Raw genomic sequence first — 72,089 nt, 5'->3', positions numbered from 1 at the left:
GGGGCGGCCCTTGGTAACTGGAGGGCTGGTGACCATCGCTTTCTCGGCTGGGGCATCCGTGGGGATCTTCTGGGGGCTTTGGCGGGTGGGCCTGTCTTGGCCGCTGGACCTTTAACCCGAACCGCTGCTCCCCCAGACTTGACCCCTCCCGAACCTGGGCTGGAGGCAGGTAACTTTTCACAGCCTGCTGCTGCGAGCTGAGAGTCTCCGCCCCCAGGTCCCATGGCTGGGTCCGGGGCGGGGTTTTCGACCTCAGGTCCCTCCCTCTCTACACCTGGGTTAGTGGCGGGGTTTTCGCCCTCAGGTCCCTCCCCCTCGTCTGGATCCCAGAAGAGTGGGGGAGTGTCCCAACCGATGGGCGGGATGGCCCCTCCCTTCAAGCAAGCCACAGCGCCTGCTTGTGCAGTCTGTGGACTTGCTCCTGCTGCGGGCTGAGGACCTTTATCCTCAGGCCTTTTTCTAACTGACTGTTTTCCCCTTTCAGGCTGAAACAGCTTACACTGGTTGATGTAACCAGCGGCCTGTTTTAAAACCTGTGCTGAAGGCTCGCCCGCTGCCCCGAACGGACCTTCCAGGGGCTGTCTTTTCTCCTTTCTCACCGGGACGGTCTTACAGACGGGATCCTGGGCCCAGACCCGCTTTGGGTCCGGGGCCAAAACTACCCCCCGTGTGCCTCCCTTGTCCTGGACTGCGGCTTCCGGACCTGCCCGATAGGGGTCCCGGGACTCTCCTTCCCCAGCCTTATCTATGGCCCTTGCTCCAGCGCGCACGGTCAGACCGAGGAATTTCACCTCCTGCTGGCCGATCTGCACCTTCTTGGGATTTACCTTGAAACCCTTCTGTCCTAACAGCTCCAGCAGTTTGGCCAATAGTGGGCCATGCTCCTCTTTCGAATCGGTGAACAGGAGCAGGTCATCCACATATTGAACCAACTGTCTGGGCTGGCTAAAATCCTTCAAACTGTCGGCCATGCACTGATGGAAAATGCTGGGCTGTTGTGGAAGCCCTGAGGCAAGCAGTTCCACGTGTACTGTTGCCCTTTAAACGTAAAGGCAAACTTGTACTGATCCTCCCTTCTTACAGGGATGGACCAAAATCCATTTGAAATATCCAGCACCGTGAAAGTGGTCGCGGATGCTGGAATACTCCCGATGAGGTCGGCGACTGCTGCTACTGTGGGTGCGCAGGCTGGGATGTTGCTATTGAGCACCCGATAGTCCACCGTGGCCCTCCAGGAATTGTCCGGCTTTCTGACCGGCCATAACGGAGAATTCACGTGGGTAGCTATCGGTCTCAGAACTCCCTGCTGCACTAACGAGGACATGGCTGCTTCCATGTCCGGCTCTGCTTCCCTGGGGAAGTTATACTGTTTCTGTGGTCAGGCCATGGGGTCCCCATCTACGCTGACCTGAAACCCTGTGACCCTCCCGCAGTCGTGTTTGTGAGTGGCAAATGTGGCCAGGTGGGCCTGCACAAATGCCTGGAATTCTGGTGGGGTGTTGCTGACCATGAGCCCGAGGTTATAATCCTCTTTGGGCTTCATGGTGCAGAGGGTCCCCTTCCCTTCCTTACCCGGGATAACTACGATCTCACCGTCCTTTACTTTTCCTGCCCCCCAAAGGCAGTGATTCCTCAAATCCACCAGGATCCCATGACCTACGATAAAGTCGGCCCCCAGGACTCCTCTTCCACCCTCCACGTCCCAATTCATCAGGACATACGTCCACTTGGAGCGGAGCGGTCCTAACTGAATGGCGAGCGGGATGGAGACCGAGCCAGCCTGTTCCCTACCTATGAACCCCGATAGACTCTACGAGACCCCGCTGGAGAGAGGTGAGGCGATGGGATTAGCTGAGTAGATCACGGTGCGTGATGCCCCCGTGTCCAACAGATAGGTCCCCATCACCTTTTCCACCTCTATCTCCAAAAGGGGTCTCCTCCACTCATCATATCGGAGCAAACACAGATACACAGGCTGCGCCGGCTCTAGTCAGGGCTGTGGGTTGGATGGGGCTGACGGGGTGAGAGCACCGGTGGTGACTGCTACTCTCCCCTGGCCTGTCAGTAAGGATCTCATGGTGTCCAAAAGTGACTCGACCTCTGCGGAAGGGGTCCCTTCCCCCGCCTTTTGGACTGGGGCTGTGGGATGCTTTCCCTTGCTATCCTTCCAAGGGTTCTTACACTCCTTCCACCAGTGACCATCCTTCCCACACCCGTAACAATTGGTCTTTGTGTTGGGGGGGTTACTCCCTTCCTGGTGCCATTCCTTTCTACTCTGCACTCCTGGTTTTATCTCATGCACCTTCCCCTTGGGTGGGTGTGCATTGGTTCCTCTGCCGTTTTTGTAGGCTAGGGTTAGCTGCCTAATTACCATGAGCTCTGTGGTCTGGGGATCTTTGGGTTCGCCACCAGGCACCAGAGCCAATGCGTCAGGGAATCCCCGTTCAGGAACGTCCGGCCTGGCGTACCCAGGCAAGCCTTCCGGTTCACCGGCCACAGCCGGTCCGCAAAAGCCTGCGGGGCTTCCCCAGAAAGCTGGATCGTTTTCTCCACGCGGGAGAAGGGACTTCCCTCATCCATCCCCATGGCCTCTAGAACTGCATCTCTAAGCTCCTCATACCTGCTCTGCCCCCTTTTACACTCGTCAGAGAGGGATTGGAGGAGATTACTCTCCAGGGAGAATAGCAGCATTTTGGTCTTCTCAGCGTCATCACAGTCGTTGACACTGGCGGTCTGCTCTATTTCCCTGAAGTGGATTGAGGGGTCTCCCTTGGTGGAAAGCTTCGGGATATGGTTAACCATAACCCTGAGCTGTTGGGTGTTAAAGGGTAATACGAACTGGTTTTGGAGGGGTCCCTCATTGTCGCCATCGGCGGGCGGGCCGAACCTCCGATGCCGTGCTGGGCACATCGGTCCCGGCTCTGGCCTCTCTGGCGGGGGTTGCTCTACCTCTGCCTCCACCTCTGGCTCCACTTCGGGTTCCACCACTGGTTCCACACCCCCTTGCTGCCAAACCTCGCTGAAACTTGGCGCTACGGGTGGTGGCCGTGAGGTCTCCTCTCTCTCAACCAGGTCGTCCCTAGGCACCACTGGTGATATTGGAACTGTCCTCCCCTCGTTCCCCATAAAATCTGCCTGGCCTGCCTTTAGGCTTATGAGGCATACCATGCCTTTTGCCCTCCGGAGGGCCTGGCTCAGATTTTCTATCCTCTCTTTACAGGGGCTGTGGTCTGCCGCCTCAAACCCCTGTTCATTAGCTAGCTTATAAGCGGCTTTTACCTCCTGCACTCTCTCTTCCTGTTCCCTGATCTGTCTTGCCAAGCGGGCGTTTTTCTCCCGCAACCGTAGCTCATTTCCCTTGGCCTCGGTGACTTGACACCGTAGGTATTCCAACTGGGCCTTGTGTTCTCCTACTAAATAGAAACATAGAAACATAGAAGATAGGAGCAGGAGTAGGCCATTCAGCCCCTCGAGCCTGCTCCGCCATTCAATGCGACCATGGCTGATCATTCAAGTTCAGTACCCTTTCCCTGCGGATCCCTTGATCCCTTTAGCTTAAGAAATATATCCAACTCCTTCTTGAATATATTTAATGAATTGGCCTCTACTACCTTCTGTGGTAGCGAATTCCACAGGTTCACCACTCTCTGGGTGAAGAAATTCCTCCTCATTTCTGTCCTAAAAGGCCTACCCCTTATCCTTAGACTGTGACCCCTGGTTCTGGATTCCCCGACCATCGGGAACATCCTTCCTGCATCTAGTCTGTCCAGTCCTGCCGGAATTTTATAAGTTTCAAATGTACTCTTTCTTGGTTCAAAGCCTGCAAAGCTACTAATAACTTCTCCCCTGCGAGAGCCTTATCCCGGATCTCCAGGGCTGATTCCCTTAACTCGACTGCCTGTGCTGCAACGAGCCCGTCCAAGAGCAGGACCTGCTTTTTAAAGCACATCAGCCAAACTGCCTTCTCTAAGGACTTCTTGTGTTCCTTTCCCTGTCCACTTAGCTGCTGCATCTATCGGACGCCCAGCCCTTAACAGAGTGGTGATCCACTTCTTAGTGATATTCACCTTGCTAAACACATAATCAGAAATCCTTTCCTCCATCACGGTTCGCTCATCCGAACCATTGTCTACTGCATCGCAACCTTGTTGACGGTGCCCTGCCGCGGTCGTCATTTCTGTAGGGGGGTGGCAGGGGTACTGGTGGTGTTGCCCGGCGTGTGCGTGCACCCAGTCAGCTACACCTCTGACTGTGTTGTGAGCGGTTCAAATCGCTCCCACGCCCCTGGGTTCTAGACACCGGACTTAGGTACAAGGCAGCGATACAGAGCAGACTCGAGTAGACAGGTGGTTGGGGAACACACGGCACATCGAGAGAGCACAAACGATCTTAACAATTCCTTTATCCTTATCCCACCCCCTATGTACCTAACTAGATTAAGCTATGAGTGGTCAGAACTTCATGCTCACCAATCAAAAGGTTTGTTAGACTCAAAACAGCGATTGGGTTCGGGGTTCGCTCTTGGTGCTCTCTGGAGCCTGCTGTCATCACGTGGTTCTTGGGTGCTGCAAGGGCGTTGTCCAGGTTCGTGTAACGCAAAGTCAAAGTCTCTGTTTGGGTACTTTACCTTGCAGGGATGATTCTTCGTCGACAGCTGCCAGTTTGAGTTGGTGTGCAGATATTCAAAGGTCGGCCGAGGCTGAAGGCCCAATGATTCGAAGCCTCCCCTCGTTTGGTCTTCTCCAGCCGGTCTGCCCCTCGGTGGTTTTCCCTTCTCCCCTCGTCGCGTCCCGCCTCGCCTGGCCTGAATCTGTCCGTGTCTGCCTGACCCGGTGCCAGGGCAGTTCCAGATGGAGTGGGAAAAGGGCACGGGCAAAGGCCAGGGGGTAAGCGCAGGACGGGGAAAGAGCGGCAGCCACGAGGACGAGGGGCCCGAGGAGCAGCACCAGCACACCAACCAACGAACTCTACGAACCTCCTCCTCCGAACGAACTAACTGACCTAACTCAATGCTACCTAGGGCCTTCAATTATACCTTCGTCGAAAACCCTTATCTTCACGCCAAATCAGGTTAGTTCTTTGTTTTAATTTTGGCAGGCTAGTTTAAAATAATGGTAGCTGTTACGTCCGTGAATAATTGAGACACGGACAGCAGGAGTGAACAAAGTAAGTCTTTACTGGTGGAAGTCAATAGTGAAACTAAAAACACAGAGGCTCAATAGCGCCTTTTATACAGGGGTGGTCACTGCCGGTACTGCAGTCTGAGACCAGTTATTCTCTTAAAGGTACATACACAACAATTCCTCCCCTTTTAGATAAACAGTACATAACATTCATTTAACAACTAAATGATAACTAGTTACAATCACAATTACTGTTGCCAGATACATTGGTTAAGTTTAAGCAATTATAAGTTCAGTCTTTGAGGAGGCTTCCTGATTCTGTCTGGATAACGCCTCTTTGGGGTATCAGGTTCTTCTGGCAATGTTGAGTCGGGAGCAATGTCGTTGTGTGGTTCATCTGCTTCCAATATTACCGGTTCTGCGGTAGCTGCAATTGGAACGTCGATTTCATTACCAGGTGTATCAGATCGTGGTGTGGAGTTGACGTTTTCCCGTGACTCTAGAATCTGGTCAGCATGGTGTCTTACAATGCTCTCCCCAACGTCCACGGTATACAAGAGAGGTCCTTGTCATGTACAAATCGTTCCTGGCTGCCATTTCTCAGTGCGGTAGTCCCGGGCCAAAACTGGTTGACCTATCTTAAAACTCCTGGTCGGCCTTTCATTCATATTCTGAAACTGCCTGTTCTCCACATCTCTTTGGACATTTGGCTTAACCAAATCCAAGCGGCATCGTAGTCTTCGATTGAAGAACATCATGGCTGGAGTTTGGTTGGTAACCGCATGTGTCGCATTCCGGTAGGCAAACAAGAAGTTGTCCACCTTGTGTTGTAGGGGTATATCTTCATTACACATTGCCTTGATAGCCTTCTTGAATGTTTGGACAAACCTCTCGGCCAATCCATTAGTGGCTGGATGATATGGGGCAGATGTGTAATGCTTAACACCATTGTTCTTTAAGAACCTCCGGAACTCTTCAGACACAAACTGTGGTCCATTGTCAGAGCAAATCTGTTCAGGCAGCCCATTCCTGGCGAATATGGTTCGTAAAACTGTGATAGTTTTTTCCGTGGTGGTTGAGGACATTTTTATTACCTCTGGCCACTTTGAATGTGCATCCACCGCTATTAAAAACATCGAGTCCATGAAGGGACCAGCAAAATCAATGTGCACCCTTTGCCATGGAGATGAGGGCCACTCCCATGGATGCAGAGGCGCTTGTGGTGGGGCGTTTTGGGCCTTCTGGCATCCTGCACAGCTCTTGGTCATCTCTTCGATTTCTCTATCGATTCCCGGCCACCACACAAACGCTCTGGCTAAGTTCTTCATTTTTACCCCACCCAGATGACCCTCATGAAGCTCATTGAGCACTCTATCCGTCAACTTAGGTGGAATTACTACTCTGGATCCACACATCAAGATTCCTCTGCACACTGACAGCTGTTCTCTTCTCGGCGAGAATGCTGGCAGCAGTGGTTCGCCATGTGCTGGCCATCCCTTCACCGTTAAATCATAGACCCGTGATAGTGTCGGGTCATTCCGTGTTTCCTTTTCTATGTTTGCATTCGTCACAGGGAGACATTCGACTATGGTCGAGTGGAATAACTCCATTGGATCCACTGCAAGGTCTTCTTCTTCCACCGTCGGCAACGGTAGGCGTGACAATCCATCAGCATTTCCATGCTGTTTAGTTCCTTTGTACTCGATGTCATATTGGTGTGCCCCTAGGAAAAGGGACCATCTCTGCAGCCGTTGTGCTGTCATTATCGGTACGCCCTTCTGAGGGTTGAAAATGGAGACAAGAGGTTGATGATCGGTTAGTAGAGTAAATTTTTGACCGTGCAGGTAGTGATTGAACTTCTTCACCCCCCACACTAGGCTGAGGGCCTCTCTGTCAATCTGGGCGTAGTTACGCTCGGCAGAAGTTAACGAGTGTGACGCAAAAGCTATTGGCCTCTCTAAACCATCAAGGAATTTATCTGATAGTACCGCCCCAATGCCGTAGGGAGACGCATCACACGCCAGTCTGATCGGCAGTGCTGAGTTGTAGTGAGCCAATACTTCCCTTGAAGTGATTAAGTCCTTACTCTTCTGAAAAGCACGCTTACAATCATCGCTCCATTTCCATGCTACCCCCGTTCGTAGCAGGGTGTTCAGTGGGTGCAGAATTGTCGACAAATTCGGCAAAAATTTATGATAGTAATTCACCAATCCGAGGAATGACCTCAGTTGCGACACATTTTCAGGTGCTGGGGCCTTAACAACCGCTTCAATTTTGTCAGGGGACTTATGTAACCCCTCTTCATCAATCACGTGGCCACAATACGATATCTGTTTCTTAAAAAATTCGCACTTGGGGCGGTTGGCTCGTAGTCTAGTGAGCACCTGTTCTAGGTTGTTAAGGTGTTCACTGTCATCTTCACCTGTCACTAGGATGTCGTCCAAGTAACACTGAGTCCCCGGAATCCCTTGCAGGACTTGTTCCATCGCTCTTTGCCATATCGCCGGAGCCGATGCTACTCCGAATACCAATCGATGATACTGGTAAAGACCTTTGTGAGTGTTTATCGTGAGATACTTCCTAGAGGACTCCTCAACCTCCATCTGCAAATATGCTTGTGCTAGGTCAATTTTTGTAAAATGCTTCCCTCCAGACAGTGAGGCGAATATGTCTTCTATCCTTGGAAGAGGATATTGTACTGTGTGAAGGATCGGGTTCACCGTCACCTTGAAATCCCCACGGATGCGAATCTTCCTTGGCTCCCCGGACTTATTGCTTAACGTTTTCTTCATGACAGGAACGATGGGTGTCGCCCACTCGCTCCAATCGACCTTAGACAACACGCCCGCCTTCTCCAGATTCTCCAGCTCTGCCTCGACGGCTGGGCGAATTGCATATGGTACCGGTCTTGCTTTGAAAAACTTGGGAACTGCATTCTCTTCTATTTTTATCGAGGCGGTTACGCCTTTAAGCGTGCCCAGTTCTTGTTGATATACCTCTTTGGCGTTAGCTAAGATTGTTGACAATCGTCCAGGAGTGACGTCTTCATCTTTTTTACCGTCCACCGTCATTGCATGAATGGAGTGCCAATCTAAGTTTATCTTCCTGATCCATTCCCGTCCCAATAACGGTGGTCCACCATTTGGCAGTATGTAGAGATACAATTTCCGTATTTTCTTGCCGTTGTATTCGACAGGCACCCTTAGTTTTCCTCTGGGGTATACTTTTTGCCCCGTATACGTCGTCAAGACGATGGATGTCTCTCTCAAGGGTATGTGTGAAAATAGCCGCTCGTAGTCTCGTCGATTCATGACGGTTAGCGTTGATCCTGTATCCAATTCCATTTTAACTTGGGACCCTGCTATCGTGAGGGTGACCCAAATGGTTCGGTGATCCTCTTTTGCGATTACATTGGCCCAGAAATTCGAGTCGGGGGCTTGCCGCGCGTGTAAGCCCCCGATCTGCACTTATCCGACGCGCCGGCCGTTGAGCTTCAGGGACGCCTGGAATTGCTGTTTTAAAATGTTGACTCCTGGGCAGCATCTGACGTCACGCCGCCCAGGAGTGCAGCCAGCGCGAAGCCTGTAGCGCGCTGTGCAACTGAGACACGCCCCTTGTGGTCTCAGTTTAACAGGACACGCCCCCAATGTTTCTGCCAAGCTGCTAAGCATTTTTACATGCAAAGCAGCAGTTTAAATAGGTTTTTGGAAGTTTTTTGAAGCTTTTGGTAACTTTTATAAACTTTTAAAAACGTTTACATTATTTTGAAGAATCTGAAGTAGTTTTAAACAGAATTAAAGCAATTTAAAGACTTTTAAAAGCCCTAAAAGAATTTTTTTAATTCCATTTATTTATTTAGCAATGTCGTCGTCATACGTGTCTTCACACTGTTCCCTTTGGGGAACTGTATGAAGTGGTGGAAGGATTTATGGCCATGATTAACGCTCATTCCGTGACCGTAACCATCTTTGAACCAGCCATTAGGGCGGTTAGTCCTATGGCGGGAGGGTTTTACGGGCTCCCACAAGCTACACAAGGAGGGGGGGCTACCCACAACCACGGACGCAAATATCCCACTGGATGTCAACCCAGAATTTAGAGCTGGAGCTCCGACTCCACTTGCCGGGACTGTCTGGAGCGGGGTTCGAAACCCTACCCTGATCTGGCCCAGTGGCGGGGATCCTACCGCTATGCCAAAGGCCCAATCCGATTAGCAACGTGAAATGGCTGGAATGAGCACAATTCACGGCATTAAAAGAACTCACAATTGAACTGATGATGACCTCAGCAATCTCCTCAAGGAGGTGGAGGCGCAGCGCCTGCTCATCATTGGTAATGAGAAGTCAAAGGCGCCGCAAAAAGGGCAGATGATAGCTTGGTCTTTCAAGTGGCAGCATAGGGCTCCAGTCACGGGGAGGGAAAAGGCGCAGGAAATGTATGGGTGTCACCTTTTGTGCGGAGTGGGCCTTTTGTGTAGCAGTAAGCATCCCCGCCGCTGGGCCAGAAGGAGTAGGGTTTCGAACCCCACTCCAGACAGTCCCGGCAAGTGGAGTCGGAGCTCCAACTATAAATTCTAAGTGGACATCCAGTGGGATACTTGCGTCCGTGGGTGTGGGTGGCCCCCCCCCCCCCTCAGATGGGTTGTGGGAGCCCGTAAAACCCTCACGCCATAGGACTAACCACCCTAATGGCTGGTTCAAAGATGGTTACGGTCGCGGAATGAGCGTTAATCATGGCCATAAATCCTTCCACCACTTCATACAGTTCCTGAAAGGGAACAGTGTGAGGATACGTACGACGATGACCTCTTGCGCAATGCACCTCCTTGGACCCTCAGTCGCAGATGCGAGGGGGCAAATCGTGCAATTGTTAAATTTTTCATTTTATTGACATGTAAAATGTTGGCCCAGTAATTCCCTTCCAAATGTGCGAGTACGGTCGGGGTACTTACGCGTCTGGCCGGAGGAAATGCCGGTTTTCAGCATGCACAGCGCATGCGGGGAAAACCGGCATTTACTGTCCTCTGAACGAAGGGGTTCAGAGGCAGAACGCGTGCGCAGTAAAATTCGCCGCTTTCATTCATGCTTTCAGTGAGGTCAAGTCCTTACAACTTACACATGAAAAAAGCATGGGTACAGTTGCTCCAGAGGCTGCGGAGGAAGATATTTCTTATCGTGGAGCTTCTGAAAGTATGTATGTCTGTATATATTCCTTTGCGTGTTATGTATATATTCCTTTACTTATGTGTATGAATGTATTATTTAATTATGACTTTCAGAGAAAGTAACTTATTGGAAAATCATAATTAAAAACATACATTCATACACATAAGTAAAGGAATATAAAACATACATACATATACGTAAAGGAATATATGCGGACATACATACATAATTACTTATTACTGATGAAAAGTTTCTTTCTTAAAAGTGCTGGAAATGTTACATTACTCATTTTAGAACACTCATTTTCACATTCAATTCACACAGCCACAATTGCTCCTTCTACCTACCGTTCTGAAAACCCGTTTAAAAAAAAAAATTTAAACTTTAAAACTTACTTAAAATTTCTTAAAATAACTTCCCTCCCTTTCCCAAACAAAAATATTGCCTTTCAGAAGCTCCACGATAAAATATATCTTCCTCCGCAGCCTTGGAACAACTTTACACATGCTTTTTTCAAGTGTAACTTGTAAGGACTTACCCTCACTGAATCCATGAATGAAATCGACGAAGTTCACTGCGCAAGCGCTGCCTGTGCAGTCGCACGTGCTGTGCCTATGAACCCCTTCGTTCCGAGGACTGGAAATGCAGGCGTTCCCCGCATGCGCTGTGCATGCTGAACGCCGGCATTTCCAACGGCCAGATGCGTGAGTACCCAGACCGTACTCACGCATTTGGTCACGAATTTCTGGCCCATTGTGAAGATTGAGACAGCTTAGTCTCCTGTTCCTGGATTCACTATCTCTCACCTGGTCTTCGGAACTACTGTCCGTCATCTTTTGTACTTTCTTGTACGGTTCCTTAGTAGCCTTTTTGTTGTCGCTGGTCTTCTTCGCAGACCTGCAAACTCGTGCAATGTGTCCCATCTTCCTGCATTGCCTGCATATTTTGTCTTTGGACCAGCAGTCCTTCTGGTCATGGTTAGTTCTGCCGCAGCGATAACATTTTGCAAATCCCCGTGTCATTTCGTGGGTGCCGTATTCCTGTGGTTTTTGTTGAATTTCTGCAGCTCCCCTGGCTGCTGCTTCATACGATACTGCCACGCTGAAAGCCTTATCTAGCGTCAGCTCTTTCTCTGAGAGTAACTTCTTCTGTGTTCCTTCACTCAGGAGTCCACAGACAAATTTGTCCCGTAGGGTATCTGCCAGTCCTGCTCCGAACTGGCAGTGCTTTGATAGCTTGCGTAGTTCCGTAAGATACTCAGCATTGCTCTCATCTTTGTGCTGAGTTCTCCTGTGGAATTTAAATCTTTCTGCTATCAGCAGCAGTGTAGGATTTAGGTGTTCCTGTAGGACAGCAACAATTTTGTTAAAACTCTTCGCCTTCGGTTTGGCTGGAGTAATCAGGTCCCGCAATAGGCTGTACGTTCTAGCACCCATTAAGTTTAGCAATATCGATGCCTTTTTCCCCTCCGCTATTTCGTTTGCCTCGAAATATACCTCGACTCTTTCCACATACGTGGTCCAGTCCTCTATTGTATTATCAAAAGCAGTGATACAGCCAGTCTTCGACATCTTGCAAATCTAAAATGGCACCTCCCGCGCTTTGCCTTCTTCCCCGATTTAACAAAATGGCGCCTCCTGCGCTTTGCCTTCTTCCCCGCTGTTGTTAGCGCTGCTTTCCACGGTTTCTTGCGCGTTTAATATAGATTTTTTTTCTTTTATTATTTTCCCGTCGTGGAGCGGACCCTCTGGGACACTTCCCTCCCTTTTCTTGGGTCCGAACGCTGCCCGGCTCCGAAGCACCGGCCGCGCCCTGTGTGCTCCACCCTCTCTCTCTCTCTTTGCTTCCCGACTCGCTGCCCGGCCCCGTTGAAAAGCCACCCGATCGAGCTTCAGCCCGCCGCAGCCCAGGAAGGATCAGTGCACTACCTGCCACCAGCCCGATTAGCTGGGAAACCACAGACCGAGGAACCAAGCCTGGCTCTGGACAGTCTCTCCTGCAAGTTTCCAATCCGACGATTTGGAGGGCGGCTGCCCACGGTCGACGCCCGTTTCTCGAGTTTCTTTGGATTTTATTTTTTTTTTTTTTCTTTCTTCTGGCTTCGACCTTCAATAACGTCGTCTGAGGTGCTGCCGAGTTGCAGGTAAGTTCGTTTCTTGCTTGTCGCCAGTGTTACATCCGTGAATAATTGAGACACGGACAGCAGGAGTGAACAAAGTAAGTCTTTACTGGTGGAAATCAATAGTGAAACTCAAAACACAGAGGCTCAATAGCGCCTTTTATACAGGGGTGGTCACTGCCGGTACTGCAGTCTGAGACCAGTTATTCTCTTAAAGGTACATACACAACAGTAGCAATTCATACTAACTGGGTTTTAGATGGCTGGTAATCGCATCTACCGGCCCGATAATTGACTTGTATTGTCCTGAAAGTTCCTTGATGGGCTTGTCCAGCCTTGATGGCTGTGTTAATCTGTTTCCGATAATATATGCAGACTGTTTGATGGCCTTAACTATAGGCCTAGACTGCATTTAGATTCGTCTCCAATTCAGTCTAATGCATAATTCAGAGTCCTGTCTCATTCCAAAACACAAAGTTTCTCTTCACAGAAAACCTGCAGCCTTAGTTTCAATTTCTCCCAAGCTGTCTGCGTTGCAGAATCCATTTTAAAATTCCACAGGCTTTCTGCCACGAGGCACGGACGCCATTTTGGGTACCCTTTTCAATTTAAAATGTCCACTCCGGGTCCCGTTTATTAATAACAGCCTTTGGGGAAATGCAGAAATTTTGCAAATCTTACATTCTTTACTTGACCCATTATTACCCACTTTTGTCTTGCACCATGATCCCTTTTGTCATTTAATCACTCCTGCCTTTCACCCTATCACAGACCTTCCCTTTTGTTCTTCCCTCCCCTCTTTCTCCTTTCTTTCCCTGCTTCTGTACTTGCTTAAAAACTGTTAAATCTCCAACATCTTAAATTTTGATGAATGGTCATCGACCTCTGTTTCTCCCTCCACAGATGCTGCCTGACCTGCTGAGTATTTCCAGCATTTTCTGCTTTTATTTCAGATGTCCAGCATCTGCAGTATTTTGCTTTTGAGTTACTAAATCTGGCAGTGTGAGGCAATCAGAGAATCAAAGATTGATACAGCACAGAAGGAGGCCATTTGGCCCAACGTGGCAGCTCTTTGGTAGAGTTTTCCAATTAGTCCCACTTCCCTCTTCTTACCCTGTAGCCCTGTAAATTATACCTTTCCAGTATTTATCCAATTCCCTTTTGAAAGTAACTATTGAATCTGCTTCCACCACACTTTCAGGCCATGCATTCCAGATCATAACAACTCAATGCGTAAAAAAGATGTTCCCTCATGTTGCCTCTGGTTCTTTTGCCAATCACCTTAAATCTGTGTCCTCTGGTTACCGACCCTTCAGCCACTGGATACAGTTCCTCCTTATTTACTCTATCAAAACTGTTCATGATTTTGAGCAACTCTATCCAATCTCTTACTTAACCTACTCTTCTCTAAGAAGAACAACCTCTGCTTCTCCAGTCTCTCCACATAACTGAAATCCCCCATCCCTGGAACCATCTCTTCTGCACCCTCTTTAAGGCCTCATCATCCTTCCTAAAGTGTGGTGCCCTAACCATTGTTTTACAAAGGTTTAGCATAATTTCCTTGCTTTTGTAATCTATGGGCTCGATTTTGCCAGGCCCGAGGAGGCGGGATTGGAGGCGTGTGAGTCGTTAAAATTGCAAAAAAATGGCGGGCAGGCCTGATCCTGCCTCCGAGCAATTTTCCCAGAATCGGGATTTCAGACCCCATTTTCATCCCACCTCCAAGAGGCGGGATAGGCCCTTAAGGCCCTTAACAACCAGTTAATTGCCTCTATAATCCAACTTTGAGAGGCCTTTCTGATTTTTTTAGCACTTTTCCCCCGTCCTGCACGTCTCCTCTGGAACACGCCAGGTAATCCTGGCGGCCTCACAAGTGGATTGCTTACTAACAGCTGCAGCTCCACCATTAAAAAGGAGTTTTCACCGATGATCATTTGCAGGTGGCAGAACTTTGTTGTCTCAGGTCTGGGGGAACTTTTAGCGGCCTACTCATTGTTGTGGAAGTTTGGAGCCTGACACCCATCTCCAGTGTGACCTCCTGGAAAACCCCTCTCCCCACCTTGACTGAGCGCTTCCTCAACTGAGGCATATACCAGAAGCATGGGAACCATTTATTTCCTTTCCTCCTGGACATCAGATTCAGACGAAGACCAGCTGGCGCAGCAGCAGAACCCTGACCAACAGCAGCACCAACAGCAGGAACATCAACAGGAGCACCAAGCTGCTGCTCACCCACCTGAAGCTGCACAGGCCAGAAGGTGCCAGTGTGCGACCACATTGCTGCCCGGAATGCAAGGGACGCACTTATGTTGGCCAGATTTGCTTCGCCTGCACAATCAAACACTTTTGCTTCGCACCTTCTTACCAGAGCATCCACAATGGACAAGAACCTGCAGGTTCCTATCACTCTGACCACCATACTGACAATTGCAAGTCGCTCTAAACCCTCAATGTGGAAGTCCCATTTGCGAAATAACACAGGCCACAACTTCAACAGTTTTCCATCAGAATTTTTTATCACAACAAGCAACTGATGGCATTTCAAAAATAAACACAACATTTCACCCAAGTGACTTCCCTTGTGACTACTTGTGCATTATCTTCCTCTTACGCGTGCTCCTACGTGGTGCTTCCCCTGTGGCTTCAGCAGATGTGGAGGCCCCTTGCTCACTTTCTTGCTGCTCCTGTCTCAATGCTTTTGGCGGCTGTCCTCTGGGGTTGCAAACCTGTGAGGGCTCGGCAACAGTCTACTGCTCCTGTGGCTGTGTAGAGGATGAGACGCCCATCTCGGTTGGGTGAGGATTCTGGTGAGGCTCTGACCGAGGGCTTTGCAGTGGCATGGTCGTGTGAACGCTTGGAGAGGAGCCCCCACTTCCTTGTTGTCTGCCACCAACATCCCTCTCGTGGGTCAGCCCCACTTGAGAGCTAGCAAGTGGCTTGACAGCACCTTGCTGCACTTCAGGGGGGCCATGAGGACCCATTTCTGCACTGGAAGTCCTAGTCCAGTGGACTTCCATGAAGGTCTGGTTTCTCTGCTCAATAGCTGACCATCGCTCCTCAAGAGATGTCAGTCCATTCTGAACAATGACCATGTTTTCAACACTCTGGCGACTTAGCTCCTCCATGGCCGTAGCCATCCTCTCCTCTACCGTAGCCATCCTTTCCACTGAGGTTGCCATCCTTTCCGTGGTGATGCGTTCATGCGCCAATGCCTCCACAAAGGCTCTGCTCATGTTCGCGATGGACTCCTCCATTTGCTCCACACTCGCAGCGACCTTGGAGTCAAAACCTGCCAGAGACTCCTACACCTCTTCCTAGAGTTCCAGCACCACTCTCCTTCTGGATGGACCCGGAGGCACAGGGTCGACATGCAGCTGAGCCGAGCTGGCAGAGTCCTGCGCCCTCCGATGAGGACTCCCCACTGCTGTCCCTGTCTCCAAAATCTGCTGATGCTCACTTGTGAGCTGTGACACACCAGCTGACAACCCTACTCTATCTCGCAAAGGTCCCACTGAGGTGTGAGTGTCTGCGCTGGTGCTGGGTCCGCTGAATTCTGCTGACGCTGTGCCCTCAGAGGTTACAGCTTCCTCTGAGGAGTCTTGTGGCTCAGGCTGTTCCTCCTGGACAGTGGGGAATGGGGGCTTTCGATGGTCCTGTGGGGGAGTAAAGGAAAGAGTTAGAGATGTGAGGTAAAGGTTGCATGCGCATTGAATTATGAAGATGATCATAAGTGAATCTGTTAGAGCATCAGAATCATTATCAGTCACTCATGCAATGTCAATGAGAGAGATGCCAAACTATTCTATCACCAGCTTGCTGTGATGTGCCCGTCTGTCCGTCCCCCACTTGCGAATCTTCCTCGACACCAGCGATTTCCAAGGCCGCCTCCTCCGGAGTGGGGAGCTGGGCTATTGAGGGTGGCCTTCCTCCTGTCCTCGTTCTTTGCTATTATTGTGGGTTCTCTTTTCCATCAATGAGGGACATAAGTGGAGTTTGAGTGAGAATGAAGGAGTGAGTGTAGAGAATCCATAGCATAGATGCTTAGAAGGAGACAAAGGGCCCTCCCTGAGTGTTGTAAGTTGTTGTCATTACATTACAGTGATAGAGAGTTTGAGGGCTACATGGTAGAATAGTTAAGTGAATGTGACCATAGAGAGAGAGGGAACGGGTAAGGGTGCAGGGATGTAAGGGTCAAGTGGGATGTGGAGGAAGAGGTTGGCAAAGCAGAATGCTGGTGAGGAAAGGCAATGGGGATCAGATTGAGTGTGATGGGAATGTCATACTCACTTTTCCTGTGTGGAGAAGGTCATGAAACCTCTTCCTGTACTGCAGCCAGGTTCTGCGGCACATAGAGATTGCGTTTACCTCTTGGGCCACTTGCATCCACACAGCTTTAGTCTGCTGGGGAGGCTTTTGCCTCACTGAGGAAGGGAAGAGCACCTCCTTATTGGATCTTGCTCCCTCCACCAGAGCTTGGAGGGAGGCCACATCGAACCTTCGAGCACACTTTAGCCTACTGCTGGACATAGTTGCTGAATGAAGCGATCACAACAATGGGCATAAAGTTTAAAGTCTCCAGAAGAAGAAAGGCTGCTTGCAGGCCTTAAATCCAGCAACATCGATGACGTCATCAGAGGTGACTTTCTGTATGAAAAGATTCATTGGGCCAGGGGTTTCCACACGCTGGAAATCAGGTGCCCAATTAGGGCAAAATCGCACTTTTTCCAACTTCACATCGGAGTCGGGATCCTGACATGACGACCACCTGACACGCCCCCAGCCCGCCCCCAATGGCAAAATCGAGCCCTATGTCTCTATTAATAAAGCCAAGGATCCTATCTGCTTTTTCAACAGCCTTCTAGTGGTGAACGGTTGTTTTTCAGACTGGAGGAAGGTATACAGTGGTGTTCTCCAGGGATCGGTACTAGAATCACTGCTTTTCTTGATATATATTAATGACTTGGACTTGGGTGTACAGGGCACAATTTCAAAATCTGCAGGTGACACAAAACTTGGAAGTATAGTGAACAGTGAGGAGAATAGTGATAGACTTCAAGAAGACAGACAGGCTGGTGAAATGGGGCAGATGAAATTTAATGCAGAAGAGTGCGAAGTGATACATTTTGGTAGGAAGAATGAGGAGAGGCAATATAAACTAAAGGGTACAATTCTAAAGGGGGTGCATGAACAGAGAGACCTGGGGGTATATGTGCACAAATCGTTGAAGGTGGCAGGGCAGGTTGAGAAAGCGGTTAAAAAAACAAATGGAATCCTAGGCTTCATAAATAGAGGTATAGAGTACAAAAGCAAGGAAGCTATGATGAACCTTTATAAACACTGGTTCGGCCTCAACTGGAGTATTGTGTCCACTGGACACCGCACTTTAGGAAGGATGTGAAGGCGACAGTGAATTTTCCATCTGGCCTGTTAACGGGGTGTTCCAAACGCAATGACATCACGATCTGGCATCCGCTAAAGGCGTAGGCGTTAAATGTTAGTGCCAGTGCTAAATCCGGGGGGACTTTCTCATGCGGCGTTGGATTCGCCGTGCCCCGCCGCAAACCCATTAGCGCCCCGTTAGCACACCCCCAGGCACTAACGGGAGGCGCTAACATGCCGAATTTCTCCCCCTATGATTATTAACTTGCCCTGCCACCTTCAAAGATTTGTGTACATACATCCCCAGGTCTCTCTGTACCTTCACCCTTTTTAAAATTGTACCCTTTAGTTCATATTGCCTCTCCTCATTCTTCCTACCAAAATGTATCACTTCACACTTCTCTGTGTTAAATTTCATCTTCCATTTTTCTGCCCATTTCACCAGTCTATGTCCTCTTGAAGTCTGTTACTATCCTCCTCATTGTTTACTTCATTTCTGAGTTTCGTGTCATCTGCAAACTTTGAAATGATGCGCTATATACCCAAGTCTAGGTCATTAATATATATCAAAAAGAGCAGTGGTCCTAATACCAACCCTGGGCAACACCATTGTATATCTCCCTCCAGTCTGAAAAATAACCGTTCACCACTACTCACTGCTTTCTGTCCCTTAGCCAATTTGTATCTAACTGCCACTGTCCCTTTAATCCCATGGGCTTTAATTTTGCTAACAAGTCAATTATGTGGTACTTTGTCAAATGCCTTTTGAAAGTCCATATACACAACATCAACCGCACTGCACTCATCAACCCTCTCCATTAATTTATCAAAGAACTCAATCAAGTTAGTCAAACACGATTTGCCTTTAACAAATCCATGCTGACTTTCATTTATTAGCCCATATTTTTCCAAATGCCAATTAATTTTGGCCCGGATTATTGTCACTAAAAGTTTCCCCACCACCGAAGTTAAGCTGACTGGCCTGTAGTTGCCAGGTAATTCCCTTTCCCCTTTTTTTAACAGTTGGATTAGCAGTAGTAGAAATACAATCATTAACAATGCTACTACACCATATAGTGTTTTTTTAAATTCATTCATGGGATGTGGGCATTGCTGGCAATGCCAGCATTTATTTCCCAGCCCTAATTGTTCTCGAGAAGGTGGTGGTGAGCCGCCTTCTTGAACCGCTGCAGTCCGTGTGGTAAAGGTACTCCCACAGTGCTGTTTGTGTGGTATTGAACCATACAGACCAGAGATGATAAGAGAGAAAAATGACCAATGCTAGAAATGTACAGCAGGACCAGCCACATCTGAAAAGAGGAAGGACACCTCAATGTTTTAGGTGGGACCATTCAGCAGAACAGAACTTTTTTGGTGCAGAGTTTTGTACAAATTCGAAGTTAGGATTTACAGCTTGGCCAATGGAACAGCCAAAGATGTTTTTCACAGAGCATTGCAAAAAACACTTTGCTGAGAGTACACTATCTTTACAAAACCTGCTAAAATATTTTACAAATGGCCTTGCAAAAAAGTACATAGGAGGTGACACAATGAACCAATGAAAGCAATCTCCTTGACCATTATCTGCTCGGTTTTATCTGTGTGGTATTTGGCCCCAGTAAGATCCCATCACTTTGCGAAATTCAAATAATGACTTTAATGATTCTCCTAGGTCGCACAGTTTAAACAAACATCTGCTTATTGAACTAATTGATTATGTGCTGCAAGTATCTTAACCAGTTTGGGTAGAAAAACTTAACTCATTCTGTGAACACAGTTGCAATTGTTATAACTAATTCAGACAGTGGAACCTAATGTTATCCTGTCATGAGCCAGCAGAATGCCAATACTTTCATGTATGATTGTTGAACATGTTTGTACTGGTTTAAAGCACGACATAGAATCATAACTAAGCATTCCGGTACAATATAATACAGAGAGCTTAAAGCAACCATTTCTAATGATCATCAAAGATATGGATATGTATTTTACCAGTCTGTAAAAAGGATTATACACTTGGGGCTGGATTTTCCTTAAGCTGTCGGGAAGGAGGCGGGACTACAACTTTTGGGTTTTAGTCCCGCCTCCATTGACGTCCGGCCAATCGACACGATTTTCCCTTGATTGACCTTGTTGAGCCCGCCCAGCGGGCTCAGCAGGCCAATTAAGGGCCACCCGGCAACAGGTGACGTCACAGACTGAAATTTCATCTGTCAAGAGTTTTTGACAGATGAAATATCAGTGTTTCACAGCTGTTTGAAGCTGTCAAACACTGACAGTCTGACTTCTAACCTGAGTCCTTCTACGCAGACTCAGTTAGAACTGTCACCGACACTGAAAGCTGCAGGCTGTCACTTTTGACAGATCGCAGCCGTTCAGCTTTTAGTTCCGGCTGAGTGATGGACTCCCGCAGCCTAATGGAAGAAAGGCTGTTAAGGCAAGTACAGGTAAGTAAAACTTCTTTACACACTTCAGACACACCAAACACACTTACCTTTGCACTCATGCACCCATCACTCACCTGAACACCGACATCGCGACCCCTCCAAGTCCTTCAACCCGACGGCCCGCCTGCTCTAACCTGGTGTGGTTTGGAGCTGTCGGGAATCCCATATGACACCCCTCAAAATAGGGATTAGGCTAAAAACTGCCTGTTAACTACCTGTTAACAGGCAGTTAATTGGCACTAATCCCTTCCCGCCTTGGGTCAGCGGGTCCTAGTGCGGGGCGGGTACCTGCCTCCCTTGAAACTTACGTGGAGGCGGGTTTTGGGCGGGATGGTGTCGGGACTCCCGAATTTGGGATTTTTGCCCCCCGCACGCCTGAAAGCCCGCCTCACAGCCCAATGAAAATCTGGCCCTTGTAGCGTGGGACCAGTTGACCACCAGCCCAGACTGAATATCCGGAGATGATTAAGCTAGCAATTCCCTATGATTACTAATGGGTATCTTATACCCAATTTATACAACATTTTTGATGCAGAGTGACACTAGGGAAGGAATTTTTTCAGGGGGTCATCGGGCATGTTTGGTGGCGGGTCAGGAGGGAAAATTAATTTTTTTACAGCGGGTCGGGAACCCGTTGTCAACTCACTGCCACACGACTGTCCCAGATGTCAGGTCTGTCAACGCTGAACAGACCCAACACCTAGGGCAGGGGAGGCAATTCAGGCTATTATGACCTTGATAAGAGCCACTTAAAAAGTATTTTGAGCTCACCTTTAAATTTTATGATGTCGCCCACGAGGTCCACGCTGCTCGGGGATCACGTAAGGTAAGGTCAAGAGTTGTGTTATCATGAGATGATCTCTTTACTTGACAGCTGCAAATGTGCTATAAAAGCTCCCATCTCACAGCTGTTTACTTTCTAAGCTCAGAAGCTGTTGCTTACTGCATTTGGAAGACAGATTGAACTTTATGCAGGTTGCAAGTGTTTGGAGTAAACTCTGTATCCAGTGTCACCTCATTGGAACAACCTCTCTCACCATTGACAGATCGCTTCTGTCATCTCAACTTCGCCTGCCATCTATTACATCAGTATTGGAGCCCTTGAAATGATCTCAACTTGATCCTCAAAATCCCACCACGATCAGCCCCAACACCAGCAGCACCAGGCACACCAGCAAACTTCTCCGCAATCAACTGATGCTGCACAGGACAGAGGGCATCAGCACCCGAGCACATTGCTGCCCGGGAGGACAGGGATGGCCTAACCGTTGCCAGATTTACTTCACTTGATGCTGTACACCCTGGCTGCCACATGATGCGCCAGGTTGGTAAAATAGTATGGTCATTCCACTCCACACCAACACCATAAAGCATTCCTACAATGCCCAAGCCATTCCTTTCACAGTCATCACCATTGCGGGGGGCAGCGTTATGTCTCACCATTCACTGCAACTCACTAAGCCACTTCCAAAGATGTACAGAAATCTGTCCAAGAATGCAAAGTGTTGAAAATAAAGATTTCAATATTTGACAGCACATTAACAGAAACTTCACATGAACATTAGCTAAAACACATATGTGCCTACCCTTGTGTGTTGTTAGTTGGTATGATTGGACTATGATGAGGGTGAGTGTGTGGGGTGCCTAGTGAGATGGGGAAGTGATAATGTAGATAGAAAGGGATGGGTGGAAGTGCAAGATAAGTTGGTGTGAGTAAGGATGTGCAGGAGTAGGGTAGGGAAGGCAGAGTGGTGGGGATGCGATGAGTGGCACAGCAGGATGAGGTTGAGTGTGGCTTTGCAGTAATGTTTTGTGATCTACTGAGATCATTGAAAGGTTTGTGCCACTGCAACTTGGTCCTCCTGGTGACATCCTTGCTTGTGTCCTCCTGTGCGATGTGCAACCAGGCTGCGTTGATCTCCTGGGGAAGTCTCTTCCACCCATTCGAAGGGAAGAGAACCTCCCTGCGTGCTGTGGCTCCAAAAGCATATGGAGGGAGTCATGGGAGAGCCTGGGTGCAGACATGCACCTCTGTGCAGTGCTTGTCAGTGTTTGCAGCACTTCAATGCTGTAGAACACTGACAGCACAACTGTCAAAATCAATTTGCGCGTGGTCCCTTTAAGGAACCCGGCTGATGACGTGTCATCAAGTGACGTCATCAGACCCGCTTCCTTCAATTGGCCGGCAAACACGCTGGGCGGGCTTAACAAGCCCAATCAAAGTAAAATCATTCTACAGAGCGGGCTGGAGCCAGCAGCATGGTTGGGACCCACCACTGACCCCGGCCACACCAGACCCGCTGAGGTTGGGGAAATCGCGGCCTACATTTCAACACACCTTCCATCAAACGGCAAGGAAAAAACGGTTGATGGCAGAGTAGTGCTGCTATCCTCCAGGTTCAGTATATAATGGACTATTAAACTCTCGATATGGTTTAAATCCAGTGTCACAATGGAATGGTGAAGTCAACCAGGATAAATTGAAGGAGCTAGCTCCTCCTCCATACCTTTCATACATGGATTCTGTAATAAAGTTTTGATTTAATTTAAATCAAGGTGAGGATTACTTTGAAGCAGAGGGCTTTTGTCCAACTGGAAGCAAATGTTTCATAAAACCTTTTTATTGAGTTTTATCACAGGGAAACACATAGCATCAAAACAGGAGACAGCTATCATTCAGGAAAGTGATATATTAATGTATGCACTAAGATGAGCAACAAACAAACTTGCATTTATATAGCACCTTCACGCCCTCGGGACATCCCAAAGTGCTTTGCAACCAATTCATTATTTTGAGGTGTAGTCACTGTTTTGTAAGCAAGTGTGACAGCCAAACTGTGCACAGCAAGATCCCACATTCAGCAAATGAGATAAATGACCAGTTAAGCTCATGGTGGTTGAGAGGATAAATGTTGGGCAGGGCATTTTGAGAATTTCCCTGCTCTTCAGATCTTTTATATCCACCCATTTTTCAGGCAGACTTGGCTCGCATTTATCATCACATCTGAATGACAGCACCTCCAACAATGCAACACTGCCTCTGTATTGCACTGAAGAGTCAGCCTGAATTACATACTCAAGCCCTGGAGTGGGGCCTGAACCGACAACCTTCTGATTTAGAAGCGAAAGTGCTGCCAACTGAACCAAACTGACTGTCTACAAAGATACAAATATAAAAGACAAATCAGGTGATTAGACTTAGCAATAAGTAACACTGCTTCCCTCTATATTTTAACCGAGCCACCATTTTGATAAACCCTGACACCATGGGGGCCAATTTTCATCTCACTACTACCCTGATTTTCACTGAGAATAGAGCAGCAGCGATACACTTTTTAAAAAAAAGCCTCGTGCTCACTTTCTGCCTGAGGCCTGCCCAAAACAATTTTCAAATGGGCCTCAATGTGAGCAGCCAGCACTCCTGCCCAAGACAGGCGAGAGTCTAATGTATACATGTAAATTATTCTCCTGACAAACATTTAGGACCTGGATGCCATTTTGGTCTCTGCCCGCATTGCTATCGCCAGTTCCTAAAACCCCCACCAAAACCCACTGGTGGTACAAGTTGGGGAGCTGCCAATACCAGTTATATTTAAAGGGATTCTCAGCTCTTCTCAGGTAAAACACTGGAAAGTTTTGGGTGACATTTTGCTTGTATTACACTGTGGTTTTTGGCTACTAAGACCATTTCAAGGTCATCATAGAGTCATAGGCCTAGAAATTCACTAGCCTTAGCGCCGCTTTTGAGGCGCTAGAGGGACTAGCGCCAGAGTTATGGCCAGTTTAAAAATTCCCTGGGGCCCTAAATCGGCGTTGCACCGGTAGCGCTGCGCCGGCACCGATGACGTCATCGGTGTGCGCAGCGTCCCGGTTGCCGTGGTAACCCGCCCGAACTCCGAAATTGAGTTGCGGCCGCCTCGCCCGTGGCAGCCGCAAGCAACGTTCTGGCAGAGGTGCCTTACTCCAGTTTGCGCCGGCGCATTAAAGGCCCCGCGGCGGCCGGCCACTTTCCCGCCGGCCGCCTGCCCGCAGCTCCCTCCCCGGACTTCTCCCCCCCCCCCCCGGAACAGATGCAAGCCCGGCACTTGTCCAAGGTGCCGGGCTCATTTTTAAGCTGATTTGCGCGGGCCGCGGCCGGGTGCAGCCAGCTCCTCCTTAACGGGAGGAGGAGGCCTGCACGTCCCCAGCCTGCCGCACCGCATCGGGTGCCGCAGCGCCGGAATTGCGGCGCGAAACGGCAGTTAGCGCCGATGTACCGCCGCAAAGACCCTTCAGTAGCGCCGGCAGCCGTTTGGGCGCAGCGCCACTGAATTTTTGGCGCGCGCAGGGGACTTAGCGCCGGCACTAACTTCCGGCGCTAAAGCCCTGGCTAAGCCAAAACCCAATTTCTAGGCCAGTGTGTTTTACAGCACAGAAAGAGGCCCTTCGGCCCATCGTGTCTGCGCCGCCCATCCATCCCTGTCCAGTCTAATCCCATTTTCCAGCATTTGGTCCATAGCCTTGTATGCAATGGCATTTCAAGTGCTCATCCAAATGCTTCTTGAATGTTGTGAGGGTTCCTGCCTCTACCACCCTTTTAGGCATTGAGTTCCACATTCCAACCACCCTCTGGGTGAAAAAGTTCCTCCTCAAACCCCCTCTAAGGTATTTGTATTAGCTGTAGAACATGCACAAGAAGGCTGCATTTGTCTCAGGGCTATCACCCCCTGCAACAAGATCTGCCGTCAACAGCTGTAGCTAGCACAGCACTGCCTGTTACAGTCAAGGTCACTGCAGCCCTCAACTTCTTTGCCTCCAGCTCCTTCCAGGCTGCCACAGGGGGTATCAGCAACGTCAGTCAGTTTGCAGTCCATTCTTGTATTAAACAGGTTTTGAAGATGTGTCAGGCAGGTTAGCATAGTGTGCATGCTAAGAGGAAAAAGCAGCAAATGTGAGCAAGGGGGCGAAGTCATTGTGAGAGCAGTAGCAGGTCCAGAGTGTGCAAGTGCAAGCAGAAGGTGATGCAGTGAAACATTCCATTATGATTGGAGGAGAGACATGGGAAGCAGGGAAGGGAAGGATTGCCAGTGCTGGGACTAAAGTAGAGTGGCACAGTGCTTTGCAGAGGTTAAGAGAGTTGTGAAGGGGACTCTAACCGTAGCAGTTCAGGTGAGGCCATTACATTTCTTTCTGCATTGAGGCCAGGTGCTGGGAACAATTTACTTGCTTGCCAACTCTTTCCATTGCTGTTGAGAAACTTGCCTGGGCTCCAACACAGGGGCAAAGGACCTCCATCCTTCTGCTCAGTTGTTCAATTCGCACCTCAATGGCACCATCCAAAAAGTTGTGGGCCCTGGTTGGAGTCATTTTGCCACCAGCAGTTTCTGAAAACCGAGTGCCAGTAACCAGCACGTGGAACATGCACCTACCCTTTAGGAGGTGCAGGCTGCCTTTAAATAGCAGCAGCCCACTGTATTTGCCACCCTCCTGTTCAATGAGCTGCCTATAGGGACTGCAATTAGCATTAGCAGATTTTATTGCAATAAGGCCCGACCTTGAAAATGGACCACTCTCCAATGTCATTGGGTGGGCAGAGCGGACCTTCGGTCAATGCCACCAAAAAAAGATTAACTGTTATTTTTTTTCGTTATAGTTTGTGGGATCCTCTGCTTACACAATGGCTGTTGCATTTTTTTACACACTACACTTTATAAAGTAATTCATTGTATATGAAGTGCTTTGGGACGTTTGTGAGGCAGATGATAATCACTATATGAATGCAAGTCTTTATTTTATCTGAAAAGAGAAAAAGCAAGTTAACATTCTGGGTAAAAAACCTTTGTCAGAACATCTTCCGGATACTGACAGATCAATTATCTATTTGCCACATTTCCTGTCTGCTGTACAGATTGGGTCAGGTTCCAGTTAATCTATTTTTGGTGGTATTGGTTGATGGAGAATGAAGGTGAGGACACTGGGGGAAACACTCTACCCTTTTTAAACAGTATTATGGGACCGTTAATGTTCACCAGATGAGGCTTCAGTGTAACACTGAATCTGAAGGACGACATCTCCAACAATACAGCACTCTCTCAGTGTTGCTCCTGAGTGTCTGCCCAGGTTATGTGCTGGAATCCTGGAGTGGAGCTCAAGCCAACAACCTTCCGGTCCAGAGGTGAGTACGGCCAACTGAATCAGGCTGACAGTTGATGGCGGACATTAATGAACTGCTGTGTATTTTCAGCATTTTCAGTTTTTTATTTCAGATTGTCAGTGTTTGCAGTTTTCTACCTGTACAGCAACAATAACAACTTGCATTTATATAGCATAACTGTGACGTAGAAAAAGATCCAAGGTGCTTCACTGAGGTGTAACCAGACAGAGAAGGAGATATTCGGAGGGGTGACCAAAAGCTTAGTCAAAAAGGTGGGTTTTAAGGTGGGCCGTAAAGGAGGAGAGGGAGGTGGAGAGGCAAAGGGTTTTAGGGAGGGAATTCTAGAGCGTGGGAACTAGATGGCGGAAGGGACAGTTGCTTCCTGGCTTCCGAGGTGGAGAGGGAGTAGGGGAAGAGTTGTGCCCAGCACCTCTTCAATTTGCCCCATCACCGCAACATCTTCATCATGCTTTTAGAGCAAGAGAAAAGTAAAGCTGAAAATATTTCAGAGCTCGTGTTTTTGTTTAAGATTGAAGGACCAGATTATGTGATATGTAATTGGGTAATATGTACTTATTGTTAATAGTTAACAAGCTTCCAGTCACCTCTAAACTCTACCACCTTGGTTTGGTATCTGTTCTTTTATGTATTTTATTTATTTTTTCTCCCACTTGGGATGTGTTTTACATTAAAAGTGCTATATTACTGCAATGTGAAACAATCAAATACTCACCCATTTGTTTTATGCAGAGTTGCATGGGGGTTATGAGGCTGGCTAGCTTATAGGAGTTTCATGCATTAATTTGTTAATACATGAAAATACACAAAATCTTTATTAATAACACTCTTATCTGAAAAAGGAGAATAGGCATGGAGTAAATATTTCAGTGAAAGGTTGCACTCTATCTGGTGAATGCAGCTTACTAAGATCCTGCATTATTATGCTGATACAAGAATAATGTCTTAGTACTAAGCTAATGGCCCAGAAATTAGGATCGGGTGCTTGCCGCGCGTGCAGGCCCCCGATGTGCACTTACCCGGCACGCCGACAGCTGAAGCCTGGGCCTGCTTGGAATTCCTGTCACTGGCCCGGTTCAGCTGTCGGCGCGCTGTGCTTGCCTGATCCAGCGGCGTAGTTAGTGCGATGTGCCGGCTGGGATCAGGTGAGCACTGGGCAGCCAATCAGGGGAGGGAAAACTTAATTCATGAGTTTGATAGTAAGAACTGTCAAACTCATGAAAACTACGGGCACCCAAAACACTACTTAAACTTTAAATAAAATTTTAAAAAACATCCCACTAATTAAATGAACTATAAATAACTTTAAAAAGAAACTATTTTAAACAATTATTCAAATTTAAAAAAAATAAAATTTTTTTTTAAAATCGGGTCTAAAAATACACTTACCTTACTGTAAAGTCCTTAAAAACAATAAAGCTGTGGAAAAAATGTTATAATTTTAAATAATAGACCACTTACCTTAAAGAATCAAGTCCTTACGTCTCCTTTTTACATTTCTAAAAAGTTGAGGCCCTTACACACGGGCAAACCTGTAAAAAAGGAGGAAGTTCAACACGTGCGCGCAGAGTCCTGTGCGCAGAGTCCTGTGCGCACGCGTTGGACCTCTGAACCCCTTGGAGGAAATGCCGGTTTCCCGTGCATGCGCTGTGCATGCAAGAAACCGGCACTTCCATCGGGTCCACGCATGAGTACCCCGTCCTTACTCACGCATTGGGACCCGAAGTACTGGGCCATTATTCATCTACAATCTTGCAAATCGCTTTGCAGGTATTTCTGAGATCATCAAGACAAGAAAAAATGAAAATGGAAATTCTTATCCTTCTGATATGTGGTGGATTCATGATCACTACACTAGCACAGCAGCAGCACTGAGCCCAATTTGAATCTGAACAGAGAGAGCGGCAGCAGCCTCGGAATTTCAGTGTAGGTTCAGAACATGATGTTGAAGTCACACTTGCACCCTCGGAACAACCAGAATCAGTCGCTGATATGCAAAGAATCCACACGTTCACAGCAAAGAATAGTGAATTTGGTTTTAACCTTTACAGGAAAATAGCAAACCTACATGAAGATAATGTATTTTTTCCACCTATAACCGTCTCCACAACCTTCGCCATGATGTCCCTTGGTGCTAAACAAGCTACACATGCTGACATACTCCGAGGCCTCAACGTACAAGAGTTGGTCAATACCAACAACCAGTACCATTTTGCACACGTTGGCCGGAATTTTCCCATTGCCGAGTGTGCGGGTTTGGGGCGGGTTGGCAGTAAAAATCGCGGAAATTGCGAGCGCGTCGGGAACCTGCTATCATCCTGCCACCTCACGCATTTAACTCGGGCGGCTTTGAAGGCGCAAAACGGACCTAATCTGCAGAGGTGGGCAACATCATTGAAGTCATTAATGCTTGTTGAGAGACCCTTAAGAGGGTTTTTAACGCCAGCTTTTGACTTTTACTGCAGGAGCACAGAATTCACGCAGCTCGGGTACTTCGCCTGTGAAAGGGAGGCAGAAGCTCAGCGGCCACTGGCGAGTCCATTCATTGAGAGCTGGGAAAAGCACATAAATACTGCAACATTACACCTCATTACTTGCCTCATGGAAAAGCTCTTGCTCACTCCTTTTCGTCCACAGATTTGGGTGTCAGCAGTTTGAAGGCTGTAGTAATCTGGGATGTAATGCTTAAGTTATCCACCAGATGGAGACAAATAGTAAGGGATCACAATTACCAGAATTCGGTGAGATTTAAGGTGGTCATGGAAAAAGACAAAGACGGCCCGGAAATAAGGGTTCTAAATTGGGGGAAGGCCGATTTTAATATGATAAGGCAGGATCTGGCCAAAGTGGACTGGGAGCAGCTACTTATAGGAAAATCCACATCAAAGCAGTGGGAGACTTTCAGAAGGGAAATAGAGATAGTACAACGCCAACAGGTTCCCGTAAAGGTCAAGAGTGGGACCAACAAGCAAAGGGAGCCTTGGATGACAAGGGATATACAAAAATGCATTAGGAAAAAAAGGGGGGCTTTTGGCAGTTACAAAAGACTAAAGACGGAGGAAGCCCTAGAGGAGTATAAAAAGTGCAGGGGCATACTTAAAAAAGAAATTAGGAGAGCGAGGAGGGGCCATGAAATAACACTGGCGAGCAAAATAAAGGAAAATCCTAAGATGTTTTATAAGTATATTAAGGGCAAGAGGATAACCAGGGAAAGGGTAGGGCCCATTAGGGACCAAAGTGGCAATCTGTGTGTAGAGCCAGATGATGTAGGCGGGGTTTTAAATGAATTTTTTGCATCCGTGTTCACTATGGAGAAAGACGATGTAGACATAGAAATCGGGCAAGGGGACTGTGATATACTTGAACATATTAGCATCGAGAGGGAGGAGGTACTAGCGGCTTTAGCAGGTCAAAAAGTGGATAAATCCCCAGGCCCGGACGAGATGTATCCCAGGCTGCTGTGTGAGGCAAAGGAGGAGATTGCAGGGGCTCTGACACAAATTTTCAGAACCTCTCTGGCCACAGGGGATGTACCAGAGGACTGGAGAATGGCTAACGTAGTACCATTATTCAAGAAGGGTAGCAGGGGTAAACCAGGGAATTACAGGCCAGTGAGCCTAACATCTGTGGTAGGGAAATTATTGGAAAAGATTCTGAGGGACAAAATTAGTCTCCACTTGGAGAGGCAAGGATTAATCGGGGATAGTCAGCATGGCTTTGTCAAGGGTAAATCATGTCTGACCAATCTGATTGAATTTTTCGAGGGGGTGACTAGGTGTGTGGATGAGGGAAATGCTGTGGATGTGGTATACATGGACTTCAGTAAGGCTTTTGACAAAGTCCCGCATAGGAGACTGGTCAAGAATGTAAGAGCCCATGGGATCCAGGTTGCCTTGGCATGTTGGATCCTAAACTGGCTGAGTGGCAGGAGGCAGAGGGTGATGGCCGAAGGTTGCTTTTGTGACTGGAAGCCTGTGTCCAGTGGGGTACCTCAGGGATCGGTGCTGGGTCCCTTGCTGTTTGTGATCTACATAAATGATTTGGATGAGAATGTAAAAGGTATGATCAGGTAAGTTCGCAGACGACACGAAAATTGGTGGGGTGGTAAATTGCGAGGAGGAAAGCCTCAGGCTACAGGACGATATAAACGGGTTGGTCAGATGGGCGGAAAAGTGGCAAATGGAATTTAACCCTGAAAAGTGCGAGGTGATGCATTTTGGACGGACAAATAAGGCAAGGGAATACACAATGAGTGGTAGGACCCTAGGAAGTACAGAGGGTCAGAGGGACCTTGGTGTACATGTACATAGATCCCTGAAGGCAGCGGAACAGGTAGATAAGGTGGTTAAAAAGGCATATGGGATACTTGCCTTCATTAGCCGAGGCATAGAATATAAGAGCAGGGAGGTTATGATGGAGCTGTACAAAATGCTGGTAAGGCCACAGCTGGAGTACTGTGTGCAGTTCTGGTCGCCTCACTATAGGAAGGATGTGATTGCTTTGGAGAGGGTGCAGAGAAGATTCACCAGGATGTTACCTGGGATGGAGCGCCTCAGCTATGAAGAAAGACTAAACAGGCTGGGGTTGTTTTCCTTGGAGCAAAGAAGGCTGAGGGGGGACCTGATTGAGGTGTACAAAATGATGAGGGGCATAGATAGGGTAGATAAAGAGGAACTTTTCCCCTTAGTAGGGGGGGTCAATAACAAGGGGGCATAGATTCAAGGTAAGGGGCAGGAGGTTTAGAGGGGATTTGAGGAGGAACTTTTTCACCCAGAGGGTGGTTGGAGTCTGGAACTCACTGCCTGAAAGGGCGGTAGAGGCAGGAACCCTCACAACATTCAAGAAGCATTTGGATGAGCACTTGAAATGCCATTGCATACAAGGCTATGGACCAAATGCTGGAAAATGGGATTAGATTGGACAGGGCTTGATGGACGGCGCAGACACGATGGGCCGAAGGGCCTCTTTCTGTGCTGTATAACTCTATGACTCTATGACTCTTTGAGAGTTTTAAGGTAATGTCCTGGCACACCACTTATTAAGGTAGTGGCATTGCATTCTGGGTATGACTCAGAGATTCATTCTCCATCTTGCTCGTGCAGTAAGAAATAGTGTGTGCATGCCTGCAGCTGTAAGAGCTATGTTCTCTCCTAAACTGTGTAATTAAAAAGTTAAAGTTTTGGTTCCTGAAGTCTGGCTTCTCTCAGTGTCTGACTTTACCACTCGGATATCACAAAGGCCATCTCTGAAACCTTGGAAGCCACTCTTGCCACATTGCTACTCAATATCACAACATTGAGGGACTGGCCCACTGATCTCCACTTTACCTGCCATCTAGTACATCAGCATGGGTTCCGCTTATACTCTCTCACCTTGGTCCTCAGTATCGGACCAAGATGAGCACCACCACCAACAACACCAACCACAATACCAGCAGCAGCAGCGGCAACCACAACAGCAGCCTTCTCCTCAATGACCTGATGTTCCACAGGAGAGAGGGAGGCACCACAGGGCTGCAACATGCCTGAGGCGATACCCCCAGCACAGGGTAGACAGGCAGAGGATGAGCTTCCTCAACATGACTGAGCAGCAGTGCCTCAGGGGGCTCAGGCTATCGCGCCAAGTCATCGCAGACATTTGTAGCTTGCTGGAACAAGACCTGCTGCCCAGAGGTCCTGGTGGGCATTCCTTACCAGAGGCTGTCAAAGTCACCACTGCCCTCAACTTCTTCACCTCAGGCTCTTTCCAGGGATCTGTGGCACATATTTGTGGGGTCTCGTCGTCGGCCGTCCACAGATGCATCACCCAGGTCACCAATGCCATGCTCACAAGTCAGCCAATTATATCAATTTTGCCACTGATGAAGCCAGTGTTACTGAGCGAGCAATCGGCATTGTGGCTCTGGCTGGCTTCCCACAGGTGCAGGGTGTCATTGACTGCACACATGTGGCCATGAAGGCCATCATCACCCAGGAGTGTTTGTGAACCACAAGGGCTTCCACTCCCTCAATGTGCAGCTCGATTGCAACCATAAAAAGATGATCATGCATGTGTGCACCAGATTCCCTGGCAGCTGTCATGACTCTTTCGTCCTGCGCCAGTCCACCTCAGCTCTTCACACCTCCAAACATACTTACTGGCTGGCTGTTTGGAGACAAGGGCTATCCATTGAAGACATGGCTCATGACACCCTTGAGGACACCAAGTACTGAGGCCGAGGATCATTAGAATGAGAGCCACATGTCCACCAGATGTGTCATAGAGCAAGCAATCAGCACACTGAAGATGTGCTTCAGGTGCCTTGACAGATCTGGAGGAGCCCTTCGGTACGCGTCAGCCAGGGTCTCCAGAATCATTGTCGTTTGCTGTGCGCTGCACAACATAGCGCAGCAGCGAGGATTGGAGCTGCATGAGGAGCAAGGTGCAGAGCGCAGAGCCTGTTCAGAGGAGGAGGAGGAGGAGGAGAAGCAGGTGGAAGACGAGGAGGAGTTGAAGGAGGAACCTGAGGTGGAGATGGCACCAGTAGCGGCGCATATTGCTGCCCGAGAGGCCCAGGATGGCCTCATCATGGCCAGATTTACTTAACTTGCTCCAGTGCAGCCACATGGCTGCCACATGCTGTACTAGGCTCCCCCTCCCAACACCATAAAGCATCCCTACAATGACCAAGCTATTCCTCTCATCCAAACCCCCAGTGCTCGAGATGAAGTAATGTCTCACCATTCACTCCAAGTGACAAAGCCATTTCCAAGGTAGCATGCAAAAATGGACAAGACCAGAAAGTGTAGCAAAGAAATACAATTATGTGTACCATCAAAACATTTTTTCATACACCCATGTGCATACCCGTGTGCATCTACTTTTTTGTCATTTTTCTTTTCCGCGTGCTTCTATGAGGTGCAACCCCTGTGGCTTCAGCAGAGGTAGAGGCAGGTTGTTTACTGCCCTGCTGCGACTCGTTAGACACATTTGGTCGACATCCTCTGGATTTTGGAGCCTGTGAGGGCCCCGCCAAAGACTGCTCCTCCTGCAACTGTGCAGGGGCAGACTCGGCCATTGGGATCCTGTGGTAAACCACTTTTATCGTTCACTATCGTTACACTATAGTTATCACTGTTATATCGTTACTCTATGGTTATCACTGTTCACACTGTTGTATCACTATACGAGGTCGCCTCTTGTCACGCTGTTATACCTGGGCTGACCACTGCTGACTCCGCCCACGGCTCCACCTACCTGCCCAGGTATAAAGGTGGTCAACTGGCTGGTATTCCTCCTTGTTGGATCCGATCACCCACGAGGGTGGGCTCTGTTATTTAGCCAATAAAAACCTATAGTTACTTTCTTAACTCGTCACTTTTCATTGGATAAATTGATAGGTATATCAATTTTATTGGCTAAATTTTAAAATGTCATTACTTGAGCAGCCAAACGAGCAGCCAGACGAGCAGCCAAATGACCAGCCAGACGCCCAGCTACAACAGCCACAGCAGCCGGCTTGGCTGCGAGCCCTCCGACCACCGTACCTGGATCTAAACCCACAGGCAGCAAACTCAGCCCTCGACTTCGAACACTGGCTGAGCTGTTTCGAGTCCTACCTGGGAGAATCCGGCGTGCCTCAGAAATCCAAGCTAAGAGTTCTGACCGCCCAAGTGAGCCCTAAAGTATTCGCACTCATCCGGGACCTTAAAACATACGAGGACGCCATCAAGCGGCTGAAACGACAGTACCAGAGCCCGGTAAATTCCATGTATGCCAGACATCCCCTAAGATCCCGCCCGCAACAGCCAGGAGAGTCTGTAGATGAATTTTTACAGGCGCTACAAGCACTCGGCAGGGACTGTAACTTTAAAGCGGTAACGGCGGCAGAAAATACTGAAGACAATGTCCGTGATGCCTTCGTGAAAGGCCTGCGGTCCGACTACTCACGGCAAAGACTGCTTGAAGCAAAGGACCTCGACCTGGACAAAGCTGCAGCCCTCGCTCGCTCCCTAGAAGTGGCCCATCGGGACCTCGAGGCATATTCCAGGTACTGTAATTTGTGACCCTGGGACTCGGGACCGACCCCGACGGCAATACCCCCCACAGCACCCCCCCTGGGACCTACCTCAGCGTCGGCGTCCCGGACCCGATCGGGACCGCCACCCCCGGTACCGGCTGCGACATCGGACCCCCGCGATCGGGCCACCGGCTGCTTCTTCTGCGGCCAGGCGAAACACCTGAGGGCGCGCTGCCCAGCCAGAAACGCGACCTGCTCGAGCTGCCTGAAGAAAGGCCACTTTGCAAAGGCCTGCAGAGGGAGATCAACAGAGGCCAGCAGTGCCTCATGCGAGCTGTGGGGGCGGCCATCTTCCATCAAGGCCACAGAGGCCAGCATCCCCACATGTGAGTCATGGGGCGGCCATCTTTGATCCAGGCAACCGACACCAGCAGTGCCTCATGTGAGTTGTGGGGGCAGCCATCTTCTCCGCCATTTTGTCCAACCTCGTGGGCGCCGCCATTTTACCCACCACGCTCGACCACCACCGTGCCTCCAGACCCGACCACCGCCTCACCCGCAGATGACAGCAACTCGCTCAGCTATACACTAGCCTCCGTCACACTGGACCAAGCCCGCCCGCACCACCTGTCCAAGTCCATGATGGACATCAAAGTAAACGGCCACGCCACGACCTGCCTGTTCGACAGCGGAAGCACGGAGAGTTTCATCCACCGAGACACGGTGAGCCACTACTCCCTCACTGTCCGGCCAACGCGCAACTGGATCTCGATGGCATCGAGGTCCCACGCCACAGACATCAGCGGCTACTGTGTTGTGACCCTGTCGGTTAAGGGCACGGAGTATAAAAATTTTAAACTCCTCGTCCTGCCCCAGCTATGCGCTGCCGTCCTACTAGGTCTAGACGTCCAATCCCACCTCCAAAGCGTCACGCTAGCATACGGCGGACCCCTCCCCCCACTCACAGTCGACAACCAACAGATTTTAAGCCGCCCACCGCGTAACACCTGCGGCCTATCCACCCTCAAGGTCCCGCCACCTTCCCTGTTCGCTAACCTCACCCCCGACTGCAAACCCGTCGCTACCAAGAGCAGGCGGTACAGCGCCGGGGACAGAGCTTTCATTAGCTCCGAGGTGCAGCGTCTCCTGAAGGAGGGCATCATCGAGGGGAGCACCAGCCCCTGGCGTGCCCAGGTTGTGGTCGTTAAGACCAGCAATAAAAACCGCCTGGTCATCGACTACAGCCAGACCATAAACAGGTACACCCAGCTGGACGCATACCCCCTTCCCCGCATATCTGATATGGTCAATCAGATCGCACAATACCAAGTATTCTTGACCATCGACCTTAAGTCGGCCTACCACCAACTCCCTATCCGCCCTGAGGACCGCCAGTATACCGCCTTCGAGGCGAATGGCCGCCTCTGCCACTTCCTTAGGGTTCCCTTCGGCGTCACCAACGGGGTTTCGGTCTTCCAAAGGGAGATGGACCGGATGGTTGACCAGAACGGGCTGCACGCCACGTTCCCCTACCTAGATAATGTCACCATCTGCGGCCGCGACCGGCAGGGCCATGATGTTAATCTGGAGAGATTCCTCCGTACGGCCCAACGGCTGAACCTCACCTACAATAAGGAGAAATGTGTGTTTAACACCTCGCGCCTTGCCATCCTCGGCTGCGTAGTAGAGAACGGAGTCATCGGCCCCGACCCCGAAAGAATGCGCCCCCTCATGGAGCTACCCCTCCCCCACTGTCCAAAGGCACTAAAGAGAACCCTGGGGCTCTTCGCCTACTATGCCCAATGGGTGCCCAATTATGCGGACAAAGCCAGACCCCTCATGAAGTCCACATCCTTCCCCCTTACGGAGGAGGCGTGCGCAGCCTTCTCCCTCATTAAGGGAGACATTGCCAAGGCCACAATGCATGCAGTGGATGAGTCCATCCCCTTCCAAGTGGAGAGCGATGCATCCGACTTCGCCCTAGCCGCTACCCTTAACCAGGAGGGGAGACCGGTGGCCTTCTTCTCAAGGACCCTACAGGGCCCTGAGATCCGACACTCGTCGGTCGAGAAGGAGGCCCAGGCGATTGTGGAGGCGGTACGACGCTGGAGGCATTACCTGGCAGGCAAACGATTTACCCTCCTCACCGACCAGCGTTCGGTCGCTTTTATGTTTAATAACAAGCTAAGGGGCAAAATCAAGAATGACAAGATCTTGAGGCGGAGAATCGAGCTCTCCACCTATGATTATGATATCTTGTACCGGCCAGGTAAGCTGAACGAACCCCCTGATGCTCTTTCACGAATTACATGCGCCAGCGCGCAAAGTGATAGACTTCAGACCCTCCACAACGACCTCTGCTACCCCGGAGTCACCAGACTTTACCACTTCATTAAGGCCCACAACCTGCCCTACTCCATCGAGGAGGTCAGGACCATGACCAGGAACTGCCAGACCTGTGCCGAGTGCAAACCGCACTTCTTTAGGCCGGACAGAGCAAGCCTGATCAAGGCCACCCGCCCCTTCGAGCGCCTGAGCATTGACTTTAAGGGGCCCCTCCCGTCCTCTGACCGCAATGTGTACTTCCTCAACATTGTTGATGAGTACTTCCGTTTCCCCTTTGCCTTCCCCTGCCCAGACATGACCAGTACCACGGTCATTAAATGCCTGAACGACCTCTTCGCCTTGTTCGGGTTCCCAAACTATATACATAGTGACCGGGGCTCCTCCTTCATGAGCGAGGAACTCCGTCAGTTCCTACTAGCGAGAGGTATCGCTGCAAGCAGGACCACCAGCTACAACCCCCGAGGGAACGGGCAGGTGGAAAGAGAGAACGCAACGGTATGGAAGGCCGTCCTCTTAGCCTTAAAGTCTAAGGGCCTCCCAACTTCCCGCTGGCAGGAAGTCCTCCCGGCAGCGCTGCATTCCATCTGGTCACTACTGTGCACTGCCATTAACGCCACCCCCCATGAATGAATGTTTGTTTTCCCCAGGAAGTCGACTACAGGAACCACGCTACCAACCTGGCTGACCTCCCCGGGGCCCGTCCTGCTGCGAAAGCACGTGAGGGCCCATAAAACGGACTCCCTGGTCGAGAGGGTGAACCTCCTGCACGCCAACCCCCAGTACGCCTATGTGGCATACCCAGACGGGCGGGAGGACACAGTCTCCTTACGAGACCTCGCACCCTCGGGCACTCCTGAGACACCACCGTTACCCCCCCCCCACCACCCCCCCAATGCCACCCGAGGTAGACGGCATGCCGGAACCCCACGAGCCTTCGCTGACCACGCAGACACCAGCATTAACACCGGATAATGCAACACCGCCGCTGCGACGATCAGAAAGGCTTACAAGGCCTCCGGACAGACTGACATACCAGAACTGGTAGTACACTTCACCCCGCCGGACTCAAATCTAAACAAGGGGTGAATGTGGTAAACCACTTTTATCGTTCACTATCGTTACACTATAGTTATCACTGTTATATCGTTACTCTATGGTTATCACTGTTCACACTGTTGTATCACTATACGAGGTCGCCTCTTGTCACGCTGTTATACCTGGGCTGACCACTGCTGACTCCGCCCACGGCTCCACCTACCTGCCCAGGTATAAAGGTGGTCGACTGGCTGGTATTCCTCCTTGTTGGATCCGATCACCCACGAGGGTGGGCTCTGTTATTTAGCCAATAAAAACCTATAGTTACTTTCTTAACTCGTCGCTTTTCATTGGATAAATTGATAGGTATATCAGATCCGAGGCAGCATGTGGGGCTCTGACTGAGGGGGAGGCAACAGGGGAGAAGTGGGAGTGCTTTGAGAAGAGCCCCCACTTCCATGTCCCCTCTCACCATCGTCCCTCTCATAGGCCACCAGCACTTCCCTGCTAGCAAGGAGCTGGAGAGCACCTTGCTGCACAGCAGCGGGGCGATAAAGGCCCAAGTCTACATTTATATCCCTGCTAGGGATAAATCTATGAGCATCTGCCATCTGTTGTCCACAGCTAGCATGTGCTCATGTGAGTGGCGCACTTGCTGCTCCATGCAGGGGGCCATCCTTTCCATGGAACAACACATCGTCGCTATTGCCTGCGATATGCTGATACTCATGTTGGTGATGGACTCCTCGATTTTCTGCATATTTTCAGACATCGCGGCTGCAAAAGATGCCAGAGCCTCATGCAATTGTTGTTGCCCCTCCAAGATCAGCCTTTTTTTTTATTCGTTCCTGGGACCTGGGCTTCGCCAAAAAGGCCAGCATTTATTGCCCATCCCTAATTGCTCTTGAGAAGGTGGTGGTGAGCCGCCTTCTTGAACCGCTGCAGTTTGTGTGGTGAAGGTACTCCCAAAGTGATGTTAGGGAGGGAGTTCCAGGATTTTGACCCAGCGACGATGAAGGATCGGCGATATACTTCTAAGTCAGGATGGTGTGTGACTTGGAGGGGAACTTGGAGGTGATGGTGATCCCATGCACCTGTTGCCCTTGTCCTTCTAGCTGGAAGAGGTCGCGGGTTTGGGAGGTGCTGCTGAAGAAGCCTTGGCGAGTTGCTGCAGTGCATCTTGTAGAGGGTACACACTGCAGCCATGGTACGCCGGTGGTGGAAGGAGTGAATGTTTAAAGTGGTGGATGGGGTACCAATGAAGCGGGCTGTTTTGTCCTGGATGGTGTCGAGCTTCTTGAGTATTGTTGGAACTGCAATCATCCAGGCAAATGGAGAGTATTCCATCACACTCCTTACTTGTGCCTTGTAGATGGTGGAAAGGCTTTGGGGAGTCAGGAGGTGAGGCACTCGCTGCAGAATACCTAGCCTCTGACCTGCTCTTGTTGCCACAGTATTTATGTGGCTGGTGCAGTTAAGTTTCTGCTCTCTATCTCCCGCTGCCAGCATCTCTGCAACTCTCGATATCTCCAGAGCATCCTCCTCTGCTGGTGTAAGTTGGGTGAAGACTGGAGGGCCTCCTTCGGTTCGCTGTCTCTTCTGTGTGTTCTGGGCTCTTTTCTCCTGCAAGGAGGGAAAAAGAGAAGTTTGAGTGAGAGTGATGGAATGAGTGTAAGGAATGGATAGGTTACAACTGTAGAGGGTGACTATGGGGGAGAGGGTGCCAATGCCAAAAATGAAAGAAAACAAAGCTAACAATAAGAGTGCTAAGGAGGAATGTGGACCCATTAACGACAGGTACAGGTGATACTATAATGGATAATAAGGACATGGCAGACTTGGGGAGAAAAAGTGCTTCCTGCTTTAACACTGGAATTGCCTGTCTCTAATTTTTAAGATTGTGCCCCTTTGTTCTGGATTCCCTCACCAGAGGAAATAGCTTCTCTGTATCTACTCTATCAAATCCCTTTATCATTATAAATGCCTCAATTAGATCACCCCTCAACCTTCTAAACTAAAGGGAATACAACCCAAGTTTATGCAACTTGTCCTCATAATTCAACTCTCTAAGACTGAGCATAATTTTGGTAAATCTGCACTGTACCCCTCTCCAAGGCCAATATATCCTTCCTGAGGTACGGTGCCCAGAACTGAACACAATACACCAGATGGGGTCTGACCAATGTTCTGTACAACTGAAGCATTATTTGCTCCCCTTTGTATTCCAGCCCCCTTGAAATGAAGGCCAACGTTCCATTCGTCTTTTTGATTACTTTTTCTACCTTACACTAGCTTTTAGTGATTTGTCTGCTTGGCCACCCAAATCCCTCTGCTCCTCCAGTTTCTAGTCGTAAGTACTCATTTAACAAGTCTGCCATGTCCTTACAGTATTATCCATTATAGTATCACCTGCACCTGTCTTTAATGGGCCCACATTCCTCCTTAGCACTCTTACAGTTAGCTTTGTTTTCTTTAGTTTTTCTTCATACTCCCTTTTTACATCTCTGGATTTCCACTTTTCCTTGCATTTGTGTAAGCCTTTTCTTTTAGCTTAATACTGCGTGAGGTGAGGGAGAGAGGGGAAGGGAAGGGGGAGAAAGTGAGGGGGTGAAAATTTTACGAGTATGGAAGGAAATAATATAGGTCCACCCAATAATAGTCACACAATTAAAGTTACAGGTATTTGTCTGTGATATGAGACAAAATAATATTGAGTAATTATGGAATAATGGCAAATGCCTATTTCTTCTTTAGGGAAGTGGATGACTCCCCTTGAACCATACTCTACTATAGATGGAACATTCTATGTAAATGCATACACCAGAGTCAAAGTTCCAATGATGTTCAAAGGAGATTCATTTTACTTAACGACAAGACCCATTCTTGTATAATCCTGAAGCTTCCATACCAAGGAAGTGCAAGCATGTTGGTGGTGATACCAATGGATGGAGAGTATCCACTCCTGGAAGATGAGCTAGCAGCAGAATTGATTGACCAGTGGATCAAAGCCACGAGACCTAAGTACAATGCCCATCACCCTTCTTCTAAAGTCCTACCCATCGAAGTCCTCATCTGAGTCCTGTGCAGCAGAACTTGCGCACAAGCTGTCCCTCCAGGGAGCTTACTCCCGAGCTACCCTTTCCCCCTGGTCTTGCTGCAGCCCGCTTGTTCCCGGTGCCTCACCCTGTGCAGATCCCGCTACTATACTAGCCTGCAAAGAATGCGTAATGCCAGATTTGAGCTGGTGCCTGCGGGTGAGACATGCAGTGACATGGTGTGTTCTTCCTCCTCCTCTTTCCATCTCGCTCTCTATAGTGCCCTCAGGGATAGGCTGCTCAGGTGCTTGCTGATTATCTGAAAGCATAAAGGCACAAGAGTCAGGTTAAGGTGAGGGGAGGGGAGCAGAAAGGGAGAAATGCATGATTAGCTGGAAAGTGCGAAATGCTTGTGGGGTGAGGGGGGAAGTGGGATGTGAGAAGAAGGAGTAGGAATGAACATAACGTTGTTGTCCCCAAGGGGGTCAACATTGCCAGTGGCCACAGCGCCCACCACCTGGCGCCCAATAATCTGCAGCACTCGATTCTCCAGCGCAGACTGTGGTTGGGTGTCGGCTTGTCCCCCGCCTGTGCGCTCCTGCTCCCTCCTGTTGTGAGCCACCTTGGCCTGCCAGAGAAAGGAAAGTGTGTGAGTGAGTGTGGAGCAATGTGTTTGGGTGATGTGCCTACCATGGTTGAATAGCTGTCATTGTGTGCAAGATGTGAGATGTGGGTGTGAGTGTTGGTAGGTAGAGATTGTTAGTGGATGAGTGCTGGGGGTGTGGTGCTTTGGGCAGTGGGTGCAGACTGTGGTTCAGACAGTGGTATGTACCATTTGTTGAGGCATTGACTCACCCTGACCACCCGAGTGAGGTCATTAAATTTCTTCCTGCACTGTGTATAGGTCCTGGGGACCACAGTGCTGCCCGAGACATGTTGCACTATCTCCCTCCACATGGTACGGAAGACTTGCGGTGAGGGCCTCTTGCCACTTGCCAGGTAGAGCATCACCCTCCATCTCTCCACAGTGAACACCAACGCCTCCAATGCTTGGTCACAGTATCTGCGGGCTCTCTCCCTGGGGCATTGGTCTGCCATGAGTACACCTGGTTCAGTCCTCCGGCTCCTTCTCTTTGTCCTGCTTCTGCTTGCTGAGGCAGCTGCACAGCTAGAAATGCTGAGCATGAGGTTCTGCAGCATCAATGAACCTCCCCTTTAAGTACTGAAAAAAGCCTGTGACAATCATGACTTGTGATTAGACTACATCTGATATTGGTCCACCCTTTGAGAACTTGCACTTTAAGACTTGAATTAGGACTCCAATCACTTTTTTGAGCAGTGAGCATGAATTTTGCGTGCAGTCTAAAGCATTAGCGCCTGACGCTAATCCTCCAACTTTTCTACTGACACCGCCCATTCCTGGACTATAATGAATTTCTAGCCCATTACTCTGTTCACATATCTTTGCCAATGTTGGTTTGTGATCAGTTGGCAGAAGTGATCCAGATTACTTAATTTTCTTTCCTTCGCTACGTAAGAATGCATCAGCTCCACTTGGCTCTCTCCCCGGACAACTTGGCTGAGATCAGGAACTTGACAGATGCTCAACTCAGACACCAACCTGCATCCTTCCGCTCTATGGCATAACATGGTGGTTAACCAATATCACAGAATCACAGAATCACAGAATCCCCACAATGCAGATAGAGGCCATTTCGGCCCATCGAGCCTGCACCGACACATATCCCACCCGATCCCCGTAACCCCTACACCAACACATATCCCACCCTATCCCCGTAACCCCACGTATTTAATCCCCCTAACACTAAGGGTCAATTTATCATAGCCAATCAACCTAACCCGCACATCTTTGGACTGTGGGAGGAAACCGGAGCACCCGGAGGAAACCCACGCAAACACGGGGAGAATGTACAAACTCCACACAGACAGTCGCCCGAGGCTGGATTCGAACCCGGGTCCCTGGCGCTGTGAGGCAACAGTGCTAACCACTATGCCACCATGCTGCATCACTGATTTTTTTAAAAAAACGACTTTCATTCTAGAGTTTAGTTTAATAGAGATTCATTGAAGATTTTTGTTGAATCCATGTACACAATGGCCCTGAAATTGTGGTGTCTGTGATGGCCTACTCTCAGCGTATGCTATCGTAATCCTTTTGAAATGCCCCGCGAGTTCTGGATTTCTGCCTGCGCAATCCGAAACTTGCGGCCTGGCAACGTACCCGTTTACATATCCAAAATTATGCGTAAACACTTTATTAAATGAGTTTATGCAAATTTTGGTCCAGATTACAGATGTATTAAATTATCAAAAAATTACATTTTTATTGAGTTTGGTGGAATGAAGGTAATTATGATTAAAATTTAGTATCTGTAAATTGTATCCTTTTACATTTGGGAATTCCATTGCATATCATTAAGGGATTCCCTTCTTAAATGATTGCAATGGAATTCTCCTTTGTCATTGGAGGACCGGGCCCACGTGATCCCAGGGATGTTTCCAAACTGCCTCCATCCCTGAGATCTGTGGGCCATTATGTTGCCGTCTGCCTCGTGGCCTGGGCGCCAGCAGGTCATTTCGTAAATGTTTCACGGGTCGGAGGCGTACTCCGGAGGTACGTCTCCAACCGCAATTTCTAGGCCCGATAACGAAATACCTTCCATTCACTCTCTGAGCACATCAGTAAGGTCAGAGTTCACACAGAATTCTCCTCACATAATGCTGATAGTGTGCCCAATTCCTGGCTTCAGAAGTTATTCGCTGTTGAACCACAGTGACTTCTCCTTTTACCAACTACCTATCATTAGAGGCAGCATGCTTTAATTGCCATAGCTGGTGGCAGAACCTCTAACATTGTAATTCTACTGCCATATCTGTTGAATAAGAATATGTAAATTAGGGGAAAGGTACTTCCTGAAAAGCAGAGCAGCTTTGTTGCTGAGTTTGCAGTAGCTGGGCAGATTGGAGTCAGACCCCTGTTCTTTGTCAGTATGTGGTACAGTGATGGCCGAGTGCGCTGTATTTCATCTGTTACACTAGCTGACCAAAAGACAGTGTAGAGGATGGAGCTCAGGTGGGTACATGCAGCTGAGGTACAGATCAGCCACGATCTAATTGAATGGCAGAGCAGGCTCCCGGGGCTGAATGGCCTACTCCTGTTCCTATGGCAAACTAGCTAGATTGGGAGTGCATTATGTTAATTTAACACAAAAGCATTTTTTTTATAGATAAATAAAAAATGTATATCACTCTTAAGGTTACTATAAAATAATTGTCACAAACCGACATAATTTAACCCCACTAGTCTAGGCTGGATACAACTGAGATTCCACACACAAAGACCTTGTTCTGAACCTCAACGATCTAGTCTTCCCTCACGTGCCTTTTAGAAAATACTTGTGCTTGTTCTGTTATATATCATGAGATCTGAATAGTAATAAAATTATAATCTTGCTTTTCCTTGGCTTTCTAATCTTTGTAAATCATAGTTTCTCTCTTTTATTGTCCTAGGAAAATAGAACTATGTTTTCCAAAATTTAAATTGGAGCAGTCGTATAAGATGGAAAAGAAGCTAAGACAGTTGGGAATGATAACGCCCTTCACAAATGCTGCTGATTTTTCTGGAATCTCTTCAACCTACCAGCTGAAGATTTCCCAGGTAGGCTTGTTCCGAGAATGATCACAGAGTATGCTTGCTAGTTTTTCCTGTGTGCGATTGCTACACTTACTCTAATGCAGCATGAGAAGGAGGAAAGAGCAAATGATTAGTTGTGTTTTTGTTCATTTTACCAGGTTATTCACAAAGCTGTGATAGAGGTGGACGAGAGGGGAACAGAAGCTGCAGCAGTCACCGGTGCTTCAGCGCCTGTCATAAAAGTGGACCACCCTTTTCTCTTTATGATTCATGAAGAAATAACAGAAACTCGAGGGTTTAGAAATTGCGTAGCGCCCCGTTTGGGGCGATAACTTTTGCGGGAATGCAAAAGTATTGCCAGGCGCTACACAATTGATTCTGATGGGAACTTCTGGTTTAGCGCTCCAAGGGGGAAGTGGAGCATTAAATCAAGTGCTACCACTTCCCTTAGAGCGCTAAAGGGAACGAGAGGGGTGGTAGCGGCAGAGCACTGAGCAATGTTCCGTACAGTGTTTTACAGGCTCCTTCCCTCCTTTAAAGGGAAGGGTCAATGCTGCAGTCACTGAAGGCTAAGGCTGGGAATGGTCGTTGACAGCACCCGCGATACGCGCATAGCAGCCCCAAGCACTCTAAGAGAGTGCAGGGCTGATCAATCGTGGGCTGGAAAAAAATCAAAATACAGCACATTTGGGACATTATTAAATGTTGGCCTACCTGACCACCACTGCCTTTAATTAGCGCTCCCCAAGCGGACAGCTGAGGTGACAATGCTTCCTGCAGCTGCCGTTGTTGATGCCGGGCAATGCTGCAAGGGGTGGAAGCGAATTGTACATCCGGGGCGATAACCGGGCGCTGCGCACCAGATGACGTCACCATCTCCGGGGCGCAGGAGATCGAGGCGGTAAGAACCCGTCACGGAAGTTCGTGCGCGTCGGTAATTTCACCGCGCCCAGTCGGTAAGCCCTTAGCGCCCCATTATCGCCCCCTGGAGACGCTAACAGGAGGCACAAAGGAGGCCAATTTCTCCCCCCTACTGTTTATAGTAAGGGTGAAAGATCCCACCAGGCTTTAGAGAATCCTCTGGTGGAAGTAATGGTTTTAACTTTAATCTCTTCTGCTGATAATTAACTAATACCCTAAGTAAAATGCTCATTCGTTTTTAAATTGTCAAACATTAATTCAACATTGACAAGTAATCAAGTGCATCTCAATTGTGCAACAGTATATTACACTTAAAAATATATATATTTTCATGCAGGTGCAAGTGTTCCAGCAACATTAATTCTTCTGTGTTTACCCAGAGAGCAGAGCATCTCCCATTTCCGATGAGCTGAAATACATTCTTGTAAAAATCTGCATTTGTAATTTTGGATAAATCTAGATACTGTTTTCTTTATATTTAAAACTAAATTACATAATTACCAATAGTTCCACTGGTTGTTCTCTAAAAATTTGTTGAACAATTGTACTGCATAAACAGGCTGTGCAACAATGACCTGGTTTGTGGGATGCCCAACATGAAGAATTTCCAGGGCAAAGACTTGAACGATAAAACACAGAAGAAAACAGCCTACCAAGTGGATGAAGGTGCAAAAACTGTAATTGCACCAAATGTCTATTCTTCATACAAATTGATTGGACAAAAAGACAGATCAGCTGAGAGAGGTGAGGTAAGAGAGCAAAAACTGATCTCTCTTTCTGACATCTATAAGCTGATCCTATACGATGTGCCTGTCTAATACGGAAGTGTTGTGCTATTTCTCCTGTTTCTATGACTATTTCCCCTGCTCCTATGTGTTACCTCAAACTTACCTTGAAAGTCGACTGTATCAGTATTGCTACCTCTTCCAATTCTGGCATTTCTGCTTCCGTGTCCAATTCTGACTAACAGTGCTCCTGGGGTACCTATACCTCCGCACCCCCTGCCCCACTCACACTCTGCCAATTCTGCAGCAGGCAGTTAGCTGCTGGCAAATGGCTGCAAAATAATAGCATTCAGGGACATGCACCTTTTCAACATTTTTTCTTCAAAGCCAGCAATGCATTACACTCACAAACACAAACCTGTTGGAAAAAATTAAGCAGAGCATCATTCTCATTAAATGGGCAATAATGATATGCTGGCCTTCATTACAAGAGGATTTGAGTACAGGAGTAATGAAGTCTTACTCCAATTATATAGGGCCTTGGTGAGACCACACCTGGAGTATTGTGTACAATTTTGGTCTCCTTACCTAAGGAAGGATATACTTGCCATAGAGGGAGTGCAACAAAGGGTCACGAGATTGATTCTTTGGGATAGCGGGACTGTCGTATGAGAAGAGATTGTGTAAACTAGGCCTGTATTCTCTTGAATTCAGAAGAATGAGAGGGGATCTCATTGAAGCATACAAAATTATTACAGAGCTTAATAGGTTGGATGCTGGGAGAATGTTTCCCTTGGCTGGGGAGCCTAGAACCAGGGGCCACAGCCTCAGGATAAAGGGTAGGCCATTCAGGACTGAGATGAGAAGAAATTTCTTCACAGAGAGGGTGGTAAATCTTTGGAATTCTCTACCCCAGAGGGCTGTGGAGGCTCAGTCATTGGGTATATTCAAAATAGAAGTTGATAGATTTCAGACTAGTAAGGGCATCAAGGGATATGGCGATAGGATCAGTGAATGGAGTTGAGGCAGAAGATCAGCCATGATCTCATTGAATGGCGGAGCAGGCTCGAAGGGCCGAATGGCCTACTCCTGCTCCTATTTCTTATATTCTTATGTTCTTATAATGGGTGGATGGGGCTTACACGTGGGCAGGATTGTAAAGGAATGAGCCATACCTATTCAGAAAAATACACCATCCTATGAACAGAATTCTGACTTTATTAAAACATGACAAACTGGGTTTAAAAATCTAAAAAGCCTCAACAAAACAAAGCTGTAAACAGAATACAGGCTTTTGAGATAAGATAAGTTGTTAGCACAAAGCTGTAAACAGCATACAGGCTTTTGAGGTAAGATCAGTTGTTGACACTGAAACAATAGTCCTATTAAAGCAAAGGGTTAGAGCTTCCAGGAAGTCTGAGCTTTGGAAAGAACACAATACCATAACCCAATTAAATTGTTTTAAACCAACACATTGTAAACAGGCACATGAAAGAGCACAATGGTATAATGTTAAGGTGTCATAAACCAACACTTCGGGAAACAGAAACACAGAACATTAAAGAAACATATGCCTTCATAAATATGACATCAATAGATGCACCAAGCAATCACATCATTTTTGTATTGAACTTGGAACAGATAAGAGACGAGAAGTCAGTTTACAACCAGCTAAGGTGACGTAAGAATTGAATAGAAGGCCTTCGTAAAAATTGCATCAAATAAAAAACTACTGTCACATTGTTTTTATGATAAGTTTTGAGCACCTGCACAGCAGACAGAATTCTGCAAGCTACCAGCTGAACTGACGGTAAGAATAGCAGGGGTCAACAGAAAGATGACTAGAGATAATTAGCTTACATCAGCAGAAAACTTCAAAGGATATACCACTCAAAAAAGGGTATAAAATATAGAACTTTCAAATAGGAGGACAGAAGTCGCTGGAAGGGGCAAAGCGATTCTCGGCTTCAGAGGCTCTGAAAGCCTACAACTCTGAGTCTTGGGTAATCAAGGTATTTGATTTTGGTGGATATCCTGGATTAAGAATAAGACTTAGAAATGTAAAAATGTAACGAAGTTAAGCTTTGAGAATAAGTATCTCTGAGAATAAGAATTGTAAGCTATTTGTATTTTGAACTGTTAAAGTTGCAATTGAATCACCAGCTGTAATTACATGTCAGTTCTTTATTAAATCTATATATTTTTAGAATTGTCTCACATAGTACTTCTGCATCAAACTCGCAAACTCAATCTCTGTACACTCTTTGGTGAGGAGTTGCAGAATTCTGGGGAGTTTTCTGGACCCTCATAATATCTGGAAGGTTACAGTCTAGTTAAACTTATTAAAAGTGCTATCTGGAGGATGTTAACATCTTCAGGCCATTCCTTTCCTTTAGGGAGAGATGGCCTGGACCTTTAGACCCAATTAAGCATCTTATAGGATTTGGCTATCTCTAACTTTTGTTGAAGGTGAACGTCTGAGAAATACGCCTGATCCGGGGTAGCCCAAAAAGTGCTAGGACTTGTAATTATTCCTTCAGGATGTGTGGTGTCCCTACCATTATTTTAATGGGGACTGTGCCTGTTCTAACCAGCGAGTATTGATGGAAAATGCAATTTGTGTGAACATCAGAGTTGAGCTTGGCTGTGATGACTGCATGGTCAGAATGCCTGCTAACACTCACTGCTTGGTGTGATACTAGGTATTGATGGAATCTGGAACAGTACCCATGGATTGGAGGGTAGCTAATGTTACCTCACTATTCAAAAAAGGTGGTAGAGAGAAAACGGGGAATTACAGACCGGTAAGCCTGACATCGGTAGTTTATTATAAAAGATGTAATAACAGAGCACTTGGAAAACAGTGACAGGATCGGACAAAGTCAACATGGATTTACAAAAGGTATATCATGCTTGATTAATCTACTGGAATTTTTTGAGGATGTAACTGGTAAAATAGACAAGGGAGAACCAGTGGATGTGGTGTATTTGGACTTTCAGTAGGCTTTCGATAAGGTCCTGCACAAGAGATTAGCATGTAAAGTTAAGGCACATGGGATTGGGGGCAAGGTATTGTCTTGGATAGAGAACTGGTTGGCAGACAAAAAGCAAAGAGTTGGAATAAATGGGTCTTTTTCCGAGTGGCTGTGACTGGTGGGGTGCCGCAGGGATCGGTCCTTGGACCCCAGCTATTCACAATATATATTAATGATCTAGACAAGGGACCTAGGTGTAATATCTCCAAATTTGCAGATGACACAAAGCTGGGTGGGCGTGTGTGCTGTGAGGAGGATGCCGAGAAACTCCAGGATGATTTGGACAGGTTGGATGATTGGGCAGAAGCATGGCAGATGCAATATAACGTGGATAAATGTGAGGTTATCCACTTTGGTGGCAAAAACAGGAAGGCAGATTATTATCTGAATGGCAATAGATTGGGAGAAGGGGAAGTGCAACGAGACCTGGGTGTCCTTGTGCACCAGTCGCTGAAGGTAAGCATGCAGGTGCAGCAGGTGGTTAAGAAGGCAAATGGTATGTTGGCCTTCGTAGCGAGAGGTTTTGAGTACAGGAACAAGGATGTCTTGCTGCAGTTGTACAGGGCCTTGGTGAGACCAGATCTTGAGTATTGTGTGCAGTTTCGGTCGCCTTATCTGAGGAAGGATGTTCTTGCCATGGAAGGAGTGCAGAGAAGATTCACCAGGCTGATACCTGGGATGGCAGGAATGACGTATGAGGAGAGATTGGGTCGATTGGGCTTATACTCGCTGGAGTTTAGAAGAATGAGAGGGGATCTCATTGAAACTTATAAAATTCTGACAGGACTGGACAGACTAGATGCAGGAAGGATGTTCCCGATGGTCGGGGAGTCCAGAACCAGGGGTCACAGTCTAAGGATAAGGGGTTAGCCATTTAGGACAAAAATGAGGAGGAATTTCTTCACCCAGAGAGTGGTGAACCTGTGGAATTCTCTACCACAGAAGGCAGTAGAGGCCAACTCATTAAATATATTCAAGAAGGATTTGGATATATTTCTTAAGGCTAAAGGGATCAAGGGGTATGGGGAGAAAGCAGGGACAGGGTACTGAATTTGGATGATCAGCCATGATCGCATTGAATGGCGGAGCAGGCTCGAGGGGCCGAGTGGCCTACTCCTATCTTCTATGTTTCTATGTTTCTATTGGACAGGGCTCAACTTAAAAAAAAATGTTTTTACAATTTTGCTAGAAACAGCGACCAGCTTAAATCACTCCCCCCCCCCAATATTTTTCAAGTTACCACTGATTATGATCAGTTCTCATTTGAATCACCAGTCAGATAATATAAATATATCACTGGACTATAGCCATGAATGGCTTAAATGGGGCTGAGTATTCTAAAAAGGAGTATGGAGCATGAAATTCCTAGTTTAAAGTGTTTGACTTGAGTAGACTCAGATGGCAGTATGAGAAATAAAATGTGAAAACAATTAAGAATCATAATATAAAAGCTAAAATTAATGTCATAATGCAAATTTATTTTAAGATTTTTTTACATATTGATACTAACTTTATATTTTGATGAAGATTAGAGTGGATATGTGAATGAAGGAAAAGGAGTTTTAGGGATATGTGAACAGGATAGGTAAATGTGATTAGAACTATTTGTTCATGTGGAGGGTGCTGGTTAGCAGGGACTGGTCAGGCTGAATAGCTTGTTTCTATGTTGTAACTTCTCTCCAATTCTATGTAAATAGTTTACAAGTATGAAAGGGTAGTTGCAAATCATGCATTACGAATAATAGCTCTTGAAAGGTTTGTAGCATTTTAGGCAATACTGTGATTGGCCTTTTTCAGCACAAACAACAGAATGGTCAAGTCCCAATTAATCTTCCAGATGTGGAAACTTTATATCAATATATTTAATATTTAATAGCATTGAAATATAGAAATCCTTTTCTCAAATTCTGCTTTCAATCTTGTGCCATATATTTTAGTTCCTTTACATTCATGCTTGATGTTAAAAAATTATTTTTTTAATTAGATTGTACTTGTCATTTTGTACTTTTGACTAATGGGCTGAACGTGACTTCAGTTTCTCAAAAACTGTGCTTTATACTGAAAATACCAATCATAAAACATTCTCCTGAAAGTCATAGGAAAATTCAGTCAGTATCAGGGAACTACTGGTTTTCAAGTGACTCCAAGGAACTCCTGAGCTTACCCTTGTCAATTTATACACTATAGCCAGTAATTACTGTTGCTGTTAGCTGTACTGTCTGTACTATTGAAGGGTTATGCAACAGTAATTTTGGTGCAGTGTAACAGATAGTTCCCATCCTTTTTTCACAAAGTCTATTTATGTGCTGAAGACATGCATCAGGATAGTGTTAGAGATTAAGACTGAGGAATAATAAGGGAAATAAGTTCTCAAAAATAAAACATTTATATTAAATTCCATTTTATATTTAATTCTAAGATTTGAGTATAGAACTTAAGACTGTAAGAGCAACTAACAGTGCACTGTCAGCACAAAGGTTACTACAGGATTCTCACAGGCCAGCTGGCACATGTTTACATTTAGAATCACTTTATCACCCCCAAACTGGAGACTCAATATTGTTGTTTTGATAGCATGGCTCCTTTTATGTCTTGCTGACCCTAAAACACCAACGTTTTTCTGTACAACTCGAGACCATAAAATATCAGAATGGAGATTGAGAGTGGGAGGAGGGTCATGGAATGGGTAACGTACTAACCTTTTAGCCAAGTTTAAAAGCAAGACAATTGTAATGTGAGGTTGGGAGATAAAGAAGGGAGACATCTGTAAGGTTGAGCTGTAATGTGTGTATCTTCTGTGACAAAGCATTCTTTGTAACCTCAGGCGTTGGTCAGGAGTATGTGTAACATTTGATCTTTAATAAATCTGCAAGCATTTTTTGACTTTGTGTTTGAACATTATTAATATAGACACAGGCCTGCAGCCCTTTGGGGTGAATTTTAACCTCTCAAAACAGATGGGTTGGGGCCTGTGAGATGTTAAACCTTTAAAAATCTCAAGCCTGACTCCAGCACGCCCACTTCCGGGTTTTAAGGAGGCAGGAAAAGGGGCAGGCAGCCAACCCGCTTCCAGGAGGTGGGTTGGCCATTTAAATACTATAATGAGCCAGGCAGCCTTAGATTTAAAGCCTTAGGTTCTGACGAAAGGTCTTCGACCTGAAACGTTAACTCTGTTTCTCTCTCCATGGATGCTGCCTGGCCTGTTGAGTTTTTCCAGCGTTTTCTGTTGTTATTTTGGATTTCCAGCATCCGCAGTATTTTGCTATTGCAGCCTTAGATTTAACCTGCTTTGCAGGTTTAACCCTGGCCGACCGGGTTTCCCAGGCCTCAGGAAACCTGGCGGCTGAAGGGAGATGAGGACAGCTTCGGCGAGAAGCTAAGAGCCTTGACAGCACTGCTTGTGGGCTACGAGGAGCAAGAGCTTACCCTTTTGTCTTGGATCGGAACCCCCCCATTCAGACCACCACTCCCCCCGGGCCTCCCCCCTCCCCACGCTCCTAGTAGCAGCTGCAACTCCCTACCTGGGGCTGCGGCCTGCTCCGGAGTTCTCCCTGCCCAACTGGAAGCCAAACCTGTCAAAAAAAATACACACGCTATGGAGTCAAAACTCCACAGCATGCAGAGAAACTCGGACTCCTGGATTTCCCGTCCGAATCTCCACCCCGCACCTACGCAAACCGCCCTGTCAAGATCGGGCCATTTTCTATATATTATTACAAAATTCACATTCCTAACAGCAGTAGAGCTTATTATTGCTGACATAATAGATAGTTGAGGGCAAAGTGCACTGTGGAGGTTACTTTCAGACTTCACTCTATCAGTCTCTCCCACCAAAGCACAAATCAGAAATCCATGTCCATGCTGCTCACAGATTTGCTGACAATTAATTTAGATGTTCATGCCCAGTGGGCACCCAAATTTTTGATATGCACAACAACAGATCCCTGAAGGTAGCAGGCCAGGTAGATAAGGTGGTTAAGAAGGCATACGGAATGCTTGCCTTTATTAGCCGTGGCATAGAATACAAGAGCAGGGGGATTATGCTGCAACTGTATAAAACACTAGTTAGGCCTCAGCTAGAGTACTACGTGCAGTTCTGGTCACCACATTACAAGAAAGATGTGATTGCACTAGAGAGGGTACAGAGGAGATTTACAAGGATGTTGCCGGGAGTAGAGAATCTTAGCTATGAGGAAAGACTGGATAGGCTGGGTCTGTTTTCCTTGGAACAGAGGAGGCTGAGGGGAGACCTCATTGAGGTGTATAAAATGATGAGGGGCATAGTTAAAGTGGATAGAAAGGACCTATTTCCCTTAGCAGAGGGGTCAAAATCCAGGGGGCACAGATTTAAAGTAATTGGTGGAAGGTTTAGAGGGGATTTGAGGGTTGTGGGGGTCTGGAACTCACTGCCTGAAAGGGTGGTAGAGGCAGGAACCCGAACCACATTTAAAAAGTACTTGGATGTGCACTTGGGATGCTCTAACCTGCAGGGCTACGGACCAGAAGCTGGGAAGTGGGATTAGGCTGGATAGCTGTTTGTTGGCCGGCGCGGACACGATGGGATGAAATGGCCTCCTTCCGTGCTGGAACTTTCTATGATTCTTTCTAACATCAGCATGCATTTATATAGAAAATTTAACATAGAAGAAAATGACCCAATCCATTTCAAAGAGATATGAGGAAAAAATTATTACCGAGCCAAAGAAGGGGATATTAGGAGAAGCTTGGTTGAAGAGGTTACTTTTAAGGCGAGTACTAAAGGAGTAGAGGGAGGTAGAGAAGGGAAGGGTTTAGGGAGGGAATTCTAGAGCGTGGGACCTGGTGAAGTTTCTTGCCAATTCCGCAGAGTCGGAAAATTAGTCCTTGTATTCCAAAGTGCTTCTATTGCATGGTCTAATGTTCCTTTCCTAAGATTGCTCCAGGTCCTATGAGTTCTGGACACAGCACTGATAGTTTTTCAAATCTCCTTGCATGCCTACTGCACCAGGTGTTTCTAGGTGGGTGTCTATCAATCCCATAAAGTTTGTCCTTCTCTCTCACTCCTTCTGCAAGAGGTTCCAGTGTCAGGAGACTGAAACATGCATTCCTCTGTTAGGTAGGTTGCACTGATAAGTAAAATTGCTGGGTAAACAACAGTTCTAGTCTCCCCTGTATTATTTGAGGGGCATGCTAAATACTGCCTGCTCAACAAGAACTAATCACTATTAGTGACTCTGCCGTCTCATTAGACTCACTCATTAAATCAGCAAAATCATGGATTAACGAGCGTGCTTTGTGAAACTCAAAAGCTTAACCAATGTTTAGTTAACCTTTGATTACTGCAGCAACAGTAACTTCTAGGCTTACATACTTACCAGGATGTGGGGCTTAAACACATCTGAAACTAAATTATGTTTAGTAATGAGGAGGTATAGAGGCATTGGACAGTTTAGTTCCCTACAGTAATTGGACAGGTTAAGTAATAAGCAGGTGGTCACTACAAGCTGCAAGTTCTCTGCATTCACTCCTTCCAATTCTAACAAGTACAATTGCTTTATAACTGTAATAAGTGGTTCACCAAAAATCTTATATAGCAGGATCAGGATTTCCAGACACTTTGATGTAATTAATTTGTAATATTTCCATCTCATTCCATTTACATGTTGCAGCTGAATCAGACTTGTGAAAGCGCTTTTCGGCAGAATCTGACTTGCTGTGATCCAATCTGGCCACTTCATAGCAGAGCTTTATTGATAACAAACAGTTGGAGAGAAATTATTGTACTTTCCAGGCTAAAGGAGATTGCATAGTGGCAACTAGAAAATGGGGAGAATCTAAATGAGAAAACAGTCTCTTGCCAAGATGTTTAGGAAATGCAGACCATTGATACAAATCAGTTGTCAATTTTCAGTAGTCATTTCTGTAGCAGCAAAATTCAGATAACATGAGTTCCTGCCTTTTCTCTCCCAAAGTGAAACTATCCACCACGATACATTGCTCCACTTAGCACCAAGCTGAGAACTGATGAAACTAAACATTTAAGTTGTCCGACAGCACTCGGTCTCATTCTTACAACCCTCTGATTCTAGTCGGTCCTCTTTCAAGTTTAACGGCCTTTCCTTATGCCATCATTTATGTTCTTAAACAATCAGACTACAATAGAAAACTGTTTTCTTTATAACAAAAAGGGGAACCCATGAATGCATTAAAATGTGCCAGTAACATGCAAGTTATGGTTTTATGCAAGATAACAAACACCAATAAGCATTGCTAAGTTTCTATTTAGAGATTATAACTTATCTAAGAATATGTAACATACAACTGTAACAGAACTTAAGTTGACATTACCTGTTTAAAGTTTTTCACAAAGCCAGGTATTTAGACTGCATAGCTCAATCTGATTAAGGCCATATTTACACCAGTATGCACATCGAATCCATAACACTGTTTATAAATATTCTTGTAGCAAGACAGTACAGTGGGTATGTGACAAAGGAACTTATGCAAAATTAGCTTTAAAAAAGAATCATGGGACATGCTAAACAAAATAAAAATAAAAATAATTAATTTCATTTTTATCTTAGTGAAAAAAATACATTTGCATATCTTTTACATGCTTACAATGTAACTGTGGTGCAATTATACATGGTTATTTACAATATATGGCAAAATGAGAGGATAACACCAGCTCTTACAGAAAGTATCACTCAGTCTTGTGGGTGGAAAAGGGTGCAGTATGATTTTAAATCAAATCAAGGAATTACAACACCCAGATCTGAAAATGATTGGAAAAATAATACAATACACTGTACCTGAAAAGTTTTACAATGAGAATCTAAACTCAACACTGAAAATGTATTATAAATCTCTGGTTACCAGAAATTGTTTCAAATTACCATCAGGTTGCAACATGAGAAGACAGAACCAAGTAGGTAAAACGTATATACAGTTGTCACTAAATATATTGGTAACACAGGCCAACAATTGATAATACTGAGCTCCTGCATGACATAATATGGTGTTTGCAGTTTCTATACAGTATACAAAGCTTCATTTTTAAGTACTTTGTTACGTTTAGTTTTATCAAGCTAGTACATATTGTACGACTGTTAAAATAAACACCATGACCGGAATTTTCCCAGTTAGGAGTGTACGGGTTTGGGGGCGGGTCAGCAGTAAAAATCGCGGAAATTTCCAGCGGTCAGTATAAAGTATGTGTCTATACTTAATGCAATAACGACGAGACAGCTTGGAAGATTCAACGTAGGTCTTTACTTAATACCAACAGGTGGGAAACTGAGGGGAGATCAGTACCCACAGTACTATTTATACCCCTATGGCCAGGAGTGGTACTACGGTATCGCTACGCCCTACAAAGTAGTGCTGCCCTGGCCATAGGTTTAAAGTAACATACCTATTACATACACAACAGTCAGGAACCCGCCGTTATCCGACATTTAACTCGGGCGCGTTTCTCAGGGTGCCATGGACCCGCTCGGGAGAAGCGAGCGACCTCATTGATGTACTTAAATGCTCATTGAGAGACCCTTAAGAGGCTTTTTAACAGCAGGTTTTGGCTTTAACTTCTTGAGCATGGGATTCACGCAGCTCGGGAAACTCGCCTGTGTAGGGGAGGCGGAAGCTCCGTGGCCATTGTGTGAGTCCATTAAGTGACAACTGGAAAAAACACATAAATACTCCCACATTACCCTGCTTCCTTGCCTAATGCAAAGGCTCTCGCTGACTGCATTTTGTGCAGAGATTTAGCTGTCGGGAATTTGCAGGTCATTTCTACAACCTCGGAAGCCACTCTCACCACATTGCTAGTCGCTATCACAACATTGAGGGATTAGGCCTCTGATCTCCACTTTACCTGCCATCTATTAGATCAGCATTTTAAAAATGTATTCGTTCATGGGACCTGGGCATCGCTGGCAAGGACAACATTTATTGCCCATCCCTAATTGCCCTCGAGAAGGTGGTGGTGAGCCACCTTCTTGAACCGCTGCAGTCCATGTGGTGAAGGTACTCCCATAGTGCTGTTAGGGAGGGAGTGCCAGGATTTTGAGCCAGCGATAAGGAAGTAACGACAATATACTTCCACATCAGGATGGTGTGTGACTTGGAGGGGAACTTGGAGGTAGTGGTGTTTCCATGTGCCTGCTGCCCTTGTCCTTCTAGGTGGTAGATGTCACGGGTTTGGGAGGTGCTGCTGAAGAAGCCTTGGCAAGTTGCTGCAGTGCATCTAGATGGTACACACTTCAGCCACGGTATGCCGGTGGTAGAGGGAGTTAATGTTTATGGTGGTGGATTGGGTGCCAATCAAGCAGGCTGCTTTGTCCTGGATGATGTCGAGCTTCTTGAGTGTTGTTTGAGCTGCACTCATCCAGGCAAGTGGAGGGTATTCCATCACACTCCTTACTTGTGCCTTGTAGATGATGGAAAGGCTTTGGGGGGTCAGGAGGTGAGACACTCACCACAGAATACCTAGCCTCTGACCTGCTCTTGTTGCCACAGTATTTATGTGGCTGGTCCAGTTAAGTTTCTGGTCAATGGTGACGCCCAAGATGTTGATGGTGGGGGATTCAGCGAGGGTAATGCCATTGAATATCAAGGGGCGGTGGTTAGACTCTCGCTTGTTGGAGATAGTCATTGCCTGGTGTTAGGTCTGTGTGTTATATTAAGAATTACTACACAGACCACAAGAGTAAACTTTAACAGGTCTTTACTAATTGAAGGTCAGGGCGGAACTGCCCAATAAATCATTACACAGCACTTATATACCGGTGTGGTCACCACCGGTATTACAGTATACAGCAGCCAAGATAAAGTAGTGCAACTCTTAAAATAGTTCTCTTAAAGGTGGAACGGTTACATACACCACAATCCTCCCTTTTTAGCTTAACAGTATATATTCCCCATTAACATAAAATAATAACATATATACACAACTTCATGTACCACAGTTCACAGATTCAGTCTCTCTGGAGGCTTCCTGACTCGGTCCGGATAACGCCTCGGTGGTGTAGTAGTTTTCGGTGGTGTAGTAGGTTCTTTTGGCAAGGTCGATTCGGCTTGAATGCCAGTGTCGGGTTCATCTGATTCCAGTATCACCGGATCTGAGGTAGATACTATGGGTATCTCTGCTTCAGCATTAGGCGTATAGAGTTGTGGAGTAGGTTGTCCCTTTTCGGATGACTCTATGATCTGGTCAACATGGCGCCTTATTATGCTTTCACCAATGTCCACGGTATACATCAGCGGTCCTAGTCGTGTGCAAATAGTTCCAGGCTGCCATTTCTCGGTACGGTAGTCCAGGGCCAAAACTTGTTGACCTATCTGGAAGGTTCTAGTTGGCCTTTCATTCATGCCTTGAAATTGTCGGTTCTCTACGTCCCTTCTGATGTTTGGCTTGATCAAATCCAGCCGGCATCTTAGTCTTCTATTGAAAAACATCATGGCGGGAGTTTGGTTTGTAACCGCATGTGTTGCATTCCTGTACGCCAACAAGAAGTTATCTACCTTATGTTGTAGATTTATGTCTTCATTGCCCATGGCCTTTATGGCCTTCTTGAAGGTCTGGACAAACCTTTCAGCTAATCCATTGGTGGCGGGATGGTATGGGGCGGACGTGTAGTGCTTAACCCCATTGTTTTTTAAGAACTTCCTGAATTCTTCGGACACAAATTGCGGTCCATTATCAGAACAGATCTGTTCCAGCAGCCCATTCCTGGCAAATATGGTCCTTAATACTGTGATGGTTTTTTCCGTGGTGGTGGAGGACATCTTTATTACCTCCGGCCACTTGGAGTATGCATCCACCGTGATTAAGAACATTGAGTCCATAAATGGACCAGCAAAGTCGATATGTACCCTTTGCCATGGAGATGAGGGCCACTCCCATGGATGTAGAGGGGCTTGTGGTGGGGCGTTTTGGACCTTCTGGCATCCTAGACAGCTCTTGGTCATTTCTTCGATGTCTCCATCGATACCTGGCCACCACACAAACGCTCTGGCTAGGTTCTTCATTTTTACTCCACCCAGATGCCCCTCGTGAAGCTCCTTTAGCACTTTATGCTGGAGTTTGGGTGGAATCACCACTCTGGATCCACACATCAAAGTTCCTCGGCACACTGACAGCTGCTCTCTTCTTTGCGAGAATGCTGGCAACAGTGGTTCGCCATGTGCTGGCCATCCCTTCACCGTTAAATCGTAGACTCGTGAGAGAGTCGGGTCATTTCTCGTTTCCTTTTCGATGGTAGAATTTGTTACTGGTAGACATTCCACTATGGTTCAGTGGAACATTTCCACTGGGTCCACTGTAGGCGCCTCTTCTACCGTTGGCAATGGTAGGCGCGATAAACCGTCAGCATTCCCATGCTGTTTTGATCCTTTGTATTCTATGTCATATTGGTGTGCCCCTAGGAAAAGGGACCACCTCTGTAGCCTTTGCGCAGTCATAATGGAAACGCCCTTTTTAGGGTTGAATATGGATACCAACGGCTGGTGGTCTGTCAGCAGTGTAAACTTCTGGCCCTGCAGGTAATGATTAAACTTCTTTACTCCCCACACCAGGCTGAGAGCCTCCCTATCTATCTGAGCATAGTTGCGCTCAGCGGAGGTCAATGATCTGGATGCAAATGCGACTGGCCTTTCCGAGCCATTTGGCAACTTGTGTGAGAGTACTGCTCCAATACCATAAGGAGAAGCATCACCAGCTAAACGAATAGGTAGTGTTGGGTTGAAGTGAGCCAACACTTCCTCTGAGGTGATCAATGCCTTGCTTTTGCGAAAGGCCTTCTTACAGTCCTCGCTCCACTTCCATGGTACTTCTTTCTGCAAAAGAGCATTCAGCGGGTGCAGCACCGTGGATAGATTTGGCAGAAACTTATGGTAATAGTTAATCAACCCTAGGAACGACCTCAACTGGGATACATTTTCCGGAGCGGGAGCCTTCACAACAGCTTCGATCTTGTCAGGTGACTTGTGCAGCCCCTCCTGGTCAATGACATGACCACAGTACGAGATCCATTTCTGAAAGAACTCACATTTCTGGCGATTAACTCGAAGGCCATATTCCTTCAACCTGGTGAGCACCAGTTTCAAATTTGCAAGGTGTTCCTCATCGTCATCTCCTGTAATCAGGATATCGTCCAAGTAACATTGAGTGCGTGGAATTCCCTGTAGTACCTGCTCCATGGCTCTCTGCCAAATTGCTGGAGTCGAAGCCTCTCCAAAAACCAGTCTATTATATCGATACAAGCCTCTGTGCGTGTTGATTGTGAGATACTGGCGCGACTCTTCCTCAACTTCCATCTGTAAGTACGCTTGCGCCAGGTCTATCTTGGTGAAGTGTTTCCCGCCAGACAATGAAGCAAAGATATCCTCAATCCACGGAAGCGGATATTGCACCATGTGAAGCACCGGATTAACTGTGATCTTGAAGTCTCCACAGATGCGGACCTTCCCCGGTTCCCCTGGCTTGTTACTCGATGAACGCTTCATGACGGGAACAATGGGCGTGGCCCACTCACTCCAGTCCACCTTAGACAGTACTCCTGAACGTTCAAGCCCTTCCAGCTCAGCTTCCACAGCAGGTCGTATCGCATAAGGTACCAGTCTGGCTTTGAAAAATTTTGGGGTTGCATGTTCTGCAATCTTGATTTTTGCCTTAATTCCTCTCAGTGTTCCCAGTCCCTGTTGGAACACCTCTTTAGCCTCATCCAATATTCTGGACAATCGTTCAGGTTTGACATCTTTTTTTCCGGAATCTACCGTTATTGCGTTTAGGGAGTGCCAGTCCATATTTATTTTCCTGATCCACTCCCGTCCCAGAAGTGGTGGACCTCCCTCAGGTAGTACATATATGTCCATTCCTTGGTGTTCTTTGCCCTTGTGTACCACCTTGACTTTTATCTTTCCGATGGGGTATACTTTTTGCCCCGTGTATGTCTGCAATACTATCTCCGTATCCCGTAGGGGAATGTGTGTGAATAACCTTTTGTAATCTTGCTTATTCATGACCGTCAATGCCGATCCGGTGTCCAATTCCATCTTCACTTGGACTCCTGCTATCTGAAGTGTGACCCAGATAGTTTGTCGGTCAGCTTCCTTACTCACATTGTGAATTCTCAGACTACCCAGTTCCTTGCTGTTGGAGTCTGAATCCAAATTCTGTTCATCTGAACTCTTCTCAGCCACCTTATGTACCTTTCTGCACTTTTCCTGTGGTGACTTTTTGTTGCTGGTCTTCTTTCCTGACCGGCATACTTTAGCTATGTGACCAAGCTTGCCACATTTTCTACATTCCTGGTTTTTAAACCAGCATTGGTTCTGATCGTGTGTTGTCTTTCCACAACGATAACATTTTGTTGTTCCCAAAGCCATTTGATCTACGCCGAGTACCGCTGCCTTCAGCTGCATTTCTGCAGTGCCTCTCGCTGCGGCTTCGTGCGATGCTGCAATAGTGACAGCCTTATCAAGTGTAAGATCATTCTCTTCAAGCAGCCGCTTTTGTGTTCCTTCTTTCGACAATCCACGCACGAATTTGTCTCTCAGTGCCTCTGTCAGACTTTCCCCAAACTGACAGTATTTCGCTAGCTTACGCAGTTCAATTAAATACTCCGCATTGCTTTCCTCTTTCAGTTGCGTTCTCGCATAAAATTTAAATCATTCCGCTAACATCAGCGGTGTGGGGTTCAAATGATTTTTCAGAACAGCAACAATTTTAGCGAAAGTCTGATCCGCCGGTTTAGCTGGTGATAGAAGGTGCTTCAATAGCCCATATGTCTTTGCACCCATTGAGTTTAGTAAGGTTAGTGCTTTATCTTCATCTGATATTTTATTTGCCTTACAATATATCTCTATGCGTTCTACATACGTGGCCCAATCTTCAACATCGGGATCGAAATCGTTGATGTTACCACGCTTAGGCATCCTCGCACTCTTCTTGAGAAACAACAAGAAATTTTTCTTTTATTTTTTTTCAAAATGGCGGTTTCCCGCGCTTGTCTTCTTCCCCCACCTACGAAAATGGCGGCTTCCCGCGTTTGCCTTTCTCCCCCCTGCTGGCTGTAATGGCGATTGCCGTATTGCTGCATTCGCCCTCCCCAGCGGTTTTCAAATCGTGCCTCCCAGCCCCTCTTGCAGTCCGGTCCTTTCCCCCGGCTGCGGCTGAGTTCTCCGCGGTTTTTTAAAAATTTTCTCCCGCGCCTTACGCTGACCCGGTCGCTGCGCCTCGCGGCCTCGGTAGCTGCCCGGCCTTTTTCACCGGTCGCGGTCGAGCTCTCTCTCGACGCTGTTGCGTCTCCCCAGCCCGCTTGCAGCCCGGTCTTTCGCACCGGCTGCGTTTGCATTCACCACGGCTCCCGTGCCTTACGCTGCCCCAGTCTCAGCGCCTCTGGCCCCGACTTCTGTCCGGCTCTTTTCCCCGGCCGTGGTCGAGCTCTCCGCCCTTATATCCTCCGTTTTTCCCTCCCCTACTTCACAGCCAACGCGGCCGACTTGCTGCTCGTCGCTGATCGGCTTACCACCACCGTGATAGAAGGGATGATCACTGCCTGTTGCTGATGGAAGGCTTCGTGTCAGAATTCTTCCTTTGCTCTGCAGACCCGAGTCTTCTCTCAGCAGAATGATGAGGGCGGATGCCTCCTCTCGACGCCCGTTAAACTGCCTTGGATGCATCTCTGCCGCAGGGTAAGATCGTACTTGTCGCCACTGTTAAGTCTGTGTGTTATATTAAGAATTACTACACAGACCACAAGAGTAAACTTTAACAGGTCTTTACTAATTGAAGGTCAGGGCGGAACTGCCCAATAAATCATTGCACAGCACTTATATACCGGTGTGGTCACCACCGGTATTACAGTATACAGCAGCCAAGATAAAGTAGTGCAACTCTTAAAATAGTTCTCTTAAAGGTGGAACGGTTACATACACCACACCTGGCACTTGTGTGGCGCGAATGTTACCTACCACTTATCAGCCCAAGCCTGAATGTTGTTCAGGTCTTGTTGCATGAGGGCATGGACTGCTTCTTTATCTGAGGAGTTGTGAATGGCACTGAACACTGCAGTTTTCGGCAAACATCCCCATTTCTGACCTTATGTTGGAGGGAATGTCATTGATGAAGCAGCTGAAGATGGTTGGGCCGAGGACACTGCCCTGAGGAACACCTACAGCGATGTCCTGGGGCTGTGATGATTGAGCACCAACCATCACAACCATCTTCCTTTGTGCTAGGTATGACTCCAGCCAGTGGAGAGTTTTCCCCCTGATTCCCATTGACTTCAGTTTTACTAGGGCTCCTTGATGCCACACTCGGTCAAATGCTGCCTCGATGGCAAGGGCAATCACTCTCACCTCACCTCTGGAACTCAGCTCTTTTGTCCATGTTTGGACCAAGGCTGTAATGAGATCTGGAACCGAGTGGTCTTGGCGGAACCCAAACTGGGTATCAGTGAGCAGGTTATTGGTGAGAAAGTGCCACTTCATAGCACTGTCGACAACACCTTCCATCACTTTGCTGATGATTGAGAGTAGATTGATAGGGCAGTAATTGGCCAGTTTGGATTTGTCCTGCTTTTTGTGGACAGGACATACCTGGGCAGTTTTCCACATTGTCGGATAGATGCCAGTGTTATAGCTGTATTGGAATAGCTTGGCTAGAGGCGCGGCTAGTTCTGGAGCACAAGTCTTCAGCATGATAGCCAGGATGTTGTCAGGGCCCATAGCCTTTGCTGTATCCAGTGCGCTCAGCCGTTTTGTGATATCACGTGGAGTGAATCGAATTGGCTGAAGACTGGCTACTGTGGTGGTGGGGACCTCAGGAGTAGGCCGACATGGATTATCCACTCGGCACTTCTGGCTAAAGATGGTTGCAAATGCTTCAGCCTTGTCCTTTGCACTCATGTGCTGGGCTCCACCATCATTGATAATGGGGATATTCATGGAGCTTCCTTCTCCCGTTAGTTGTTTAATGGTCCACCACCATTCACGACTGGATGTGGCAGGACTGCAGAGCTTTGATCTGATTCGTTGATTTTGGGATCATTTAGCTCTGTCTATAGCATGCTGCTTCCGCATGGATGCTACTTATGCTGTCTCACCTTGGACCTCAGAGCCAGACCAAGATGAGCCGCAGCACCAACAACACCAGCAGCAACCACAACACCAGCCTTTTCCTCGACAACCTGATGCACAACATAAAAGAGGGGGTCAGCGCAGGGGTGCACCGCACCATAGGTGATACCCCCAACACTGGGTATACAGGCAGAGCATGAACTTCCTGGGCATGACTGAGCAGCAGTGCTTCAGGAGGCTCAGGCTATTGTGCCAGGACATCGCAGACATTTGTAACTTGCTGGAACAAGACCTGCTGCCCCGAGGACCTAGTGGACACGCCTTACCAGTGGCTGTCAAAGTCATCACCGCCCTCAACTTTTTCGCCTCAGGCTCCTTCCAGGGATCTGCAGCAGATATTTACAGGATCTCGCAGTCGGCCGCCCACAGATGCATCACATAGCTGACCAATGCCATGTTTGACAAGTCAGCCAATTATGTCAAATTTGCCACTGATGAAGCCAGTTTTAATGAGCGGGCGCTCAGCTTTACGGCTCTGGCTGGCTTCTCACAGGTGTAGGGCATTATCGACTGCACACATGTGGCCATCAAGGCACCCCCACATCACCCAGGAGTGTTTGTGAATGCAAGGTCTTCCACTCCCTCAATGTGCAGCTCGTCTGCAACCATAAAAAGATCATCCTGCATGTGTGCGCCAGATTCCCTGGCAGCTGTCATAACTTTCATGCTGTGCCAGTCCATCCTCCCTCAGCTCTTTGCCCCTCCAAACACACTTACTGGCTGGCTGCTTGGAGACAAGGGGTATCCACTGAAAGCATGGCTGATGACACCTTGAGGGGGCCAAGTAATGAGGCTGAGGAGCGTTATAATGACCCCCATATGTCCACCAGATGTGTCATAGTGCAAGCAATGGGCAAGATGAAGATGCGCTTTAGTTGCCTTGACAGATCTGGAGGAACCTTCAGTACGCACCTGCGAGGGTCTCCAGAATTATCATCGTCTGCTGCGCGCCGCACAACATAGCACAACAGTGAGGATTGGAGCTGCAGGAGGAGCAAGGCGCAGAGCGCACAGCCTCTTCAGAGGAGGGGGAGGAGGAATAGGTGGAAGACAGGGAGGAGGAGGATGAACCTAAGGTGGAGATGGCACCAGCAGCGGCGCACATTGCTGCCTGGGAGGCCCGGGATGGCTCATAATGGCCAGATTTACTTACCTTGCTCCAGTGCACCCATATGGCTCCCAGATGCTGGGCTAACTTCCACCCCACCCCCAACAACACCACAAAGCAGTCCAACAATGACCAAGCCATTTCTCTCACCCAAACCCCCATAGCTTGAGGTTAATAATGTCTCACCAGTCAATCCAAGTGACAAAGCCACTTCCCAGGTAGCAGGCAAAAATGGACAAGATGGGAAAGTGGTGCAAAGAAATAAATTTATGTGTGTCATAAATATAACTGAAATTTAACATTAACATTTTGTCATACACCCATGTGCATACTCTTGTGCATCTACGATTGTGTCTTTTTTGTTTTCCGTGTGTTTCTACGAGGTGCAACCCCTGTGGATCCTCTCTTATCATTGAAGTGATTTCATCCTTAATCACTAAGGCTACACCTCTCCCTCTGTCATTTTCCCTATCTTTCCTGTAGACCTTCTAACCTGGTATATTTAGTTCCCAGTCTTGGCTGTCTTGCAGCCATGTCTCAGTAATGACTATCATGTCATATCCTCCAATTTGAATTTGTGCCTGGATATTTAATGCTGTCATTATGCATCATCTTCAGTATGGGCGCCATGCTGATATTTTCATCACACAATCACTGAAAGAGCTGCTGATGCCAGCCAGTACTAATGAGAGTGAGAAAAACTCCAAGAGGTGGTTTTGTATCGTTTTCACTTAGCACCCGTAGTGGCATGTTGGCTGAAATACAATCCACACTTGGCAATGCAGATTCAGTGATACAACAACAACAACTTGTATTTATATAGCACCTTTAACGTAGTAAAATGTCCAAAGGCACTTCATAGGAGTATTATGAGACAAAAATTTTACACCAATTCACATAAGGAGAAATTAGGGCAGATGAACAAAAGCTTGGTCAAAGAGGTAGGCCACCAATGGTTGAGCGATTATAATCAGGGCTGCTGAAGAGGCCAGAATTAGAGGAGCGCAGAGATCTCAGGGGGTTGTGGGGCTGGAGGAAATTACAGAGCTAGGGAGGGCCGAGGCCATGGAGGGATTTGAAAACAAGGTTGAGAATTTTGAAATCGAGGCGTTGTTTAACCAGGAAGCCAGTGTAGGTCAGCGAGCACAGGGGGGATGGGTGAACGGGACTTGGTGCGAGTTAGGACATGGAGACTTCACTGCGTTATGTCAGCTTCTGCCAAAATATACTCAAAATGGCAAACTCACTGAGAGAGGGTGACCACCTCCACCGCTGAGGTGCATATTTGATCAGAAAAATCAGAAGTTACAAAGTGAAAGGACGTATTTAAATTTTCATCCAGAGTTTTTTTATTAGTAATTTTAGTGTGCTGCATCCCATTCTAAAGGAATGCTCCTTTATTATTTGACACAAAGCTGTTTTACTAAAAGGAGTTTTCCGTAGTACTATCCAGCAGATCTCCATTCGTGGATTTCTTTTTTTCGGAAAATTTATTCCTGAACAGTCTTGAATTTCTGGTTTATTAGGTGACTTTAACAATGGGTTAGTGCAGAGTTTTAATCTGCCAGCAGCCCCGAGCAAAATACATTCTTCAGGTGTGCAAACTGGAATATGATTGTGCCTGGAGTCCAAGAAATAGGTCCCCAGAACCTCCTGATTTGCTTCAAGAATCGCAATGTAGCTAATTTATTAAATTATGTGGGCTTGCAGAATTATGTTCGAATTAAAGCACAATTTGCACCATACCTGGTGGTTCCCAGGCAGGCTCAGCATCTAAAACAGATTGTGGTAAAATCTCAGTTCAAGAACTGCCTCTAGCTACAGATGGAAGTTGCCCTGTAGCGCAAATGTCTGTCATGTAGTTTCAAATCACAAAACGCAGCTCACGCTGAGGCTGACAAGGTCATCATTTTACTCTGAGTTCTGCTGCATAGATAAACATCATAAAAACATCCTGTAAAATCAATACAAAAGGCAGCCACGCCCCTTTAACAACAATGCAGAACTGCTACTTTGCTCATTTATGAGGTTAAAAGGCTAGATTGGTCAAATTAATCACTGAACGTGGACCAGATAAATCTGTACTGTTCCACTGCTTCAGTAAATTTGGGTTTGCTGGGAACGTAACTCTTGGAAGTTTGTTTCGGAGTTCAATCGTTTGTGTTAAATTTCTATTATTTGAACTTGGATCGGTATTTCATCACAGTTACCTACTGAGTTAGAGTTTGGCACCAGGCTTGAAATTATTCAACATGAACACGGTAATTTGTCATTGCTCAGAGGAAGAAGTTAAAAACCCCACTTATGCTTCAAATTAAGCAAAAGTAAATGTTTTAAGAACCAGGAAATTCAATAATTTACAACACAACTTTACAAAGGTTTTGTGACACCCTGCCGGTCATTATAGATGAACGAGTGATGTTTAAAATCCATAAACAACTTAGGTTGTTTCTGTTGTGTATGTAACCGTTTACCTTTAAGGGAACTATAGAATGTAACCGTTCGCCTTTAAGAGCACTACTTTAGGGTGGCACTATCTATTGGCTCATGTATACTGTAATACCGATAGTGACCACACCAGTATATAAGGGTTGTGATACGTTAACTAGGGCAGAATCGCCCGAGCCTCTGAATAGTAAAGACGTGTTTTATTTTGTTAACAGTGGAGTCTGTGATTATTTATAATACAACCCACAGACTTAACAGTTTCTAGTAGTCACCCACAGCAAAAAGACGTCCTCAGCCATGCATGAGAGTGAGTATGGTTACTGTAGTGTATGTACTTTGCAGAAGGAACTATATTCTGCAGCCCCTGTATACTGCAGTACCAGTAGTGACCACCCCTGTATATAAGCCTGTGTAGTAACTTTTGCATATTAGTTCCAGGTTGTCTCCACTCAGTAAAGACCTGTTATAACCAACTCCTGCAGTCCGTGTCTCAATTATACACGGACATAATACTGGCGACGAGCAGATCCGAACTTATCTACAGTCTGCACCACCTCATGGGGATCCATCCCTGAAGCGAAGTTATCAGAGGTCGAGGCCAGAAGGAAGAAAGAAAAAAAAATAAACGAACAGAAGAAACGGGCGTCGACCGTGGGCATCCGCCTCTGATTCATCGGAGTTGAAGATTTGCAGGAGAGGCTGTCGAGAGCGGGGCTTGCTTATCCTGTCGATGGTGTTTCAGCTAATCGGGCTGGTGGCAGGTAGTACACTGATCCTTCCTGGGCTGCGGCGGTCTAGAGCTCGATCGGGTGGCTTTTCAACGGGGCCGAGCAGCGTTGTCGGGAAGAGGAGAGAGAGAGAGGGTGGAGCACACAGGGCGCGGCCGGTGCTACGAAGCTGGGCAGCGTACAGACCCGAGAAGAGGGAGGCAAGTGTCCCGCAGGGTTGCTCCGACGACGGGGAAATAATAAAAATTAGAAGCGCAGAAAGCCGCGAGGAGCTGCAGTTTGCCATGGGAACCGCAGAGAGCGGCGTTAGCAGCAGCGCGGGGGGGAAGTGCGCGAAGACCATAGGGCATCGCCATCAAGGCATAAAACGCCAGCAACAGCGCTAACAGCAGCGGAGAAGACAGGAAGCGTGGGAGGCGCCATCTTAATCCAGCGGGGAAGAAGGCAAAGCGCGGGAGGCGCCATTTTGTTAAATCGGTGAAGAAGGCAAAGCGCGGGAGGCGCAATCTTAGATTTCCAAGATGCCGAAGACTGGCAATATCACTGCCTTCGATAATGCAATAGAAGACTGGACCACGTATGTGGAAAGAGTCGAGGTATATTGCGAGGCAAACGAAGTAGCCGATGAGAAAAAGGCATCGGTACTACTAAACTTAATGGGCGCAAGAACGTACGGCCTATTGCGGAACCTGATTACTCCAGCCAAACCGAAGGCGAAGAGTTTTAACGAAATTGTTGATATCCTACAGGAACACCTAAATCCTACACTGCTGCTGATAGCAGAAAGATTTAAATTCCACAGGAGAAATCAGCATAAAGATGAGAGCAATGCTGATTACCTTACGGAACTACGCAAGCTATCAAAGCACTGCCAGTTCGGAGCAGGACAGGCAGATACCCTACGGGACAAATTTGTCTGTGGACTCCTGAGTGAAGGAACCCAGAAGAGGTTACTCTCAGAGAAAGAGCTGACGCTAGACAAGGCTTTCAGCGTGGCAGTATCGTACGAAGCAGCAGCAAGGGGAGCTGCGGAAATACAACAAAAGCCACAGGAATACGGCACCCACGAAATGACACGGGGATTTGAAAAATGTTATCGCTGCGGCAGAACAACCCATGACCAGAAGGACTGCTGGTCCAAGGACAAAATATGCAGGCAATGCGGAAAGATGGGACACATTGCACGAGTTTGCAGGTCTGGGAAGAAGACTAACGACGACAAAAAGGCTACTAAGGAACAGTACAGGAAAGTACAAAAGATGACAGGCAGTCGTTCCGAAGACCAGATGAGCGATAGTGAATCCGGGAACAAGAGACTAAATAACAACAGAAAATGCTGGAAAAACTCAGCAGGTCAGGCAACATCCGTGGAGAGAAACAAGAGACTAAGCTGTCTCAAACTTCACAACGTAATCGCAAAAGAGGATCACCGAACCATTTGGGTCACCCTCACGATAGCAGGGTCCCAAGTCAAAATGGAATTGGATACAGGATCAGCTCTGACCGTCATGAATCGACGAGACTACGAGCGACTATTCTCACACATACCCTTGAAAGAGACATCCATTGTCTTGAAGATGTATACGGGGCAAAAAGTATACCTCAGAGGAAAAATAAGGGTGCCTGTCGAATACAACGGCAAGGAAATACAGAAATTGTATCTGTACATACTGCAAGATGGTGGACCACCGTTATTGGGACGTGAATGGATCAGAAAGATAAGTTTAGACTGGCACTCCATTCAGGCACTGACGGTGGCTGGTAAAAAGGTTGACGACGTCACTCCTGGATGATTGTCAACAATCTTAGCTAACGCCAAAGAGGTATTTCAACAAGAACTGGGAACTCTTAAAGGCATAACCGCCTCGATAAAAATAGAAGAGAATGCAATTCCCAAGTTTTTCAAAGCAAGACCGGTACCATATGCAGTTCGCCCAGCCGTCGAGGCAGAGCTGGAGAATCTGGAGAATGCAGGCGTGTTATCTAAGGTAGACTGGAGCGAGTGGGCGACACCCATCGTTCCTGTCATGAAGAAAACGTTAAACAATAAGTCTGAGGAGCCAAGGAAGGTTCGCATCTGTGGGGACTTCAAGGTGACGGTGAACCCAGTCCTTCACACAGTACAATATCCTCTTCCGAGGATAGAAGATATTTTCGCCTCACTATCTGGAGTGAAGCGTTTTACAAAAATTGACCTAGCACAAGCATATTTGCAGATGGAGGTTGAAGAATCCTCTAGGCAGTATCTCATGATAAACACTCACAAAGGTCTTTACCAGTATAATCGACTGGTATTCGGAGTAGCATCAGCTCTGGCGATATGGCAAAGAGCGATGGAACAAGTCCTGCAAGGGATTCCGGGGACTCAGTGTTACTTGGACGACATCCCAGTAACAGGTGAAGATGACAGTGAACACCTTGCCAACCTAGAGCAGATGCTCACTAGACTAAGAGAACATGGGCTACGAGCCAATCGCCAAATTTGTCCACAATTCTGCACCCACTGAACGCCCTACTACAAACGGGAGTAGCATGGAAATGGAGCGATGAATGTAAGCGGGCCTTTCAGAAGAGTAAGGATCTAATCACTTCAAGAGAAGTATTGGCTCACTACAACCCATCACTACCGATAAGATTGGTGTGTGATGCGTCTCCCTACAGCATTGGAGCGGTACTGTCACATAAATTCCTTGATGGTTCAGAGAGGCCGATAGCTTTTGCGTCACGATCGTTAACTTCAGCCGAGCGTAACTACGCTCAGATTGACAGAGAGGCCCTCAGCCTGGTGTGGGGGGTGAAGATGTTCAATCACTACCTGCAAGGTCAGAAATTTACTCTACTAACTGATCATCAACCTCTTGTCTCCATTTTCAACCCTCAGAAGGGCGTACCGATAATGACAGCACAACGGCTACAGAGGTGGTCCCTTTTCCTAGGGGCACACCAATATGACATCGAGTACAAAGGAACTAAACAGCATGGGAATGCTGATGGATTGTCGCGCCTACCGTTGCCGACGGTGGAAGAAGCACCTGCATTGGATCCAGTGGAGATATTCCACTCGACCATGGTCGAATGTCTCCCTGTGACGAATGCAAACATGGAAAAGGAAACACGAAATGACCCGAAACTCTCCTGGGTCTATGATTTAACGGTGAAGGGATGGCCAGCACATGGCGAACCACTGCTGCCAGCATTCTCGCCGAGAAGAGAACAGCTGTCAGTGTGCAGAGGAACCTTGATGTGTGGATCCAGAGTAGTCATTCCACCCAAATTGAAGGATAGAGTGCTCAATGAGCTTCATGAGGGTCATCTGGGAGGGGTAAAAATGAAGAACTTAGCCAGAGCGTTTGTGTGGTGGCCGGGAATCGACAGAGAAATCGAAGAGATGACCAAGAGCTGTACAGGATGCCAGAAGGTCCAAAACGCCCCATCACAAGCCCATCTACATCCATGGGAGTGGCCCTCATCTCCATGGCAAAGGGTGCACATTGATTTTGCTGGTCCATTTATGGACTCGATGTTTTTAATTGCGGTGGATGCACATTCA

General features: G+C 47.4%; 1 protein-coding gene across 1 annotated transcript; it reads left to right on the top strand.

Moving 5' to 3' along the window:
* The first annotated feature begins 28,505 nt into the window (after window positions 1-28,505).
* On the top strand, window positions 28,506-52,013 carry LOC147109136 (protein Z-dependent protease inhibitor-like). The gene is given in 6 exon segments (XM_086004177.1): window positions 28,506-28,638; window positions 40,519-40,629; window positions 40,632-40,785; window positions 44,331-44,478; window positions 44,613-44,742; window positions 45,483-52,013. Coding segments are annotated over 6 exon segments (720 nt in total). The 3' UTR covers window positions 45,527-52,013.
* Window positions 52,014-72,089: the final 20,076 nt, after the last annotated feature.

The sequence above is a fragment of the Somniosus microcephalus genome, chromosome 12 (genome assembly GCF_052327205.1).
Source record: "Somniosus microcephalus isolate GS21.2 chromosome 12, FLI_Smic_1.0, whole genome shotgun sequence".
Lineage (NCBI taxonomy): Eukaryota > Metazoa > Chordata > Chondrichthyes > Squaliformes > Somniosidae > Somniosus > Somniosus microcephalus.
Note: the sequence above shows the minus strand (reverse complement) of the source record. Positions and strands in the feature narration are given on the sequence as shown.